Below are 72,089 nucleotides of genomic sequence, written 5' to 3'. Positions count from 1 at the left end.
TTGAAGGGGCTGCAGGTCAGAATAGATTCGATGACAGGCCAGACTGCAGACATACCTGGTTTACACAATATTAAGTTGTTAGATGATTGTGTGAACTAAGCGTAAGGTAAACAGATAAAAACAAAAGAAGACAACTCCGTGCAGAAGCTATTCTGACACTTACTTTGTTTGAAGGCATGGTAGACATTGAGCATCGTCAAGTGGTCTCCATCAATGTGAGCAAACCTCATCTTGGAGTCGTCAGCTGCCTTCTTAGCCTCCGTAGGACGGACAAAGCACTGTGGGACTAAACAAGGTTGGTATGGGCCCCAACAAAGCCGCCCATACGGATGAGTCAAACGTTCACAGAAAAATGGAGCAAAGCCTATGATGCTAGGGCACTCGACACAGCATTGGGACAGGGCAGGACCACCCTATCAAAAGGGTAGAGGGGGAGCTGCGGTCTTTTCTCATGGTCATTTCCAACAGTAATGGATTTTAGTGCGGAGAGAGGGGAGTCATTAAGCACATCCGTAAAACAAGAGTTTTCACACAACTACAGTGTTAGGAACACCAGCAACGACTGAACTTTGCAAAACTTCAGGATCTGACTTTGGAATTCCATAAAGACTACAATTATGACAGAAAATGTTAATCTCAAGGTACACAAGACAATTGTAAACAACTAACAATATTGAAACTCATAGTTATTGTAAGTAAAGATTAATACTGGAACTGTGACATAAACCCAAGTGGTGCCTGCCCTATCCACATGTATAAATGATTAAAAAAATATAAACTTAGTCCACCCTTAATTAAAATAACAAAATTGAGAATAAATATCTCAACATTTCTGCACCTAGAAAGTAAATTCTCTAAATGTTTAAAGTGAAAGGTAACAAGCTGGCCAAAAGGACAGGGTTTGTGTTTATTCTCAAAAACTAAGGAAAGATTTTTATGAACGATTTGTTTCAAAACGTTAATCAGAATGTTAAGCTTTTTTTTCTTTTTTTATGTAATCAAGAAGGAACCGAAAAGTCATTTTAAATAGTGCTGCACTCATTTCCTCCTCCTGTTAAATGTACAGTTTTTGGCTGATTTAGTAGCCAAGATCATTTTTCATCAGAAAAGAAACCGTGTTGCAGACGTCTTTACTGACACGTTATCAACCAGATCAGACTTGGCCTACAGCAGGCCAGAAGACGTCAGCCCAGTCCTGGGCATTACCTGACAGCATGGCGGTGATGGAAAGAATTTCGTTGGAGCAGTTAAACTCGCAGCTCGCAATGACCATCTTTGCTAGCTGAGGATCCAGTGGAAACTCCGCCATCATGGAGCCCAGCTCGGTGAGGTCTCCGTCATCGTTGAGAGCGGCCAGATAGTTCAGCAGTTCAAGAGCTCTCATGAGGGTCTCTGGAGCTGCAGGTGGAGGGAGACAGGTGGAGCATTTAGGTAGAGAAATGGAAGTTGGAACGGTCCAAATTCAGCAAAATGACTCACCTGGTGGATCCATGAAATTGGACCGAAGAATCTCGGGGTATGTGTTATCCTGGAGAAAAGAGAATAGAACTGAACATTTATTAATGACATTTTTATTATCAGAATACAGGTTGTTGCTCAGTTTGTAAATAAGGTTGTTGTCAAGGCAAAGTGTTAAAGCGTGTTTGCAAAATATGCTTCTAGAGATGGTTTGACCCTTTAACACTTGAGATGCAACACCTAAATAACACACATTCGTTTTGACATAACACAACTCCTCCACCGTTCACGCCATCCACGTTAATCAGCTGATTGTGACGTGGAGGTTTGCACGGCTAATGTAAGTGGATGCATAATTGGTGCAAAGCCGATGTTCTCCGTGACAAAATCAGTTGATGTGTGTTGATTACAAAAGCTCTTCACTATTGTAAAGTTTTACATATCAGTGCAAAACTGCTTTTCCCCGCTTCTGCTGGACTTGTGTTAATTGCGTAAACGTTTTGGAAGTCAAAAGTATGTAAACACTCTGTTATAAGAGGATTAAAATGATATGTTTTTCCTTAAGGTTTCACATTTGTCCAGTTTGTATCCTTAGATCTGTAAAAAACTGCTTTTTATAAACTAACTGAATTGGTTAAATGTACTAAAGTATGAATCAAAATGAACTATAAAGCCAAACAAAATTGAAAAAGGTTTGGATCTAAAAACATTTTTCAATTTACAGGAATTTTCTTTTAACCACTGCAAGGTGATTCATTTCTCTACATTTATTTATTACAAATGGTTTGTCCTTCAGTTTGCTGAGCATCTATGGGTTTGCGAAAGATGCAGTTTTACTTGTTAGAAGGATTTCTTAAATAGTCCAACAGTTTTCATTCATGTGAAGCCAGACCCAGAGACTGCTTCCAATACAAAGTATATTATTTCATGCTTTATTATAGAACTATGAAAGACAGTGGGACAGTTTTTTTTCATTCAAAGAGAAAATGGTTTTGATTTCTGCAGAAAAAGTCACTTGCCTGCATCTCAGTTTTGTAGGCTTTCTCCGTGAAGAGACGGAAGCATTTCCCTGGTCGTGTTCTGCCGGCGCGACCCGCCCTCAGCTGGGCAGAAGCTTTACTGATGGCTGTGACCAGCAAAGACTCCATTCTGATCTGAGGATTGTACACCTGACAGCAACTTCTGGCTCGTACAGGGCAGTCAATGAAAATATTGTCTGACCTTAAACCAGTGTGTGGCCTAAATCAGGTAGAGATGCACTTTGACATCATCAGATATGACATCATTACAGTCTGATTAGACTGAATCAAATTGATGTCCAAATGAGTCACAACAATGTCATTAGACACATCATTGATGTCACATTTAATATTGTGACATCATTACATGTAATCCAGTGTCATATATTTGACAGAATGACATCATCAGATATGACATCATTACAGTCTGATTAGACTGAATCAAATTGATGTCAAACTGAGTCACAACGATGTCATTAGACACATCATTGATGTCACATTTAATATTGTGACATCATTACATGTAATCCAGTGTCAGAATTTGTCAGAATGACATCATCAGATAATAGTTAAAAGTCTACATATAGACCTCTTGGAAATCAATGAAAACATTTTTTGATAGGTGCACGCGGAATCCCTCACACAAACAAAGAAAAAACATGGAGTCAACAAATGCACATCACTACAAAGACATACATGGCAATGTCCTGTTACATATATGTCGCAAAAATGAAGAAACACATTATACAACAAGACGAGTAGCACCTGGGGCAGAAGAGAAACTCGATGACACCAAGACAAAAAGAGACAGCGGTGTCATGAAAGGGGAAACGGAAAAGACAAAAGAACCCTTTCAGCTAAACGAGTGGACCCATAGGGACCCGTATCAACTGCCTTCCGTTCAGTACGGAAATCCAGCCCGCACTTCCTATAACCATAGAAAGAGCTTGCCACCCAGCAAACCTGATCAGTGCCTTCAAAATGATGTCCAGCACGAGCTCACACATCCTCAAACCAGCTCCACTGGCAAAGACCCAAAAGTCTCTGTAAAAGGAACGAGTCAGGACACGTCACCTCTGGTGTGTGTAGGGAAAAGAATGACTCTGGCGGACCCTGCTACAAAACCACCCAACCGGCTTTCTATCTTGGCATCCATGAAGCCGGCAGGGAACCTTAAAAAATTTGCCAAATAAATGTACAGTTTTTAGTTGTAGGCCAGTTAGTATAGTAACTTTAGACATTAGGATTAGAAAAGTCAAAAAAGGGAGAAAAAATATAGGGTCGGGGTTAGAGCATAAAAAGTAGGAAAGATTAAAATGAATGAAATCATGAAATTGGTTTCTGGACAGATGCCATTATGTAAATAAGTCATTTTTGTATTGATTGTAGGTTTAGTTTTCAATGCAAAATAATGTGTGATCAAAAAGTAGAAAGGGGTAGAATTACAAAAAGAGGACTCTAGTTGCTGAAAGTTTTTCATTCTTTTTTTAAGTTTATTAGTATTATTTGAATAACTTGTCATGTCCAACAGCTGAGAACAAAATAGGAGCTGAATGCTTGAAAAATGTAAAAGCGGCGCAATATAACATCGGACATGGGTCTAGTTTGCAAAATCTGAGTTTGGAGTCACATTCTCAAATCTCTAGGGGAAGTTTGTTCTAGTGCGAGGCCTGCAAATGACCAAAATACAGCAAGAATGACACATTTACATCATTATAGCAGACTTCCTGTGCGACTGACAACTTGGTACCAGGAAACTTTTTTTGGTTTCCATGTGATGAAGAAGCCCTGTTAATATCAAGCTTGTACGTTCAAGCACAATGTGAATCTGAATGGTAAAGATATAAACATATCAGATTTTTGGTATAAAATCGACATATCCTACCTTAAATCTTAATATTGGACAACTGCCATCAAGTAAAGGAATCTGGATTATCAATTTCTACCTGTCACTTAAAATAATCGGCAAGCAAATTAGATAAAGATCAAATATTTTCATAGAACTGGGCGCAGCGCTGCTGCCATCTGCTGGCCAAATGTGAAATAGCTTTCTTAGACTTGTGTCTCATCTTCCCATAGTAATGGTTTATCTTCTTCAATAACGTTTTATTGAAGGGGCTGCAGGTCAGAATAGATTCGATGACAGGCCAGACTGCAGACATACCTGGTTTACACAATATTAAGTTGTTAGATGATTGTGTGAACTAAGCGTAAGGTAAACAGATAAAAACAAAAGAAGACAACTCCGTGCAGAAGCTATTCTGACACTTACTTTGTTTGAAGGCATGGTAGACATTGAGCATCGTCAAGTGGTCTCCATCAATGTGAGCAAACCTCATCTTGGACTCGTCAGCTGCCTTCTTAGCCTCCGTAGGACGGACAAAGCACTGTGGGACTAAACAAGGTTGGTATGGGCCCCAACAAAGCCGCCCATACGGATGAGTCAAACGTTCACAGAAAAATGGAGCAAAGCCTATGATGCTAGGGCACTCGACACAGCGTTGGGACAGGGCAGGACCACCCTATCAAAAGGGTAGAGGGGGAGCTGCGGTCTTTTCTCATGGTCATTTCCAACAGTAATGGATTTTAGTGCGGAGAGAGGGGAGTCATTAAGCACATCCGTAAAACAAGAGTTTTCACACAACTACAGTGTTAGGAACACCAGCAACGACTGAACTTTGCAAAACTTCAGGATCTGACTTTGGAATTCCATAAAGACTACAATTATGACAGAAAATGTTAATCTCAAGGTACACAAGACAATTGTAAACAACTAACAATATTGAAACTCAGTTATTGTAAGTAAAGATTAATACTGGAACTGTGACATAAACCCAAGTGGTGCCTGCCCTATCCACATGTATAAATGATTAAAAAAATATAAACTTAGTCCACCCTTAATTAAAATAACAAAATTGAGAATAAATATCTCAACATTTCTGCACCTAAAAAGTAAATTCTCTAAATGTTTAAAGTGAAAGGTAACAAGCTGGCCAAAAGGACAGGGTTTGTGTTTATTCTCAAAAACTAAGGAAAGATTTTTATGAACGATTTGTTTCAAAACGTTAATCAGAATGTTAAGCTTTTTTTTCTTTTTTTATGTAATCAAGAAGGAACCGAAAAGTCATTTTAAATAGTGCTGCACTCATTTCCTCCTCCTGTTAAATGTACAGTTTTTGGCTGATTTAGTAGCCAAGATCATTTTTCATCAGAAAAGAAACCGTGTTGCAGACGTCTTTACTGACACGTTATCAACCAGATCAGACTTGGCCTACAGCAGGCCAGAAGACGTCAGCCCAGTCCTGGGCATTACCTGACAGCATGGCGGTGATGGAAAGAATTTCGTTGGAGCAGTTAAACTCGCAGCTCGCAATGACCATCTTTGCTAGCTGAGGATCCAGTGGAAACTCCGCCATCATGGAGCCCAGCTCGGTGAGGTCTCCGTCATCGTTGAGAGCGGCCAGATAGTTCAGCAGTTCAAGAGCTCTCATGAGGGTCTCTGGAGCTGCAGGTGGAGGGAGACAGGTGGAGCATTTAGGTAGAGAAATGGAAGTTGGAACGGTCCAAATTCAGCAAAATGACTCACCTGGTGGATCCATGAAATTGGACCGAAGAATCTCGGGGTATGTGTTATCCTGGAGAAAAGAGAATAGAACTGAACATTTATTAATGACATTTTTATTATCAGAATACAGGTTGTTGCTCAGTTTGTAAATAAGGTTGTTGTCAAGGCAAAGTGTTAAAGCGTGTTTGCAAAATATGCTTCTAGAGATGGTTTGACCCTTTAACACTTGAGATGCAACACCTAAATAACACACATTCGTTTTGACATAACACAACTCCTCCACCGTTCACGCCATCCACGTTAATCAGCTGATTGTGACGTGGAGGTTTGCACGGCTAATGTAAGTGGATGCATAATTGGTGCAAAGCCGATGTTCTCCGTGACAAAATCAGTTGATGTGTGTTGATTACAAAAGCTCTTCACTATTGTAAAGTTTTACATATCAGTGCAAAACTGCTTTTCCCCGCTTCTGCTGGACTTGTGTTAATTGCGTAAACGTTTTGGAAGTCAAAAGTATGTAAACACTCTGTTATAAGAGGATTAAAATGATATGTTTTTCCTTAAGGTTTCACATTTGTCCAGTTTGTATCCTTAGATCTGTAAAAAACTGCTTTTTATAAACTAACTGAATTGGTTAAATGTACTAAAGTATGAATCAAAATGAACTATAAAGCCAAACAAAATTGAAAAAGGTTTGGATCTAAAAACATTTTTCAATTTACAGGAATTTTCTTTTAACCACTGCAAGGTGATTCATTTCTCTACATTTATTTATTACAAATGGTTTGTCCTTCAGTTTGCTGAGCATCTATGGGTTTGCGAAAGATGCAGTTTTACTTGTTAGAAGGATTTCTTAAATAGTCCAACAGTTTTCATTCATGTGAAGCCAGACCCAGAGACTGCTTCCAATACAAAGTATATTATTTCATGCTTTATTATAGAACTATGAAAGACAGTGGGACAGTTTTTTTTCATTCAAAGAGAAAATGGTTTTGATTTCTGCAGAAAAAGTCACTTGCCTGCATCTCAGTTTTGTAGGCTTTCTCCGTGTAGAGACGGAAGCATTTCCCTGGTCGTGTTCTGCCGGCGCGACCCGCCCTCAGCTGGGCAGAAGCTTTACTGATGGCTGTGACCAGCAAAGACTCCATTCTGATCTGAGGATTGTACACCTGACAGCAACTTCTGGCTCGTACAGGGCAGTCAATGAAAATATTGTCTGACCTTAAACCAGTGTGTGGCCTAAATCAGGTAGAGATGCACTTTGACATCATCAGATATGACATCATTACAGTCTGATTAGACTGAATCAAATTGATGTCCAAATGAGTCACAACAATGTCATTAGACACATCATTGATGTCACATCTAATATTGTGACATCATTACATGTAATCCAGTGTCATATATTTGACAGAATGACATCATCAGATATGACATCATTACAGTCTGATTAGACTGAATCAAATTGATGTCAAACTGAGTCACAACGATGTCATTAGACACATCATTGATGTCACATTTAATATTGTGACATCATTACATGTAATCCAGTGTCAGAATTTGTCAGAATGACATCATCAGATAATAGTTAAAAGTCTACATATAGACCTCTTGGAAATCAATGAAAACATTTTTTGATAGGTGCACGCGGAATCCCTCACACGAACAAAGAAAAAACATGGAGTCAACAAATGCACATCACTACAAAGACATACATGGCAATGTCCTGTTACATATATGTCGCAAAAATGAAGAAACACATTATACAACAAGACGAGTAGCACCTGGGGCAGAAGAGAAACTCGATGACACCAAGACAAAAAGAGACAGCGGTGTCATGAAAGGGGAAACGGAAAAGACAAAAGAACCCTTTCAGCTAAACGAGTGGACCCATAGGGACCCGTATCAACTGCCTTCCGTTCAGTACGGAAATCCAGCCCGCACTTCCTATAACCATAGAAAGAGCTTGCCACCCAGCAAACCTGATCAGTGCCTTCAAAATGATGTCCAGCACGAGCTCACACATCCTCAAACCAGCTCCACTGGCAAAGACCCAAAAGTCTCTGTAAAAGGAACGAGTCAGGACACGTCACCTCTGGTGTGTGTAGGGAAAAGAATGACTCTGGCGGACCCTGCTACAAAACCACCCAACCGGCTTTCTATCTTGGCATCCATGAAGCCGGCAGGGAACCTTAAAAAATTTGCCAAATAAATGTACAGTTTTTAGTTGTAGGCCAGTTAGTATAGTAACTTTAGACATTAGGATTAGAAAAGTCAAAAAAGGGAGAAAAAATATAGGGTCGGGGTTAGAGCATAAAAAGTAGGAAAGATTAAAATGAATGAAATCATGAAATTGGTTTCTGGACAGATGCCATTATGTAAATAAGTCATTTTTGTATTGATTGTAGGTTTAGTTTTCAATGCAAAATAATGTGTGATCAAAAAGTAGAAAGGGGTAGAATTACAAAAAGAGGACTCTAGTTGCTGAAAGTTTTTCATTCTTTTTTTAAGTTTATTAGTATTATTTGAATAACTTGTCATGTCCAACAGCTGAGAACAAAATAGGAGCTGAATGCTTGAAAAATGTAAAAGCGGCGCAATATAACATCGGACATGGGTCTAGTTTGCAAAATCTGAGTTTGGAGTCACATTCTCAAATCTCTAGGGGAAGTTTGTTCTAGTGCGAGGCCTGCAAATGACCAAAATACAGCAAGAATGACACATTTACATCATTATAGCAGACTTCCTGTGCGACTGACAACTTGGTACCAGGAAACTTTTTTTGGTTTCCATGTGATGAAGAAGCCCTGTTAATATCAAGCTTGTACGTTCAAGCACAATGTGAATCTGAATGGTAAAGATATAAACATATCAGATTTTTGGTATAAAATCGACATATCCTACCTTAAATCTTAATATTGGACAACTGCCATCAAGTAAAGGAATCTGGATTATCAATTTCTACCTGTCACTTAAAATAATCGGCAAGCAAATTAGATAAAGATCAAATATTTTCATAGAACTGGGCGCAGCGCTGCTGCCATCTGCTGGCCAAATGTGAAATAGCTTTCTTAGACTTGTGTCTCATCTTCCCATAGTAATGGTTTATCTTCTTCAATAACGTTTTATTGAAGGGGCTGCAGGTCAGAATAGATTCGATGACAGGCCAGACTGCAGACATACCTGGTTTACACAATATTAAGTTGTTAGATGATTGTGTGAACTAAGCGTAAGGTAAACAGATAAAAACAAAAGAAGACAACTCCGTGCAGAAGCTATTCTGACACTTACTTTGTTTGAAGGCATGGTAGACATTGAGCATCGTCAAGTGGTCTCCATCAATGTGAGCAAACCTCATCTTGGACTCGTCAGCTGCCTTCTTAGCCTCCGTAGGACGGACAAAGCACTGTGGGACTAAACAAGGTTGGTATGGGCCCCAACAAAGCCGCCCATACGGATGAGTCAAACGTTCACAGAAAAATGGAGCAAAGCCTATGATGCTAGGGCACTCGACACAGCGTTGGGACAGGGCAGGACCACCCTATCAAAAGGGTAGAGGGGGAGCTGCGGTCTTTTCTCATGGTCATTTCCAACAGTAATGGATTTTAGTGCGGAGAGAGGGGAGTCATTAAGCACATCCGTAAAACAAGAGTTTTCACACAACTACAGTGTTAGGAACACCAGCAACGACTGAACTTTGCAAAACTTCAGGATCTGACTTTGGAATTCCATAAAGACTACAATTATGACAGAAAATGTTAATCTCAAGGTACACAAGACAATTGTAAACAACTAACAATATTGAAACTCATAGTTATTGTAAGTAAAGATTAATACTGGAACTGTGACATAAACCCAAGTGGTGCCTGCCCTATCCACATGTATAAATGATTAAAAAAATATAAACTTAGTCCACCCTTAATTAAAATAACAAAATTGAGAATAAATATCTCAACATTTCTGCACCTAGAAAGTAAATTCTCTAAATGTTTAAAGTGAAAGGTAACAAGCTGGCCAAAAGGACAGGGTTTGTGTTTATTCTCAAAAACTAAGGAAAGATTTTTATGAACGATTTGTTTCAAAACGTTAATCAGAATGTTAAGCTTTTTTTTCTTTTTTTATGTAATCAAGAAGGAACCGAAAAGTCATTTTAAATAGTGCTGCACTCATTTCCTCCTCCTGTTAAATGTACAGTTTTTGGCTGATTTAGTAGCCAAGATCATTTTTCATCAGAAAAGAAACCGTGTTGCAGACGTCTTTACTGACACGTTATCAACCAGATCAGACTTGGCCTACAGCAGGCCAGAAGACGTCAGCCCAGTCCTGGGCATTACCTGACAGCATGGCGGTGATGGAAAGAATTTCCTTGGAGCAGTTAAACTCGCAGCTCGCAATGACCATCTTTGCTAGCTGAGGATCCAGTGGAAACTCCGCCATCATGGAGCCCAGCTCGGTGAGGTCTCCGTCATCGTTGAGAGCGGCCAGATAGTTCAGCAGTTCAAGAGCTCTCATGAGGGTCTCTGGAGCTGCAGGTGGAGGGAGACAGGTGGAGCATTTAGGTAGAGAAATGGAAGTTGGAACGGTCCAAATTCAGCAAAATGACTCACCTGGTGGATCCATGAAATTGGACCGAAGAATCTCGGGGTATGTGTTATCCTGGAGAAAAGAGAATAGAACTGAACATTTATTAATGACATTTTTATTATCAGAATACAGGTTGTTGCTCAGTTTGTAAATAAGGTTGTTGTCAAGGCAAAGTGTTAAAGCGTGTTTGCAAAATATGCTTCTAGAGATGGTTTGACCCTTTAACACTTGAGATGCAACACCTAAATAACACACATTCGTTTTGACATAACACAACTCCTCCACCGTTCACGCCATCCACGTTAATCAGCTGATTGTGACGTGGAGGTTTGCACGGCTAATGTAAGTGGATGCATAATTGGTGCAAAGCCGATGTTCTCCGTGACAAAATCAGTTGATGTGTGTTGATTACAAAAGCTCTTCACTATTGTAAAGTTTTACATATCAGTGCAAAACTGCTTTTCCCCGCTTCTGCTGGACTTGTGTTAATTGCGTAAACGTTTTGGAAGTCAAAAGTATGTAAACACTCTGGTATAAGAGGATTAAAATGATATGTTTTTCCTTAAGGTTTCACATTTGTCCAGTTTGTATCCTTAGATCTGTAAAAACTGCTTTTTATAAACTAACTGAATTGGTTAAATGTACTAAAGTATGAATCAAAATGAACTATAAAGCCAAACAAAATTGAAAAAGGTTTGGATCTAAAAACATTTTTCAATTTACAGGAATTTTCTTTTAACCACTGCAAGGTGATTCATTTCTCTACATTTATTTATTACAAATGGTTTGTCCTTCAGTTTGCTGAGCATCTATGGGTTTGCGAAAGATGCAGTTTTACTTGTTAGAAGGATTTCTTAAATAGTCCAACAGTTTTCATTCATGTGAAGCCAGACCCAGAGACTGCTTCCAATACAAAGTATATTATTTCATGCTTTATTATAGAACTATGAAAGACAGTGGGACAGTTTTTTTTCATTCAAAGAGAAAATGGTTTTGATTTCTGCAGAAAAAGTCACTTGCCTGCATCTCAGTTTTGTAGGCTTTCTCCGTGTAGAGACGGAAGCATTTCCCTGGTCGTGTTCTGCCGGCGCGACCCGCCCTCAGCTGGGCAGAAGCTTTACTGATGGCTGTGACCAGCAAAGACTCCATTCTGATCTGAGGATTGTACACCTGACAGCAACTTCTGGCTCGTACAGGGCAGTCAATGAAAATATTGTCTGACCTTAAACCAGTGTGTGGCCTAAATCAGGTAGAGATGCACTTTGACATCATCAGATATGACATTTTACAGTCTGATTAGACTGAATCAAATTGATGTCCAAATGAGTCACAACAATGTCATTAGACACATCATTGATGTCACATCTAATATTGTGACATCATTACATGTAATCCAGTGTCATATATTTGACAGAATGACATCATCAGATATGACATCATTACAGTCTGATTAGACTGAATCAAATTGATGTCAAACTGAGTCACAACGATGTCATTAGACACATCATTGATGTCACATTTAATATTGTGACATCATTACATGTAATCCAGTGTCAGAATTTGTCAGAATGACATCATCAGATAATAGTTAAAAGTCTACATATAGACCTCTTGGAAATCAATGAAAACATTTTTTGATAGGTGCACGCGGAATCCCTCACACAAACAAAGAAAAAACATGGAGTCAACAAATGCACATCACTACAAAGACATACATGGCAATGTCCTGTTACATATATGTCGCAAAAATGAAGAAACACATTATACAACAAGACGAGTAGCACCTGGGGCAGAAGAGAAACTCGATGACACCAAGACAAAAAGAGACAGCGGTGTCATGAAAGGGGAAACGGAAAAGACAAAAGAACCCTTTCAGCTAAACGAGTGGACCCATAGGGACCCGTATTAACTGCCTTCCGTTCAGTACGGAAATCCAGCCCGCACTTCCTATAACCATAGAAAGAGCTTGCCACCCAGCAAACCTGATCAGTGCCTTCAAAATGATGTCCAGCACGAGCTCACACATCCTCAAACCAGCTCCACTGGCAAAGACCCAAAAGTCTCTGTAAAAGGAACGAGTCAGGACACGTCACCTCTGGTGTGTGTAGGGAAAAGAATGACTCTGGCGGACCCTGCTACAAAACCACCCAACCGGCTTTCTATCTTGGCATCCATGAAGCCGGCAGGGAACCTTAAAAAATTTGCCAAATAAATGTACAGTTTTTAGTTGTAGGCCAGTTAGTATAGTAACTTTAGACATTAGGATTAGAAAAGTCAAAAAAGGGAGAAAAAATATAGGGTCGGGGTTAGAGCATAAAAAGTAGGAAAGATTAAAATGAATGAAATCATGAAATTGGTTTCTGGACAGATGCCATTATGTAAATAAGTCATTTTTGTATTGATTGTAGGTTTAGTTTTCAATGCAAAATAATGTGTGATCAAAAAGTAGAAAGGGGTAGAATTACAAAAAGAGGACTCTAGTTGCTGAAAGTTTTTCATTCTTTTTTTAAGTTTATTAGTATTATTTGAATAACTTGTCATGTCCAACAGCTGAGAACAAAATAGGAGCTGAATGCTTGAAAAATGTAAAAGCGGCGCAATATAACATCGGACATGGGTCTAGTTTGCAAAATCTGAGTTTGGAGTCACATTCTCAAATCTCTAGGGGAAGTTTGTTCTAGTGCGAGGCCTGCAAATGACCAAAATACAGCAAGAATGACACATTTACATCATTATAGCAGACTTCCTGTGCGACTGACAACTTGGTACCAGGAAACTTTTTTTGGTTTCCATGTGATGAAGAAGCCCTGTTAATATCAAGCTTGTACGTTCAAGCACAATGTGAATCTGAATGGTAAAGATATAAACATATCAGATTTTTGGTATAAAATCGACATATCCTACCTTAAATCTTAATATTGGACAACTGCCATCAAGTAAAGGAATCTGGATTATCAATTTCTACCTGTCACTTAAAATAATCGGCAAGCAAATTAGATAAAGATCAAATATTTTCATAGAACTGGGCGCAGCGCTGCTGCCATCTGCTGGCCAAATGTGAAATAGCTTTCTTAGACTTGTGTCTCATCTTCCCATAGTAATGGTTTATCTTCTTCAATAACGTTTTATTGAAGGGGCTGCAGGTCAGAATAGATTCGATGACAGGCCAGACTGCAGACATACCTGGTTTACACAATATTAAGTTGTTAGATGATTGTGTGAACTAAGCGTAAGGTAAACAGATAAAAACAAAAGAAGACAACTCCGTGCAGAAGCTATTCTGACACTTACTTTGTTTGAAGGCATGGTAGACATTGAGCATCGTCAAGTGGTCTCCATCAATGTGAGCAAACCTCATCTTGGACTCGTCAGCTGCCTTCTTAGCCTCCGTAGGACGGACAAAGCACTGTGGGACTAAACAAGGTTGGTATGGGCCCCAACAAAGCCGCCCATACGGATGAGTCAAACGTTCACAGAAAAATGGAGCAAAGCCTATGATGCTAGGGCACTCGACACAGCGTTGGGACAGGGCAGGACCACCCTATCAAAAGGGTAGAGGGGGAGCTGCGGTCTTTTCTCATGGTCATTTCCAACAGTAATGGATTTTAGTGCGGAGAGAGGGGAGTCATTAAGCACATCCGTAAAACAAGAGTTTTCACACAACTACAGTGTTAGGAACACCAGCAACGACTGAACTTTGCAAAACTTCAGGATCTGACTTTGGAATTCCATAAAGACTACAATTATGACAGAAAATGTTAATCTCAAGGTACACAAGACAATTGTAAACAACTAACAATATTGAAACTCATAGTTATTGTAAGTAAAGATTAATACTGGAACTGTGACATAAACCCAAGTGGTGCCTGCCCTATCCACATGTATAAATGATTAAAAAAATATAAACTTAGTCCACCCTTAATTAAAATAACAAAATTGAGAATAAATATCTCAACATTTCTGCACCTAGAAAGTAAATTCTCTAAATGTTTAAAGTGAAAGGTAACAAGCTGGCCAAAAGGACAGGGTTTGTGTTTATTCTCAAAAACTAAGGAAAGATTTTTATGAACGATTTGTTTCAAAACGTTAATCAGAATGTTAAGCTTTTTTTTCTTTTTTTATGTAATCAAGAAGGAACCGAAAAGTCATTTTAAATAGTGCTGCACTCATTTCCTCCTCCTGTTAAATGTACAGTTTTTGGCTGATTTAGTAGCCAAGATCATTTTTCATCAGAAAAGAAACCGTGTTGCAGACGTCTTTACTGACACGTTATCAACCAGATCAGACTTGGCCTACAGCAGGCCAGAAGACGTCAGCCCAGTCCTGGGCATTACCTGACAGCATGGCGGTGATGGAAAGAATTTCGTTGGAGCAGTTAAACTCGCAGCTCGCAATGACCATCTTTGCTAGCTGAGGATCCAGTGGAAACTCCGCCATCATGGAGCCCAGCTCGGTGAGGTCTCCGTCATCGTTGAGAGCGGCCAGATAGTTCAGCAGTTCAAGAGCTCTCATGAGGGTCTCTGGAGCTGCAGGTGGAGGGAGACAGGTGGAGCATTTAGGTAGAGAAATGGAAGTTGGAACGGTCCAAATTCAGCAAAATGACTCACCTGGTGGATCCATGAAATTGGACCGAAGAATCTCGGGGTATGTGTTATCCTGGAGAAAAGAGAATAGAACTGAACATTTATTAATGACATTTTTATTATCAGAATACAGGTTGTTGCTCAGTTTGTAAATAAGGTTGTTGTCAAGGCAAAGTGTTAAAGCGTGTTTGCAAAATATGCTTCCAGAGATGGTTTGACCCTTTAACACTTGAGATGCAACACCTAAATAACACACATTCGTTTTGACATAACACAACTCCTCCACCGTTCACGCCATCCACGTTAATCAGCTGATTGTGACGTGGAGGTTTGCACGGCTAATGTAAGTGGATGCATAATTGGTGCAAAGCCGATGTTCTCCGTGACAAAATCAGTTGATGTGTGTTGATTACAAAAGCTCTTCACTATTGTAAAGTTTTACATATCAGTGCAAAACTGCTTTTCCCCGCTTCTGCTGGACTTGTGTTAATTGCGTAAACGTTTTGGAAGTCAAAAGTATGTAAACACTCTGGTATAAGAGGATTAAAATGATATGTTTTTCCTTAAGGTTTCACATTTGTCCAGTTTGTATCCTTAGATCTGTAAAAACTGCTTTTTATAAACTAACTGAATTGGTTAAATGTACTAAAGTATGAATCAAAATGAACTATAAAGCCAAACAAAATTGAAAAAGGTTTGGATCTAAAAACATTTTTCAATTTACAGGAATTTTCTTTTAACCACTGCAAGGTGATTCATTTCTCTACATTTATTTATTACAAATGGTTTGTCCTTCAGTTTGCTGAGCATCTATGGGTTTGCGAAAGATGCAGTTTTACTTGTTAGAAGGATTTCTTAAATAGTCCAACAGTTTTCATTCATGTGAAGCCAGACCCAGAGACTGCTTCCAATACAAAGTATATTATTTCATGCTTTATTATAGAACTATGAAAGACAGTGGGACAGTTTTTTTTCATTCAAAGAGAAAATGGTTTTGATTTCTGCAGAAAAAGTCACTTGCCTGCATCTCAGTTTTGTAGGCTTTCTCCGTGTAGAGACGGAAGCATTTCCCTGGTCGTGTTCTGCCGGCGCGACCCGCCCTCAGCTGGGCAGAAGCTTTACTGATGGCTGTGACCAGCAAAGACTCCATTCTGATCTGAGGATTGTACACCTGACAGCAACTTCTGGCTCGTACAGGGCAGTCAATGAAAATATTGTCTGACCTTAAACCAGTGTGTGGCCTAAATCAGGTAGAGATGCACTTTGACATCATCAGATATGACATCATTACAGTCTGATTAGACTGAATCAAATTGATGTCCAAATGAGTCACAACAATGTCATTAGACACATCATTGATGTCACATCTAATATTGTGACATCATTACATGTAATCCAGTGTCATATATTTGACAGAATGACATCATCAGATATGACATCATTACAGTCTGATTAGACTGAATCAAATTGATGTCCAAATGAGTCACAACAATGTCATTAGACACATCATTGATGTCACATCTAATATTGTGACATCATTACATGTAATCCAGTGTCATATATTTGACAGAATGACATCATCAGATATGACATCATTACAGTCTGATTAGACTGAATCAAATTGATGTCAAACTGAGTCACAACGATGTCATTAGACACATCATTGATGTCACATTTAATATTGTGACATCATTACATGTAATCCAGTGTCAGAATTTGTCAGAATGACATCATCAGATAATAGTTAAAAGTCTACATATAGACCTCTTGGAAATCAATGAAAACATTTTTTGATAGGTGCACGCGGAATCCCTCACACGAACAAAGAAAAAACATGGAGTCAACAAATGCACATCACTACAAAGACATACATGGCAATGTCCTGTTACATATATGTCGCAAAAATGAAGAAACACATTATACAACAAGACGAGTAGCACCTGGGGCAGAAGAGAAACTCGATGACACCAAGACAAAAAGAGACAGCGGTGTCATGAAAGGGGAAACGGAAAAGACAAAAGAACCCTTTCAGCTAAACGAGTGGACCCACAGGGACCCGTATCAACTGCCTTCCGTTCAGTACGGAAATCCAGCCCGCACTTCCTATAACCATAGAAAGAGCTTGCCACCCAGCAAACCTGATCAGTGCCTTCAAAATGATGTCCAGCACGAGCTCACACATCCTCAAACCAGCTCCACTGGCAAAGACCCAAAAGTCTCTGTAAAAGGAACGAGTCAGGACACGTCACCTCTGGTGTGTGTAGGGAAAAGAATGACTCTGGCGGACCCTGCTACAAAACCACCCAACCGGCTTTCTATCTTGGCATCCATGAAGCCGGCAGGGAACCTTAAAAAATTTGCCAAATAAATGTACAGTTTTTAGTTGTAGGCCAGTTAGTATAGTAACTTTAGACATTAGGATTAGAAAAGTCAAAAAAGGGAGAAAAAATATAGGGTCGGGGTTAGAGCATAAAAAGTAGGAAAGATTAAAATGAATGAAATCATGAAATTGGTTTCTGGACAGATGCCATTATGTAAATAAGTCATTTTTGTATTGATTGTAGGTTTAGTTTTCAATGCAAAATAATGTGTGATCAAAAAGTAGAAAGGGGTAGAATTACAAAAAGAGGACTCTAGTTGCTGAAAGTTTTTCATTCTTTTTTTAAGTTTATTAGTATTATTTGAATAACTTGTCATGTCCAACAGCTGAGAACAAAATAGGAGCTGAATGCTTGAAAAATGTAAAAGCGTCGCAATATAACATCGGACATGGGTCTAGTTTGCAAAATCTGAGTTTGGAGTCACATTCTCAAATCTCTAGGGGAAGTTTGTTCTAGTGCGAGGCCTGCAAATGACCAAAATACAGCAAGAATGACACATTTACATCATTATAGCAGACTTCCTGTGCGACTGACAACTTGGTACCAGGAAACTTTTTTTTGGTTTCCATGTGATGAAGAAGCCCTGTTAATATTAAGCTTGTACGTTCAAGCACAATGTGAATCTGAATGGTAAAGATATAAACATATCAGATTTTTGGTATAAAATCGACATATCCTACCTTAAATCTTAATATTGGACAACTGCCATCAAGTAAAGGAATCTGGATTATCAATTTCTACCTGTCACTTAAAATAATCGGCAAGCAAATTAGATAAAGATCAAATATTTTCATAGAACTGGGCGCAGCGCTGCTGCCATCTGCTGGCCAAATGTGAAATAGCTTTCTTAGACTTGTGTCTCATCTTCCCATAGTAATGGTTTATCTTCTTCAATAACGTTTTATTGAAGGGGCTGCAGGTCAGAATAGATTCGATGACAGGCCAGACTGCAGACATACCTGGTTTACACAATATTAAGTTGTTAGATGATTGTGTGAACTAAGCGTAAGGTAAACAGATAAAAACAAAAGAAGACAACTCCGTGCAGAAGCTATTCTGACACTTACTTTGTTTGAAGGCATGGTAGACATTGAGCATCGTCAAGTGGTCTCCATCAATGTGAGCAAACCTCATCTTGGACTCGTCAGCTGCCTTCTTAGCCTCCGTAGGACGGACAAAGCACTGTGGGACTAAACAAGGTTGGTATGGGCCCCAACAAAGCCGCCCATACGGATGAGTCAAACGTTCACAGAAAAATGGAGCAAAGCCTATGATGCTAGGGCACTCGACACAGCGTTGGGACAGGGCAGGACCACCCTATCAAAAGGGTAGAGGGGGAGCTGCGGTCTTTTCTCATGGTCATTTCCAACAGTAATGGATTTTAGTGCGGAGAGAGGGGAGTCATTAAGCACATCCGTAAAACAAGAGTTTTCACACAACTACAGTGTTAGGAACACCAGCAACGACTGAACTTTGCAAAACTTCAGGATCTGACTTTGGAATTCCATAAAGACTACAATTATGACAGAAAATGTTAATCTCAAGGTACACAAGACAATTGTAAACAACTAACAATATTGAAACTCATAGTTATTGTAAGTAAAGATTAATACTGGAACTGTGACATAAACCCAAGTGGTGCCTGCCCTATCCACATGTATAAATGATTAAAAAAATATAAACTTAGTCCACCCTTAATTAAAATAACAAAATTGAGAATAAATATCTCAACATTTCTGCACCTAGAAAGTAAATTCTCTAAATGTTTAAAGTGAAAGGTAACAAGCTGGCCAAAAGGACAGGGTTTGTGTTTATTCTCAAAAACTAAGGAAAGATTTTTATGAACGATTTGTTTCAAAACGTTAATCAGAATGTTAAGCTTTTTTTTCTTTTTTTATGTAATCAAGAAGGAACCGAAAAGTCATTTTAAATAGTGCTGCACTCATTTCCTCCTCCTGTTAAATGTACAGTTTTTGGCTGATTTAGTAGCCAAGATCATTTTTCATCAGAAAAGAAACCGTGTTGCAGACGTCTTTACTGACACGTTATCAACCAGATCAGACTTGGCCTACAGCAGGCCAGAAGACGTCAGCCCAGTCCTGGGCATTACCTGACAGCATGGCGGTGATGGAAAGAATTTCGTTGGAGCAGTTAAACTCGCAGCTCGCAATGACCATCTTTGCTAGCTGAGGATCCAGTGGAAACTCCGGCCATCATGGAGCCCAGCTCGGTGAGGTCTCCGTCATCGTTGAGAGCGGCCAGATAGTTCAGCAGTTCAAGAGCTCTCATGAGGGTCTCTGGAGCTGCAGGTGGAGGGAGACAGGTGGAGCATTTAGGTAGAGAAATGGAAGTTGGAACGGTCCAAATTCAGCAAAATGACTCACCTGGTGGATCCATGAAATTGGACCGAAGAATCTCGGGGTATGTGTTATCCTGGAGAAAAGAGAATAGAACTGAACATTTATTAATGACATTTTTATTATCAGAATACAGGTTGTTGCTCAGTTTGTAAATAAGGTTGTTGTCAAGGCAAAGTGTTAAAGCGTGTTTGCAAAATATGCTTCCAGAGATGGTTTGACCCTTTAACACTTGAGATGCAACACCTAAATAACACACATTCGTTTTGACATAACACAACTCCTCCACCGTTCACGCCATCCACGTTAATCAGCTGATTGTGACGTGGAGGTTTGCACGGCTAATGTAAGTGGATGCATAATTGGTGCAAAGCCGATGTTCTCCGTGACAAAATCAGTTGATGTGTGTTGATTACAAAAGCTCTTCACTATTGTAAAGTTTTACATATCAGTGCAAAACTGCTTTTCCCCGCTTCTGCTGGACTTGTGTTAATTGCGTAAACGTTTTGGAAGTCAAAAGTATGTAAACACTCTGGTATAAGAGGATTAAAATGATATGTTTTTCCTTAAGGTTTCACATTTGTCCAGTTTGTATCCTTAGATCTGTAAAAACTGCTTTTTATAAACTAACTGAATTGGTTAAATGTACTAAAGTATGAATCAAAATGAACTATAAAGCCAAACAAAATTGAAAAAGGTTTGGATCTAAAAACATTTTTCAATTTACAGGAATTTTCTTTTAACCACTGCAAGGTGATTCATTTCTCTACATTTATTTATTACAAATGGTTTGTCCTTCAGTTTGCTGAGCATCTATGGGTTTGCGAAAGATGCAGTTTTACTTGTTAGAAGGATTTCTTAAATAGTCCAACAGTTTTCATTCATGTGAAGCCAGACCCAGAGACTGCTTCCAATACAAAGTATATTATTTCATGCTTTATTATAGAACTATGAAAGACAGTGGGACAGTTTTTTTTCATTCAAAGAGAAAATGGTTTTGATTTCTGCAGAAAAAGTCACTTGCCTGCATCTCAGTTTTGTAGGCTTTCTCCGTGTAGAGACGGAAGCATTTCCCTGGTCGTGTTCTGCCGGCGCGACCCGCCCTCAGCTGGGCAGAAGCTTTACTGATGGCTGTGACCAGCAAAGACTCCATTCTGATCTGAGGATTGTACACCTGACAGCAACTTCTGGCTCGTACAGGGCAGTCAATGAAAATATTGTCTGACCTTAAACCAGTGTGTGGCCTAAATCAGGTAGAGATGCACTTTGACATCATCAGATATGACATCATTACAGTCTGATTAGACTGAATCAAATTGATGTCCAAATGAGTCACAACAATGTCATTAGACACATCATTGATGTCACATCTAATATTGTGACATCATTACATGTAATCCAGTGTCATATATTTGACAGAATGACATCATCAGATATGACATCATTACAGTCTGATTAGACTGAATCAAATTGATGTCCAAATGAGTCACAACAATGTCATTAGACACATCATTGATGTCACATCTAATATTGTGACATCATTACATGTAATCCAGTGTCATATATTTGACAGAATGACATCATCAGATATGACATCATTACAGTCTGATTAGACTGAATCAAATTGATGTCAAACTGAGTCACAACGATGTCATTAGACACATCATTGATGTCACATTTAATATTGTGACATCATTACATGTAATCCAGTGTCAGAATTTGTCAGAATGACATCATCAGATAATAGTTAAAAGTCTACATATAGACCTCTTGGAAATCAATGAAAACATTTTTTGATAGGTGCACGCGGAATCCCTCACACGAACAAAGAAAAAACATGGAGTCAACAAATGCACATCACTACAAAGACATACATGGCAATGTCCTGTTACATATATGTCGCAAAAATGAAGAAACACATTATACAACAAGACGAGTAGCACCTGGGGCAGAAGAGAAACTCGATGACACCAAGACAAAAAGAGACAGCGGTGTCATGAAAGGGGAAACGGAAAAGACAAAAGAACCCTTTCAGCTAAACGAGTGGACCCACAGGGACCCGTATCAACTGCCTTCCGTTCAGTACGGAAATCCAGCCCGCACTTCCTATAACCATAGAAAGAGCTTGCCACCCAGCAAACCTGATCAGTGCCTTCAAAATGATGTCCAGCACGAGCTCACACATCCTCAAACCAGCTCCACTGGCAAAGACCCAAAAGTCTCTGTAAAAGGAACGAGTCAGGACACGTCACCTCTGGTGTGTGTAGGGAAAAGAATGACTCTGGCGGACCCTGCTACAAAACCACCCAACCGGCTTTCTATCTTGGCATCCATGAAGCCGGCAGGGAACCTTAAAAAATTTGCCAAATAAATGTACAGTTTTTAGTTGTAGGCCAGTTAGTATAGTAACTTTAGACATTAGGATTAGAAAAGTCAAAAAAGGGAGAAAAAATATAGGGTCGGGGTTAGAGCATAAAAAGTAGGAAAGATTAAAATGAATGAAATCATGAAATTGGTTTCTGGACAGATGCCATTATGTAAATAAGTCATTTTTGTATTGATTGTAGGTTTAGTTTTCAATGCAAAATAATGTGTGATCAAAAAGTAGAAAGGGGTAGAATTACAAAAAGAGGACTCTAGTTGCTGAAAGTTTTTCATTCTTTTTTTAAGTTTATTAGTATTATTTGAATAACTTGTCATGTCCAACAGCTGAGAACAAAATAGGAGCTGAATGCTTGAAAAATGTAAAAGCGGCGCAATATAACATCGGACATGGGTCTAGTTTGCAAAATCTGAGTTTGGAGTCACATTCTCAAATCTCTAGGGGAAGTTTGTTCTAGTGCGAGGCCTGCAAATGACCAAAATACAGCAAGAATGACACATTTACATCATTATAGCAGACTTCCTGTGCGACTGACAACTTGGTACCAGGAAACTTTTTTTGGTTTCCATGTGATGAAGAAGCCCTGTTAATATCAAGCTTGTACGTTCAAGCACAATGTGAATCTGAATGGTAAAGATATAAACATATCAGATTTTTGGTATAAAATCGACATATCCTACCTTAAATCTTAATATTGGACAACTGCCATCAAGTAAAGGAATCTGGATTATCAATTTCTACCTGTCACTTAAAATAATCGGCAAGCAAATTAGATAAAGATCAAATATTTTCATAGAACTGGGCGCAGCGCTGCTGCCATCTGCTGGCCAAATGTGAAATAGCTTTCTTAGACTTGTGTCTCATCTTCCCATAGTAATGGTTTATCTTCTTCAATAACGTTTTATTGAAGGGGCTGCAGGTCAGAATAGATTCGATGACAGGCCAGACTGCAGACATACCTGGTTTACACAATATTAAGTTGTTAGATGATTGTGTGAACTAAGCGTAAGGTAAACAGATAAAAACAAAAGAAGACAACTCCGTGCAGAAGCTATTCTGACACTTACTTTGTTTGAAGGCATGGTAGACATTAAGCATCGTCAAGTGGTCTCCATCAATGTGAGCAAACCTCATCTTGGACTCGTCAGCTGCCTTCTTAGCCTCCGTAGGACGGACAAAGCACTGTGGGACTAAACAAGGTTGGTATGGGCCCCAACAAAGCCGCCCATACGGATGAGTCAAACGTTCACAGAAAAATGGAGCAAAGCCTATGATGCTAGGGCACTCGACACAGCGTTGGGACAGGGCAGGACCACCCTATCAAAAGGGTAGAGGGGGAGCTGCGGTCTTTTCTCATGGTCATTTCCAACAGTAATGGATTTTAGTGCGGAGAGAGGGGAGTCATTAAGCACATCCGTAAAACAAGAGTTTTCACACAACTACAGTGTTAGGAACACCAGCAACGACTGAACTTTGCAAAACTTCAGGATCTGACTTTGGAATTCCATAAAGACTACAATTATGACAGAAAATGTTAATCTCAAGGTACACAAGACAATTGTAAACAACTAACAATATTGAAACTCATAGTTATTGTAAGTAAAGATTAATACTGGAACTGTGACATAAACCCAAGTGGTGCCTGCCCTATCCACATGTATAAATGATTAAAAAAATATAAACTTAGTCCACCCTTAATTAAAATAACAAAATTGAGAATAAATATCTCAACATTTCTGCACCTAGAAAGTAAATTCTCTAAATGTTTAAAGTGAAAGGTAACAAGCTGGCCAAAAGGACAGGGTTTGTGTTTATTCTCAAAAACTAAGGAAAGATTTTTATGAACGATTTGTTTCAAAACGTTAATCAGAATGTTAAGCTTTTTTTTCTTTTTTTATGTAATCAAGAAGGAACCGAAAAGTCATTTTAAATAGTGCTGCACTCATTTCCTCCTCCTGTTAAATGTACAGTTTTTGGCTGATTTAGTAGCCAAGATCATTTTTCATCAGAAAAGAAACCGTGTTGCAGACGTCTTTACTGACACGTTATCAACCAGATCAGACTTGGCCTACAGCAGGCCAGAAGACGTCAGCCCAGTCCTGGGCATTACCTGACAGCATGGCGGTGATGGAAAGAATTTCGTTGGAGCAGTTAAACTCGCAGCTCGCAATGACCATCTTTGCTAGCTGAGGATCCAGTGGAAACTCCGCCATCATGGAGCCCAGCTCGGTGAGGTCTCCGTCATCCTTGAGAGCGGCCAGATAGTTCAGCAGTTCAAGAGCTCTCATGAGGGTCTCTGGAGCTGCAGGTGGAGGGAGACAGGTGGAGCATTTAGGTAGAGAAATGGAAGTTGGAACGGTCCAAATTCAGCAAAATGACTCACCTGGTGGATCCATGAAATTGGACCGAAGAATCTCGGGGTATGTGTTATCCTGGAGAAAAGAGAATAGAACTGAACATTTATTAATGACATTTTTATTATCAGAATACAGGTTGTTGCTCAGTTTGTAAATAAGGTTGTTGTCAAGGCAAAGTGTTAAAGCGTGTTTGCAAAATATGCTTCTAGAGATGGTTTGACCCTTTAACACTTGAGATGCAACACCTAAATAACACACATTCGTTTTGACATAACACAACTCCTCCACCGTTCACGCCATCCACGTTAATCAGCTGATTGTGACGTGGAGGTTTGCACGGCTAATGTAAGTGGATGCATAATTGGTGCAAAGCCGATGTTCTCCGTGACAAAATCAGTTGATGTGTGTTGATTACAAAAGCTCTTCACTATTGTAAAGTTTTACATATCAGTGCAAAACTGCTTTTCCCCGCTTCTGCTGGACTTGTGTTAATTGCGTAAACGTTTTGGAAGTCAAAAGTATGTAAACACTCTGGTATAAGAGGATTAAAATGATATGTTTTTCCTTAAGGTTTCACATTTGTCCAGTTTGTATCCTTAGATCTGTAAAAACTGCTTTTTATAAACTAACTGAATTGGTTAAATGTACTAAAGTATGAATCAAAATGAACTATAAAGCCAAACAAAATTGAAAAAGGTTTGGATCTAAAAACATTTTTCAATTTACAGGAATTTTCTTTTAACCACTGCAAGGTGATTCATTTCTCTACATTTATTTATTACAAATGGTTTGTCCTTCAGTTTGCTGAGCATCTATGGGTTTGCGAAAGATGCAGTTTTACTTGTTAGAAGGATTTCTTAAATAGTCCAACAGTTTTCATTCATGTGAAGCCAGACCCAGAGACTGCTTCCAATACAAAGTATATTATTTCATGCTTTATTATAGAACTATGAAAGACAGTGGGACAGTTTTTTTTCATTCAAAGAGAAAATGGTTTTGATTTCTGCAGAAAAAGTCACTTGCCTGCATCTCAGTTTTGTAGGCTTTCTCCGTGTAGAGACGGAAGCATTTCCCTGGTCGTGTTCTGCCGGCGCGACCCGCCCTCTGCTGGGCAGAAGCTTTACTGATGGCTGTGACCAGCAAAGACTCCATTCTGATCTGAGGATTGTACACCTGACAGCAACTTCTGGCTCGTACAGGGCAGTCAATGAAAATATTGTCTGACCTTAAACCAGTGTGTGGCCTAAATCAGGTAGAGATGCACTTTGACATCATCAGATATGACATCATTACAGTCTGATTAGACTGAATCAAATTGATGTCCAAATGAGTCACAACAATGTCATTAGACACATCATTGATGTCACATCTAATATTGTGACATCATTACATGTAATCCAGTGTCATATATTTGACAGAATGACATCATCAGATATGACATCATTACAGTCTGATTAGACTGAATCAAATTGATGTCAAACTGAGTCACAACGATGTCATTAGACACATCATTGATGTCACATTTAATATTGTGACATCATTACATGTAATCCAGTGTCAGAATGACATCATCAGATAATAGTTAAAAGTCTACATATAGACCTCTTGGAAATCAATGAAAACATTTTTTGATAGGTGCACGCGGAATCCCTCACACGAACAAAGAAAAAACATGGAGTCAACAAATGCACATCACTACAAAGACATACATGGCAATGTCCTGTTACATATATGTCGCAAAAATGAAGAAACACATTATACAACAAGACGAGTAGCACCTGGGGCAGAAGAGAAACTCGATGACACCAAGACAAAAAGAGACAGCGGTGTCATGAAAGGGGAAACGGAAAAGACAAAAGAACCCTTTCAGCTAAACGAGTGGACCCATAGGGACCCGTATCAACTGCCTTCCGTTCAGTACGGAAATCCAGCCCGCACTTCCTATAACCATAGAAAGAGCTTGCCACCCAGCAAACCTGATCAGTGCCTTCAAAATGATGTCCAGCACGAGCTCACACATCCTCAAACCAGCTCCACTGGCAAAGACCCAAAAGTCTCTGTAAAAGGAACGAGTCAGGACACGTCACCTCTGGTGTGTGTAGGGAAAAGAATGACTCTGGCGGACCCTGCTACAAAACCACCCAACCGGCTTTCTATCTTGGCATCCATGAAGCCGGCAGGGAACCTTAAAAAATTTGCCAAATAAATGTACAGTTTTTAGTTGTAGGCCAGTTAGTATAGTAACTTTAGACATTAGGATTAGAAAAGTCAAAAAAGGGAGAAAAAATATAGGGTCGGGGTTAGAGCATAAAAAGTAGGAAAGATTAAAATGAATGAAATCATGAAATTGGTTTCTGGACAGATGCCATTATGTAAATAAGTCATTTTTGTATTGATTGTAGGTTTAGTTTTCAATGCAAAATAATGTGTGATCAAAAAGTAGAAAGGGGTAGAATTACAAAAAGAGGACTCTAGTTGCTGAAAGTTTTTCATTCTTTTTTTAAGTTTATTAGTATTATTTGAATAACTTGTCATGTCCAACAGCCGAGAACAAAATAGGAGCTGAATGCTTGAAAAATGTAAAAGCGGCGCAATATAACATCGGACATGGGTCTAGTTTGCAAAATCTGAGTTTGGAGTCACATTCTCAAATCTCTAGGGGAAGTTTGTTCTAGTGCGAGGCCTGCAAATGACCAAAATACAGCAAGAATGACACATTTACATCATTATAGCAGACTTCCTGTGCGACTGACAACTTGGTACCAGGAAACTTTTTTTGGTTTCCATGTGAAGAAGCCCTGTTAATATCAAGCTTGTACGTTCAAGCACAATGTGAATCTGAATGGTAAAGATATAAACATATCAGATTTTTGGTATAAAATCGACATATCCTACCTTAAATCTTAATATTGGACAACTGCCATCAAGTAAAGGAATCTGGATTATCAATTTCTACCTGTCACTTAAAATAATCGGCAAGCAAATTAGATAAAGATCAAATATTTTCATAGAACTGGGCGCAGCGCTGCTGCCATCTGCTGGCCAAATGTGAAATAGCTTTCTTAGACTTGTGTCTCATCTTCCCATAGTAATGGTTTATCTTCTTCAATAACGTTTTATTGAAGGGGCTGCAGGTCAGAATAGATTCGATGACAGGCCAGACTGCAGACATACCTGGTTTACACAATATTAAGTTGTTAGATGATTGTGTGAACTAAGCGTAAGGTAAACAGATAAAAACAAAAGAAGACAACTCCGTGCAGAAGCTATTCTGACACTTACTTTGTTTGAAGGCATGGTAGACATTAAGCATCGTCAAGTGGTCTCCATCAATGTGAGCAAACCTCATCTTGGACTCGTCAGCTGCCTTCTTAGCCTCCGTAGGACGGACAAAGCACTGTGGGACTAAACAAGGTTGGTATGGGCCCCAACAAAGCCGCCCATACGGATGAGTCAAACGTTCACAGAAAAATGGAGCAAAGCCTATGATGCTAGGGCACTCGACACAGCGTTGGGACAGGGCAGGACCACCCTATCAAAAGGGTAGAGGGGGAGCTGCGGTCTTTTCTCATGGTCATTTCCAACAGTAATGGATTTTAGTGCGGAGAGAGGGGAGTCATTAAGCACATCCGTAAAACAAGAGTTTTCACACAACTACAGTGTTAGGAACACCAGCAACGACTGAACTTTGCAAAACTTCAGGATCTGACTTTGGAATTCCATAAAGACTACAATTATGACAGAAAATGTTAATCTCAAGGTACACAAGACAATTGTAAACAACTAACAATATTGAAACTCATAGTTATTGTAAGTAAAGATTAATACTGGAACTGTGACATAAACCCAAGTGGTGCCTGCCCTATCCACATGTATAAATGATTAAAAAAATATAAACTTAGTCCACCCTTAATTAAAATAACAAAATTGAGAATAAATATCTCAACATTTCTGCACCTAGAAAGTAAATTCTCTAAATGTTTAAAGTGAAAGGTAACAAGCTGGCCAAAAGGACAGGGTTTGTGTTTATTCTCAAAAACTAAGGAAAGATTTTTATGAACGATTTGTTTCAAAACGTTAATCAGAATGTTAAGCTTTTTTTTCTTTTTTTATGTAATCAAGAAGGAACCGAAAAGTCATTTTAAATAGTGCTGCACTCATTTCCTCCTCCTGTTAAATGTACAGTTTTTGGCTGATTTAGTAGCCAAGATCATTTTTCATCAGAAAAGAAACCGTGTTGCAGACGTCTTTACTGACACGTTATCAACCAGATCAGACTTGGCCTACAGCAGGCCAGAAGACGTCAGCCCAGTCCTGGGCATTACCTGACAGCATGGCGGTGATGGAAAGAATTTCGTTGGAGCAGTTAAACTCGCAGCTCGCAATGACCATCTTTGCTAGCTGAGGATCCAGTGGAAACTCCGCCATCATGGAGCCCAGCTCGGTGAGGTCTCCGTCATCGTTGAGAGCGGCCAGATAGTTCAGCAGTTCAAGAGCTCTCATGAGGGTCTCTGGAGCTGCAGGTGGAGGGAGACAGGTGGAGCATTTAGGTAGAGAAATGGAAGTTGGAACGGTCCAAATTCAGCAAAATGACTCACCTGGTGGATCCATGAAATTGGACCGAAGAATCTCGGGGTATGTGTTATCCTGGAGAAAAGAGAATAGAACTGAACATTTATTAATGACATTTTTATTATCAGAATACAGGTTGTTGCTCAGTTTGTAAATAAGGTTGTTGTCAAGGCAAAGTGTTAAAGCGTGTTTGCAAAATATGCTTCCAGAGATGGTTTGACCCTTTAACACTTGAGATGCAACACCTAAATAACACACATTCGTTTTGACATAACACAACTCCTCCACCGTTCACGCCATCCACGTTAATCAGCTGATTGTGACGTGGAGGTTTGCACGGCTAATGTAAGTGGATGCATAATTGGTGCAAAGCCGATGTTCTCCGTGACAAAATCAGTTGATGTGTGTTGATTACAAAAGCTCTTCACTATTGTAAAGTTTTACATATCAGTGCAAAACTGCTTTTCCCCGCTTCTGCTGGACTTGTGTTAATTGCGTAAACGTTTTGGAAGTCAAAAGTATGTAAACACTCTGGTATAAGAGGATTAAAATGATATGTTTTTCCTTAAGGTTTCACATTTGTCCAGTTTGTATCCTTAGATCTGTAAAAACTGCTTTTTATAAACTAACTGAATTGGTTAAATGTACTAAAGTATGAATCAAAATGAACTATAAAGCCAAACAAAATTGAAAAAGGTTTGGATCTAAAAACATTTTTCAATTTACAGGAATTTTCTTTTAACCACTGCAAGGTGATTCATTTCTCTACATTTATTTATTACAAATGGTTTGTCCTTCAGTTTGCTGAGCATCTATGGGTTTGCGAAAGATGCAGTTTTACTTGTTAGAAGGATTTCTTAAATAGTCCAACAGTTTTCATTCATGTGAAGCCAGACCCAGAGACTGCTTCCAATACAAAGTATATTATTTCATGCTTTATTATAGAACTATGAAAGACAGTGGGACAGTTTTTTTTCATTCAAAGAGAAAATGGTTTTGATTTCTGCAGAAAAAGTCACTTGCCTGCATCTCAGTTTTGTAGGCTTTCTCCGTGTAGAGACGGAAGCATTTCCCTGGTCGTGTTCTGCCGGCGCGACCCGCCCTCAGCTGGGCAGAAGCTTTACTGATGGCTGTGACCAGCAAAGACTCCATTCTGATCTGAGGATTGTACACCTGACAGCAACTTCTGGCTCGTACAGGGCAGTCAATGAAAATATTGTCTGACCTTAAACCAGTGTGTGGCCTAAATCAGGTAGAGATGCACTTTGACATCATCAGATATGACATCATTACAGTCTGATTAGACTGAATCAAATTGATGTCCAAATGAGTCACAACAATGTCATTAGACACATCATTGATGTCACATCTAATATTGTGACATCATTACATGTAATCCAGTGTCATATATTTGACAGAATGACATCATCAGATATGACATCATTACAGTCTGATTAGACTGAATCAAATTGATGTCCAAATGAGTCACAACAATGTCATTAGACACATCATTGATGTCACATCTAATATTGTGACATCATTACATGTAATCCAGTGTCATATATTTGACAGAATGACATCATCAGATATGACATCATTACAGTCTGATTAGACTGAATCAAATTGATGTCAAACTGAGTCACAACGATGTCATTAGACACATCATTGATGTCACATTTAATATTGTGACATCATTACATGTAATCCAGTGTCAGAATTTGTCAGAATGACATCATCAGATAATAGTTAAAAGTCTACATATAGACCTCTTGGAAATCAATGAAAACATTTTTTGATAGGTGCACGCGGAATCCCTCACACGAACAAAGAAAAAACATGGAGTCAACAAATGCACATCACTACAAAGACATACATGGCAATGTCCTGTTACATATATGTCGCAAAAATGAAGAAACACATTATACAACAAGACGAGTAGCACCTGGGGCAGAAGAGAAACTCGATGACACCAAGACAAAAAGAGACAGCGGTGTCATGAAAGGGGAAACGGAAAAGACAAAAGAACCCTTTCAGCTAAACGAGTGGACCCATAGGGACCCGTATCAACTGCCTTCCGTTCAGTACGGAAATCCAGCCCGCACTTCCTATAACCATAGAAAGAGCTTGCCACCCAGCAAACCTGATCAGTGCCTTCAAAATGATGTCCAGCACGAGCTCACACATCCTCAAACCAGCTCCACTGGCAAAGACCCAAAAGTCTCTGTAAAAGGAACGAGTCAGGACACGTCACCTCTGGTGTGTGTAGGGAAAAGAATGACTCTGGCGGACCCTGCTACAAAACCACCCAACCGGCTTTCTATCTTGGCATCCATGAAGCCGGCAGGGAACCTTAAAAAATTTGCCAAATAAATGTACAGTTTTTAGTTGTAGGCCAGTTAGTATAGTAACTTTAGACATTAGGATTAGAAAAGTCAAAAAAGGGAGAAAAAATATAGGGTCGGGGTTAGAGCATAAAAAGTAGGAAAGATTAAAATGAATGAAATCATGAAATTGGTTTCTGGACAGATGCCATTATGTAAATAAGTCATTTTTGTATTGATTGTAGGTTTAGTTTTCAATGCAAAATAATGTGTGATCAAAAAGTAGAAAGGGGTAGAATTACAAAAAGAGGACTCTAGTTGCTGAAAGTTTTTCATTCTTTTTTTAAGTTTATTAGTATTATTTGAATAACTTGTCATGTCCAACAGCCGAGAACAAAATAGGAGCTGAATGCTTGAAAAATGTAAAAGCGGCGCAATATAACATCGGACATGGGTCTAGTTTGCAAAATCTGAGTTTGGAGTCACATTCTCAAATCTCTAGGGGAAGTTTGTTCTAGTGCGAGGCCTGCAAATGACCAAAATGCAGCAAGAATGACACATTTACATCATTATAGCAGACTTCCTGTGCGACTGACAACTTGGTACCAGGAAACTTTTTTTGGTTTCCATGTGATGAAGAAGCCCTGTTAATATCAAGCTTGTACGTTCAAGCACTATGTGCTTGGGCCCTAATAACAAACATTACAAATACAATAGGATCCTGAATTTACAATATATTTCCATAGTATTTTTGGCAGAAAAAAACGTGAGTTTACTTAAGGTTAAAATAATTACATATTTTTATGATCATGATAAATGCATTTGTACAACGAAATAACGCTGGAACACAGAAGAAGAGGCCAGACAGAGAGTGAGAGAGAGATCTTCATGCACACTCGCTTAATTAAGCAGAGAAATACTGCAGCCCACTAGGCTTTAAATAGAATAATGCAAATCAAATAAATGGGAATAGATACATATGAAATTGTTATTTTCTATAGTTTTTTTTAAACAAAATTTAAAATAAAAGCTTAAGTTTTCTCTCTCTTCAATTTGGTCTGAAAATGGAAAAGTTAACAAAATGATCTAAGAGCAAGAACACAGAAATACAATAAATCTACATAAATAAACTAGATAAATTAATAAAGAATAACATTCTTTATTTTAATGATTTTCATTGGATCACACAAAAAACCTGCTTTAAGAAGCATTGAAACAAAATAAATAGGAACATTTTCAGGAACACGCTTTTAGAATAAATAAATAAATCACACTATAAGCCCCTTCACTCTAAAAAATGCATCACCTCAACAAAATAAATTAACACAACGCTTTCCATTAGTCATTTAATGTTGGGTCAACTTCTAATGAAATTTAGTTCAACTAGCAAGTTAAGTTGAGTTGCGAGAACTAGATTTCCTTTTACAGTCTAGAGTATCTTTTACTACCACCAACATACAATAAAAAGCATAAATATAGCTTTTGAAGTTGACCACTCATTTAAATACATTGTTTCAACTAGTTTTTTTTAATTTAACTGAAAGGATTTTTATGTTGTATTAAATTTATTATAATAATGATAAAATTAAGTTTTTAAGTTGACACCTCTAAAAAATGTAAGTTGCTTCAAATGGACTTCTTTCAATAGCTCTTGTTCAAGGCAATTATATAATAAATTACCTTACAACACGAGTGCTTGGCGATGAAATCTTTATTTCTCAGCAAAATATAAAATCCCCCTAAAAAACAAAAAAAGATTTGCTCTGACATGCTCACAATTTTGAAATTCAACAGGGATATTTAGGTTTAAACAAAGTTATATACTTCAATGTTGAAACAGAGTATCAAATAAGTTGCATGAGTTAAAACTCTGCGTATTAAAGAGACTTTAGATTTTTAAAATAGGCATTCCACACATTCCTGGATGTAAAGACTTTTTAAACATTTTTACTGAAAACAAATATTTGTGCAACATTTGGAGCTTCACAAGATCAACAGCATGGGTGCTTTTTCAACGGTAAATCATCTTTAGTATTAAAAGGAAATCCACAAATACATATTAAACATATTTTAACACAAAAGTGACAACTTCAAAACAAACCACTGGGTCTTGTGTTCAGAAGATACTGTTTTTGGAGCTCAGCACTGGGCTTCTGTCAATCAAAGCCAAAGAACAACTTCAGAAATACTTCAAGAGTGCATCTAAGGCCGCCTTTACACTGCATGGTTCAAGTGACCCAATTCCGATTTTTTCCTTGACGGTAACTAATGAAGCGGGACACCGTTGCTCTGGAACAGGCTAGAAGCCGTTTATTTCTTTGGGGGGCGTGTATGATGGGGACCGTGTGTGTGTGTGTGAGCGCGCTTGCGTGTGTGTGTGTGTAAGGAGAGAGGGGGGGTGAGCGCGGATCGGGGGACTGTCGGAGAACCGTAAATTAAAAATAAGGTGTCTCGCCCAAAAGTTTTGGAGTCTTTCTTAACCCACTCTGGAGAATGAGGGTTCAGAACGGAAAGGTGAACCCCGAGGAAATCTCCCGTGTGTTTCTGACTACGGTCGGAAAAGAGAAGTCATTGCGCAGGAAAGGTTCAACACTCGGATCAAACTGTTAGTACAGCACGTCTGCAAACACTTCTTCATTCAAAACTCAGAGAGAGCCGAGCAGCTCTCCTTTTTACTCCCCCGTGCATCCCCTCTGGAGCGCCCAAGGCAACGCCTCCTTCCGTCGCCGCCTTGCCTCCATGACAACCGCAGTCACAACAGTCTGAAGGAGGTCCGCGGAATGCGGAAATACTGCTACGTAGTCCTCAGAACGTCTACGTTTGATAGTTTCAGCATTGTATAGTGTAAATGCAAAAATCAGATACGGGTCACTTTTAAAAGATGATGTAAGCCGGTCGTCAAAAAAATCGGATATAGTCAGAAAATCGGATATGAGCATCAAGACCTTCAGTGTAAAGCCGGCCTATGTTTCTTTGCAGAGCTCAGATTCTGAGCACCTCAGAGCAGCAACTCTATCTGGAACCCAGTTCTAGAAAATGTGGTGTCAGCACAGCAGCCAACCTCTGCAGGTGAGCCAGATGCACAGGTGGCCTCTTCTTGAGCCTTTGGACCTCTAAAGTAAAAAAAAAAAAACAAGATACAAAAATATATCCTATCTTACCAAACGTATTTGCTCACGTGCCTTTACTCCCATTTGAACTGAAGTGCCACCCCATTCCTAGCCCCCTATTACACCTTCATCTCTTCTGGGAAGACCGTCTAGAAGGTTGAAGAGTGTGTTTATGGGAATTTTGGACCATTCTTCCAAAAGCACATTGGTGAGGTCACACACTGATGTTGGTGGAGAAGGCCTGGCTCTCAGTCTTGGCTCTAATTCATCCCAAAGGTGATCTACGGGGTTCAGGTCAGGACTCTGTGCAGGTCAGTCACGTTCATCCACCCCAGACTCTGTCAGCCATGTCTTTATGGACCTGGTGCACTGGTGCAGTCATGTTGGAAGAGGAAGGGGCCCGCTACGAACTGTTCCCACAAGGTTGAGAGCATGGAACTGTCCAAAATGTTTTGGTATCCTGAAGCATTAAGAGTTCTGTTCACCAGAACTAAGAGGCCAAGCCCAAGTCCTGAAAAACAGGCCCACACCATAATTTCTCCTCCACCAAAATTTCTCACTGGGATTTGTTGCACAGGTGGAGTCCTATGACAGTTCCACTCTGGAATACAGAGCTCCTGAGAGCGGCCCATTCTTTCACAGGTGTTTGTAAAAACAGTCTGCATGCCAAAGTGCTGGACAAAGTGATTAGAAAACTGATTCTGATCATTTGGATGGCTGAGCCAATACTTTGGTAATATAGTGTAGGCACTAATGGAAAAAGAGGATAAGCCTAAAACAAATGTCCTTTAACATTTAGGATCCATTTATTGAACACTGAAGTTTTCCATCAAACACCTGTGGTTTTCTGCTGCTGAGGAGTCTTCCAGGAACTTCTCCTGCTCCATCTCTTCCTTCTTTTCTGCAGGACTCATCTCACCGTTGGTCACCTTGTCAGTAGAGTCTGAAACAATCACCACTTCAGTCTTGATGAAATGTCATTTCACAATTCCAACTACCACAGAAAGAAAAGCATGTGATAACACATGCAGCACTCCAGACTTCCATTCAATTGAAGGATTTTACACCAATTAGCTAAACTTTTAACCCCCCCAAAAAAAGACCTTTGACTAAACTATGTACCTGTGTTGGAAAAACTGAATTCCAGCAAGGATGGCTCCTTGCATTCCAACTCCTTGCTTTTACTACCTTCCCTCTTCTTCCTCCTTTCTTCTTCACTCTGGGTCTTGTCCTCCGATGCCCTCTTCCTCTTTTTCTCTGGTTCTGCTGTTTCCCTAAGAAAAGATGCAAAGCTTTACTGACCAATAGAAGGACAGCAGTTGTACACTTGTGTTTGTCTGCATCATTTGAACATTAGATATGGAAGTTTGTTGGAAATGCAGCACTTCTTTTTTGGGAGGTACTGACATTTCACTTCCTGATCCGTGATGGTCTTGTTGCTGAAGCAAATGCTACTTCTCACTTTTGGGCTTCCTGCCTCGTCGTTTAAGAGGATCTCCACCTAAAAACACCAAATAACACATTCAGAAAATACTTCCACTTTATGGATAAATGCAATAATTCTGAGACATTTCCATTGAAATCTGCTTTGAGTTTTTAGTGATTGTTATTCCATTCTCCTGCAGCAGATCTAAACTATTCTGCTGTGCACTCAATGGGCCTTTTTAACACCAGGAAGATGTCAGCATTGCACATCACACTTACCAGATGGACTGACATACTTGCAGGGGCTTCATCTTTTTCATTTTCTTGTTCTGAGTCACTCTGGAAAGTAGTTAACGTTCTCCTTAGAAAGATTTCCAACTCTTTCATAGAGACAAAAGTAGAAATGTTCATGACCAACCTTTTTCTTTCTTCCTCTCTTGGCTTTTGAACCCCGCTGCATTTATAACTGCTCACCTGGATCAGGTGAGCTCAGTCATGCAGAAACTGAGAACTCTCAATCCAGCTCATCAGCATTTGCTGAAGCAGGGTTAGCTGCAGAACAAGCAGGGCAGCAGCTCACAAGGAACAGGACTGGAGACGCCCGAGACTGATTACAGATCAACAACGCCCTCTGGTGTTTAGCTGATGCATAACAGTGGAGCTGTATCCCATCATGCATCACACATATCCCATACGTGGCATGTACCAACTAGCCTTCTGATGTAAAATGACTGCTAAGGAGTATAATGCTTTTGTAGAACTTTTTAAAATGTATAAATCTGATCTCTAAACATCATCCGTGTCTTCCATGCAATGTAATGAGACACACAGACAGAAATGTGAAGGTGTCTGCTGTAGGGTTGTGCCGATGGACGATATCATCGTCCATCGTGATGGGTGACTGACATCCCGATGGAGAGACCACCATCGTGATGCCACGCCCCCGCCACGTTGCGCGTCGACATCATAAGCCGCGGTTACATGTACAAAATATCTTGAGGGGATCAATGGTCGGATTAGAATCCAACCGTGTACATGGGCCCAGAAAAATGTTTTCAGAATATAAAAACGTTCACTAAGGTCACAATTTGGGTCGGAATAAATCATTCGCACACGCGCAGTATTCGCACAAGCGCAGTTTGAAAACCGGAAGAGGATACAACTTCCGCCGAGCGGCTTTTTTTCCAAACTTTATTGAAGGTAACAATTCAGTACAAAACGATAACAGCGGCGGGCAGCTATATACATTGACATGTCAGCTCGGTAAAATACGAGACGATCTTCTAAACGTGCTTTTAATAATGTTACGGTTATTATGAAACACCTGTTCGCTCATCATTTGAATTTTAATCCGTGTGGTCAGTGCTTTTTCTGAACGTAGCCAGGATTAGCAGTATGCTAACACGGGCTAACAACATTAGCTTTGGGTGGCGCTGCATCCTGTGAATAACATCAGCCTTTATTTAGTCGGGACACGACTGGAAACACAAATCCACGTGATTGATTGAATGTTTTCTAAGGACTGAGCGACATTTCTGCTTTGAAGCTCAAACCGCTGTGTGTCTGCTGACGATCCGAACTGTGCTCAGACACACGTTTAGACCCGGTTCTGAGTTTGATAGCTCGTACCCCTAGAGCTGCAGGACGGATCGCAGTCTTAAATCTCCCACACATACCGCTCATGTACCCCCCCCCCCTTCCCATCAAACATAAAGCTGTAAATCCGCCCTCCGCCGGTCCACTTCGCTAGTTAAGTGCGGGAGCGGACCACTTCTTTTCTATTTTGCTTGTTACTTTTTCTGTTAAAGTCACTTCCCTCAGTTTATACTGGATCATCGCGGATTAACCATTAGTTGGGAAATAAAATGAAAAAAGCAAAATAACGAATAGCAGTTATATAAGAACGAAAAATGTAAAAATACCCCCCCCCGACGATGTCATCGTCCATCCCGATGGTTGACAGCAAACATCGTCAACGGCCAAATTAGGGGACATCGCCCAACCCTAGTCTGCTGTAAATATAACTATTGCTCACATCCGTGTTTATGTATGACTAATTATTTCACTCACACTAATTATAGTGTGGGAACAAGATATTTATTATTTTACCCATGTCAGGTCACGGGCTCCTTAGTAAGACAATAAAAAGAAGAACTATTTTTAAAAAATACCAAAAGCCTAAATAACCCATGTATAGAATACAAGCTTTGATAAAGAAAAGACACCAAGGCTAGAAACAGACAGTTTTTTGTGGCTGCCAGCAATAACTGACTTATTATTAAAAAAGACTGAAGCATCAGCAAGTGTCACGTGCTTTGATGAAAGTTTTGCACCACTTTATGCTATCCCAGCATGCAAAGCACGTACATCCTGACTCTGAGACTCAGATAAGACACCTCCCCTCTTCGTCATCCTCCTCCTCCTCCTCTTCCTTCTCATGCTCAGCCTCACTTCCTGGAACCTGCATGCAGAGACACAGCATGGGATGGTGGGATTAATGAAGTCATCAAAGGGAGAACAGTTAGCAACTTTTAAAGGTGGAAAGATTTCATGGAACCCATGGAAACCTGTGAAAATCACAAATCATTGAAGAAAAAAGGTTCAGCGCACTGTACAGTGGGTCTAGATGACCCAACTCCCAATGTTAAAGTGCCTAGGATAGCACAAGGGTTAAATAAGCTCTGAGGGGAAAAAAGTGAGATGAATTTCTAAACCTTACTTTGACTTCTTTGTCACCTGCATCCTCCTCTGCCTCTGGACTGCTGTCTGAATCCTTTTCCATAAAGGAGTGGGGGGGAAGCGGCTGAAAAACATAACACTCATCAGAAAATCTGTGCATGTTTGCAAAGCTCAGATAAGGTGACAGTGTCAATGGTGAAGTAATGATGGGCTCCAGACTAACTTTTTTCACTAGGACCACTGTGGCCCCCAACTGAACATTTTAGGGGCACAACCAGAAAATTTAGGGGCGCATGCCGTAAATCAACATGCCAACCAAATCTACTAATTTCCACTGGATTACTAATAAATACTTTAATAATAGATGCAGAAATTACAATGTGCTCTTTCAAATTCAGAGTCACATTTTATTCTGCACTTTTGAAGATGCAACAATACGGTAACCTGACAGCACCATCGCTGTCATGACAGTACAAAAAGTAAATAAAATACCATACATTCAGAATAAAAAAAGTGCTTAGTAAGAAAGTGATTACCGTACTGACCTTTAAATCATTTCACAGTTACAAATAATACTTAAATGTATGTAAACATTAGGGGCACTGTCCAATAACATTCCACTAGAACATGTAGGTCTAAACAACTTGAGCCTTTACTCAGTCCCCCTTAGAGCAGATCCTCCTGTGTTCCACTAGGACAGGGGTCGGGAACATATGGCTCGCGAGCCATATATGGCTCTTTTGATGGTCACATGTGGCTCGCAGACAAATCTTTAGTTATACTTTTATTTCATAAGACCAGTCCATCTTGGGTGCAATGCGATGCCAGTAGTAGCGGTGCTTGGAGAGAAAAAATCTGCACCGCATATCAGTTTACTATGATCTATTATTTCAGAGTTTATAAAACCTGCGAACTGCCGTCCTGGCAATTGCGCGCTCCCGTCTCTGAGAAAGAGCGCGCGGTTGCAGCGGGATGTGTGAGGAAGAAAGAGGGGGGTTGTGGGCACGGGCAGCAAGGTGAATCGCGCAGGGATTGTCAAAACTTAAAACACGCTGCCCGTCACATACTGCAGCGTATGAGTATATGTTTGGCTCCGCGTCTGCATGTGAGCAGTCTTTCTCACATCTACAGAACATTCATACCAACCTAAGATCACGTTTAAAGTCTCAACACCCGCATGAAGCTGAAACTCACCACGTATCAACCAGACTAGACCATCGGCAAAACCACGCAGCACCAGAAGTCGTAATAATGCTAGGAAATACAAAATAAAAGAAATAAATTCAAAATTTTGGAGTTCATTGAACGCATCAAGCAGAGATGCTGATTGGCTCTCAGTTCTGTCCCTCAGCCTGTTATGTAGTTTGGACCAATGGGGTTCAGCCATGGGCCAAATAAGGGTAATAGGAGGGCTGGTGCGGCAGTGAGCGAATAAGAAGTTGGGTGAAGCGCTCTCAGCGGGAGAGACTGAGGAGTTGCTGAATTAATTGTACGGCGTTGGTTACAGCCTGCAGTATCCAGAATAAAGAACCTTAAAAGAGGTTGAGTCTCCGTGCCTCAGTGTGGGAAAGGGACACAACATTATTGTATGGCTCTTTCGAAATTACATTTAAAAATATGTGGCGTTTATGGCTCTCTCGGCCAAAAAGGTTCCCGACCCCTGCACTAGGAGGACCAGAAGGCCAGCCCTTGTAACTTGGCGTCCTAGACCTTTTTACCCTGACCGAACCATGTTTGCTTCCTTGGCATCAAGTCTTGTTTTATTCAGTCTGTACATCTGCTGATTTCTCATTTAAACATCCTTATTAACAAGGGTCGGTTAACACTGTTGAGTTATAACTATGAACACAAAAGAAGACTCAAATTCTACAGTTCTGGAAATCCATCAATGGTTCTTCTGAACACGGTTCTCTTGTCTACTTCTTACTGCTGGACACTTAGCAGCACTTCCTCCCAAACAGCTGAGACCCTCAGTGTGGATGAAGATGATTGTCTGTAAATCTGGACTGTACCTGGACTTATTGACATTTAACCCTTGTGCTGTCTTAGATGACCCCACCCTTACATTGACGTGTTCTCCCTACCAAGACAAAGGTGGATAAAGGTGGAAAGATTTCATGTAATCCATGGACACCAGTGAAGATCACAAATCATTGAAGAAAAAGGGTTCAGAGCACTGTCTAGTGGGTCTAGATGACCCAACTCCCAATGTTAAAGTGCCTAGGAAGCACAAGGGTTAAGGTGGAGAAGTCAGAGAATATGTGCTCCCTCTTTTGAGTCTGTGTTGAATGTTTTTTTTTTTAAGTTTACTCTTTAACACACAAATCAGTAAAGAAGAAACAAAATTGAGTAACCATTTTTGGATTTTCTTTCTTATGACTTTTTGCACATTTAAACCCCGGTCATAAGTTATTGTAGAGCAGCCGGTCAGCCACTCCTATATTTTCATAGTTGAATTCAAACTGTGGTTTGTAAAAGAACGGGTTCTGTTCATTGGAGATCAGAACAATCGATACAGATACCAGAGATCAGAGAAAGGCTCAAAAACTGATTGAAATTTATGTTGGTGACACCAAATAGGTGCAGCCAAGGTGCATAATAAGTGTGTTTGAGATCACCCAGGTGGAATCAACGCTGCACAGATCACCTGGTGTGAGACGTATACTTTTTTTTTTGCTCCAACATCACTTGTCAATCATCACAAAAATATCACGAGAAAGGGGCGGGAGCAAGGCCCCAACCTAAGGGAACACAGCTGGAAATTTAGTACTCCACTGACTGACAGCTGCCCTGATGACTACAAAACAATGCTTTATGGGACAAGTGTCCTGATGGGTTTTTGTAGTTGAGTGATCAATTAAAATAATTTAAAATACCAATTGATTTAAAAAGCCTACATACATTACAAAACATTCAAATAAATATAAAGTATATAATAACACAGATCATACTAAGGGGGAGAGGCATATTCAAACTAAATTGAATGTTAAGGACAACTCCAACTTCCTGTTCTCCTTCAGTCTCGCTGCAGATTCGCCTTCACCCCCCCACCCCGGCCTGGTCTCGTTAACGATCCAGGTGAGGCGCTGGATCATCTTAAACATGTCTATCGTTGCATTTTCCTCACATATTTTTGTGCGTCTAAGACTAAATCGTGTTGTTGCTCGCACATGTTTAATGTTAAAGCCCCGTTAGCTGTCACACATGTAGGTGTGGCACATTTATTCTCCTCAGCTGGCCCATCCTCTATGGTTGTGCTGCCGTAACAGCCGTGCATGAGAACCGTTTGGTCGGGGTTGATACGCCGCTGCGCGCCTAACCTTAACCATAACCTCAACACTCCTCTGATCCCAGCGGCCCAGAGAAAAGTTCAGCTCGGGCTGCATGGATTTAGAAAAGTACAAGCAAATAAATACGTTCTAAAAAGGAAAGTAAGGAACTCCTTAATGTGGTCCGGGGAGGGGGCTGTCAGGTTTCCTGCCTATGTTCTCCTGCTTTCAAGCCAAGTCATTGTCACGCCCCCAAGAGTCATTTCGCCCACTGTGATCGGTTGCTCTGTCAGCTACACACACACGACAATGAAAAAGTGTCATTCTTACAGACTGGCGGGCCGCATTAACTTTAAACCTTTTAATACTAAGGCGGGGGCCGCAAAATATCATCTTGAAGGCTGCAAATAGCCCGCGGGCCGCGGGTTTGAGACCCCTGCTGCAGACTCTGGCACTGGTACACTAGCCGCAGGTCGGAAGAACAAATCAATAGTTCGCTTGCTCATAGCTCAGACGCACGCACATATCAGGTTGTGATGATATTTGTCTGTTTCCTTCCCACAGATGTTTACGCACGCTTGATTATCTCTAGGCCCCTCCCCCTCCACGCATTTTAGCCAATTACAGTGGCCATTCCCTATTCTTTCACACGCATTGACGGCCTCACAGACAGGCATCACTCAATGAAACGTGAGTGTGTGCTCATGTCTCATGAGTTTGTGTGCGTTTGCGTGCGTGTGCGCTCACGTGTCATTGATTATTTCATTGCTCATTTCATTGATCATTGGTGTGCCCCTATCACGTTTAATGTATAAAAAATACGGAGGGTCGGGGAGGCAAATTTACTGGAATACTGGATGTAAAATTCAGTCGCACGCTTTCAAATTTTTGTTGCGGTCTGGAGCCCTGTGATATCTTTTTTTAAATGTTCTAGCTAATCCTATATTTGCATTTTTTCTTTATTACAATTTTTTTAAGTCATAAAACCTACCAATCAGACTTCAATAAAAGTGTGTGGTCTCACGTTGAAAGTGATTGACAGATTCTCCTGACTTTGACTGCTTACTGACGGCGTTTGGCTCCAACGTATCGAAATAAAACAGCGACTGAATTCACTTAATGATTGGAGCTGAAAGTTGACCGTTTTCTATTGGTGATGTCACATGCACTCCGTCCAGTTCTCATGTCCAGTCAGTGGTCTGAAAACAACAGGTCGACAAAACTGATTAGTATGATGACAAAGACTATGAGTCTGACTCAGGTATAACACTGCTGGACACCCACCGGACGATCTTGACACCCTGCAAAACCACAACAATGCAAACCGGTTCTCTTCACTGGGGTTTACAATTTAGCACTGATCTATGTTGATGGGCTAACTCGTTTCATGCTAACAGAACACATAAAGCTTGTCCCGTCTGTACTACGGTGCCCTACCTGGGACAGGATGTTGGTGCACTGCTGCAGCAGGGACACGGGAGGTTTGCCCAGGCTGGTGGCGAGCTGAACTCGAAGCAACTGTTCCTTCTGAGTGAGGTTGTCCTGGAGAGCATGGGCCAGGGCCACGGCAGCACACCAGTTAGACAGGGAGTCTGCTGAGAACAGACCTCCACACAGGAGCTGGCCCGCCGAGATAGAATTGGCTAAAGAGGGAAAGAATAGAGCCGGTTAAAAAAATATTTGTATTTAAAGGCTTTGAGAAACAGATTGAAACGAACCATCGATGGTTGAGGGAAGTAGTGTAGCCACGATCTCCCCCTGACCCTTCTGGTTTTTGTAGAGGAAACACTGGAAACAGTAAAGAACTGCAGAACGAAGCACAAACGGCTGCCTCTCATTCACCATGGACATGAGCAGCACCACGATGGCTGGTCTGCAAACACAAAGAACAGAGATCAAACATCCAGCTAACTCTAACGTGCATTGCTTTTTGGGGGAGAAAACTAAACTTTCATTACCGTGGAGGGCTTGAAGGGGCGTTGACTGAGGCAAAGTAGTCCTGGTTGATCTGTGAAACTCAGGGGGGTATTCCAGAAAGCAGGTTATGCTAGCTCCCACGATAAGTTTGAAAACTTGAACAGCTAAGTCTGTGGACTACCGTCCCAGTGGAAGCTGCTATGGTAGAAGAATGTTTGGTCATGGGATCCCCAGCACTGAGCATGGATCAGCAGTCGGTTATTTCTTTGTTGCATCAACAGGGATGAAAAGCAGTGGAACTTTTTCAAAGACAGAAGTTCAATTTCTTGTTTCTAGATTTAATCATGAGATTATGATGCTTGTTATCTTAAAATATCCCCTTTATCTAAATGGATGATGTTCAAACAAGAGGATGTAAAGAAAAAAAAGACATCACATCTGTTTTTGGGGAGATTTGGAGAAACATTTGGGGGGAGGGGTTATATCTTATAACAGAAAACGGGAAAAAACAACAAAAATAATATTCAGACAGCTTTGTGGTATTAGTAAAGCACTGCCAGTACCACCCATTGACTGTATGTGAGAACTGGACAGAGGGAGTGAGACATCACCCATAGCAAATGGCTTACTTCAAGCTCCAACGAAACAGTCAATTTAGTCACCAAATTCCTTCACTACCCACTACATAGTGCATTATATTGTGCATTTGTAATTTTGTAGGGCTGTCCAAATCTACAATGACAAAATCAAATGCCCTCGAAATTTCCCAGAAGTCTCTGCGAAAAACCAGTGTGCATCCTTGGCAGCCGGCTCGCTGCATGTCTGCATTCAAGCTTGAAGAGAACAATTCTTATTAAAAGGCAAAAAAATGATCTTTTCTCTTTAGAAATGCATTTGTGGTTCATTCTGTGTTAATACAAAATGATTGAGATACTTGCTGACACATATGAACGTTGATCAGAAGAATTAATGAGGCCGGAAATCCAAATCTGTGAAGATCTTTCTAACTTAACTGAACCTCAGCTGCCAGAAAATTCAAAATAATGAATCTATGGTTCACAAGTGAGGACGCTGGCAAACCAACTCCGACAAGACAAGAAGACGCAGCAGCAGCTGAGTTTGCCTGTGTTGGAAGATCGACTCGAGGCTGAGCGCAGCAACTTCCAGCAGATGACAGAGAAAAGCTGTCCATCCTCCCCCTCTTACTGGGGGGCAGCACCGGGGGAGTTACGCCACACTTTGGGACTTAAACTTTTTGATTTGCGTGTTTGATAGAAATTCAGCCCAGCTGTTCATTTCAGATCCAGAAGATGAGGACTTTGATGGATTTTTGGATGCTGATTGATGACTGAAAAATCAAAAAATAAATCACAACCGACTCAGTTTTGCGCTCGCTACCGTTTTAAAACACAAACTAGCGTGCATGTTTTACCGGTATGTGTTAACACATCCAGTGCTGTTGTATTGTAAGGAGAGGAGTGTGTTATGGGAAATAATATGGCTTTAATTGCGTGTTTGTGGGTGTGTGTCTGGCAGGTCAGTGCGTGGTGTGGCTCTTTGACTATCACAGTTAAAAATCTTGACTCTGTGTCAAACTTGTTCGCGCCCCCCTGTTTGTTTAGAGGCTTTTCTAACTGAGTAGGATCCCCGCTGGGTTAGAATTGCGCCTGAGCGGTTGGAAGGTTCCTCACTCAGTTCCTGAATAAACCCGCTTAGTTGTCTTCACGTCCTTTCACTTTATGGCAGAGATGAAAAGCCATACATTTTAGGAGGTGCTCTCAGACCTGCACCAAACCATTACCCTCTTCTATCGATCAACAATCCACAAATCAGCTAATGTTGAAAAGGAAAAGAATCCAGGAAATCACATTGTATGATTTTTAAAGCAGCTCATTATTTCTTAGCGAAGCAACTGAAATAGTACTTAATATATTTCAAAAACATCAAACTTATTATAATTTTTACTTTTGAACATTTACCCCGCCCCCCCCAAAAAAGCTAAATGAAAAACAATTAGTCTTATTTATGAGCTCAGAGGGCATTCTCTGGATTTTTCTAATAGATGTTGCAACGGCAGGGAAATGTCATGGTGCCTCTGTCAGACTCCTCCCCCTCTCCTCTCCACTTGGTTCCCTGATTCAGCCCAGCTGCCACCACTCAACTCATCATCCCCGCCTACCTACTTAAGGAGCTCCTGGACCAGTATTCATTGCCAGTCCGTTTGCCCCTGATGGTGCTCATTTTGGTCTTACGTCTAGTTCTTGTCAAGCTACCTTGTTCCAAGCCTGCACCTAATGTATCTCCTTACCTGTCTCCAGGAAATCCCAAACCACGAGTGGTCGCCTGAATCAGCCGGTGTCTGGAAACTTCACTCAGTCTGCTTCTCCGGTCTCACCACGAGCCTCTGCCGATCATCCAACTCCACAGATCTCCACCAACACCGCCCTACGGAGGGATCCACCATTGACGCCACAGAATCCAGTCTCTAGTATTGTGGACCACGCGGAAACTCCTCACTCCCTAACCTTGCTGGCAATTAAATCTTATTACTCACCACACCAGCTTGCTCCTGTGTTTTCTTCCGGGTTCCAGCATCTGGGTCTCTAAGATTCTGTTATGACAGGAAAGGTGTTATAATGTAGAATGTTCCAGATAATATTTAATCATTTATATTAATCATTTTGAATACAAATGTATTCCAGTGTGGATATTAAGAAAAAGCATGAACAGTGTTTTTAATGATCATTCCTGTTTAATATTGCACTCAGGAGAAAAAACAGTGTTAAAATTGTCATTTTTATTCTGAGTATTTTATAAGGAGTGCATCATTCTTCAAATGGTTTTTGTTTAGAGAAAAATGTTATGTTTTAACTCACCAGGTTTTCACACTGAATAGCTGCTGTGCTCACTGTCCCTGAGAGAGCGATGCCTGACAGGCCAGTTGGACATGGTCACTGATGACAGACTGTTGCTTTAAAATGTTGCTTTCTTCATATCAGCTAATATAATAAGATATTCGCAGAGTTTCTGCATTAGTACAAGGAATAAAGAAGACACCAAAAAGTCTCACAGTCTGTTGAAAGCATAAATGTAACCCATGAGTCTGCGAGCAGCTTCGTACGCTGAAGGTCAGGGGCCTGTTTCAGAAAGGAGGTTCAACCAACTCTGAGGTTAAACTTGAAATCTGAGTTGGTCAATCGAGAGATTAACAACTCTGAGTTTTCTGTTTCAGAGAAGCTGATCGGAGTTAGGTCAATCAACTCTGAGTGGACTGATTCGGAGGTAAGCGTGCGCACAGCGACTATAAGAAACCATTATCAATGGAGCGCAGATATTACGAGTCACCATGGCAACCGTGAAAAAAAGAGGTCTGCGTATTTTTCGCCAGCTGAACTTGACGTGCTGCTGCAGAGTAACAGTGAATATGAGCACATATTCCGGAAGAAAAGCAACACCGATTCATCTGCAAAACAGACAGTTAGCGTGGGAAAACATAGCTGCTCAAGTCAATGCGTAAGTTTGCATTTAAATCATTGTTATAAAATATTGGCTGTAATAACTTTTTAAATAGCGTAAAGTGTGAAATAAAAAATGGCGATATTTAGGTGTACTTTTGAAGTGTTATTCCTGGTGTAATTGCATGAAATGCTGCATAGTGTACAGAACCAATCGGGGGAAAATGCATTTAACGTCGGTAATGTTTAGAGGACTTTTTTGTTAACCTTCCCCTCAGTTTAATATTAATACATTCAATTGTGTTTTTTTTTAAAGTGAACTTTTGTCTACCCTTTTATTGATCAAGTGGTATAGGTTTATATGGGATTAAGAAAGTATGCAGTACTAGCAAATTGTTTTTCCAAAAAGTAATTGTTACATTAATCTAAGTCAATGTCCCTGATGTCATTTTCATGTATATGCAATCCTGCAGGAATTAAAAGAACATGGCAGCTGCTAAAAATGAAGTATAAAAACACAATTCAATCAGGTCAAATTTGAGCATGTCATTGATGTAGGCTTTGTTGACAATATTTGACATATGAAACATCTACATAGCAATACATATCTAATGTTGTTTTCATTGTATATATGTAATTGACTGCACCGAAAAACAGTAACGCTCAAACAAAAACGTATGGGGAAATGACAATAAATCGAGTCTAGGTCTCAAAATCCTCACACGACGTAAGTGTAATTCTCTACGAATTAATGCAGCCTCCTCATCTATTGGGTCCTCCAAAAAAGTACAAGCCATTCTTGTCACTTAGACCGTCTCTGTGACGGACATGTGGGCAATGAAGGTTAAAGCGACAAATACCGCTTCGTCTTTAAAAAGGGGAGGGGACCGGCAGAAACCTTGAGTTTAGAGAATAAAACCTGCTCCGGACCAGGTTAGGTTCACAGCATAAGTAACCATGGACACTGACTCCGAGTACAAGGTTTCCTCATATCGTACAGCCCTAATACAGAGCATCCCTCCTTTACGTGGTCGTAAAATGACAAATAAGATCTTTGACAGCATGAAGTTAACACTCACACAGGTCAAAAACACATTTAAATCTGTGGCAACACAACAAGCACTAACTTTAAGTCTGGCCAAACTGTGAACCAAATGAAAGTGGGCCTTAAAAGCAGCATTATTGAATATTTGCCTGCAGTTTGGTCCATGGCACTTTAAACTATTAGGTTCATGTCTGTGAACTTCACAATACAATGTAAATCCTCTTATGTTTCTTTTTTTTTTTTTAAACTTGTCCTGTCCAACAGCTAGGCAAACAGATGAGAGCTGAGGGCCTCTTGTGTTGGACATATTTTATTTTAACAAGAGGGGTTATTAATCTTCAGACAAACCAAAGGTATGTCTGAATAAACCCCTTTTGTAATTGAGGCCAAACTTTATTAATTTCAATCATGTTTGAAAATCTTTGGTGTTGGACCGGACGGAAAAGGAAAGAGGGGAAAAAGAGAGAGGGACGTTAGAGAGAGGGGGGGGTAGGAGGGTGATAATAGGAGGGGAAGGGGGGTAAGACCATGAAGCAGCATAGAGCAGACAGGTTTACTGGTTGTTTATCATTACGGTACGGTTCAAATGTAGTACAAAAAGGGCGGGGCCTGTTCACACACACTCAAATATTATCAACACACCTGCTAGCTGCAAAAATGTCCACATGTCAACATGTACACAAAACAGATAGTGTTCACGAACGCATACCTATGCCTTAAAACCAACTAGTGTGAAATCTTTCATTCATTCAATCATGCAAACTATTAGTGCAAAGGTGAGCTAACACCTGTGCTCAAGTGAGTGTTTATGTTCTTCTAAAATGGATGGTGGAATGTGAAAAGAAGGAGGAGGAGCGCCCAGCCACCCCGACACCCAGACCCCCGCCGCAGCAGCAGCGGCAGCCGGAATTCCCCCAACGCCACACGGGAACAGGCAGGGAACAACCGCCCCCCGGGCAACCAAGACCGCCACCCAGGCCAGGGCCAGCAGGACCGCCGCGAGGCCCCCAGAGCCAGAGAGCAGGGAGGCGCGGAGGGAAAGAGAGCGCCGCCCCAGCCCAGCCAGGAAAGCAGCCCCCCCGCCGCGCCGGAAGAGCCCAACGCAGGGCCCCACCGGAGAGGGACGCCCACAGACCCAGACGAGCACCCCACCACCACCCAGGAGTTCCGGGCATCCCCCCGCCCCGACCCCAGGTACGAGCCAGGACCCCCCAAGGGAGACCCGCTCCGCACCCCAGGCACCCACCCACCCGGCCCACGGTTAGTCCAGGTAGGAGCAAGGCAGGGGCCCGCCGCCCCCGCCCAGGAGGGGGGAACCCCGGGGAAAAAAAGAGGGCCCACAAGGGGTGTTATAAATATGGCCCGACCAGGCTCGGCCATGTTGGAAGTTTGGCGGGGCCCAGCGCCCAGGGGCAAGGACCAGGACCCACCCCCCAGGGACACGAACACCCCCGGCTCAGGTGTAATATGAACCCCCCCACCGTGCGGAGAGAGCACCGCCGGGCCCAGGGAGCCGGCACCCAAGGGACACGGCCGCCATCGCCAAGGGGCCCACACCCCCCACCAGGGAAGGGGTAAGGGACAGATGGACCCAGGTCCCACCTTCCTTGTAAAATGTGTGTGGGTGTATGGGTGTTTGAGAGGGTGTTTGTGTGCATGTGTGTGTGTTTATGTTTGAGTGTATATATTGAAGGGGGAGGGGTGTGTGTACTAAGGGGGGTGCAGTTAAAATTGGCGAGTAGGGCACTAAGGGGACATCTCCTGATTACTCACAGTGATGTCCCCTCACCCTCCACACCAAGGGGCCCTAAATGTCTAAGGTGCGGTTAAAATTGGCGGGTAGGGTGCCAGGAGGACATCTGCTGCTTGCTTGCAGTGATGTCCAAGCACCCCCCCTACCAAGGACCCTACATGTCTAAGGTGCAAATAAAACCGAAAGAGGGGGGCCCACTCCATACGGCAAACATAGGAGGGGGGCCACTGCCAAGGAGCCCCCCACCGCCCCCGCCAGGCACCGGAAGCCCACAGCAGAGGGGCAAGGAGCAGCGACGACCAAGCCCCCCACCCCCTAAGTCATGGAGTCAACCACAGGAGACCAGAGATTGAATTCTTTCAAAGTTACTTGAGCTTTGGGCTGACATTTTTTCCAAGCTGATATGATCAAACAGCAGATTTCTGTGTTGACTTATGTTTATATTTTTCTTGTTTTTCCAATTTATTAAAATAGTTTTTTTGGCAATACAAAGAGTTATGAAAATGATAGATGCTAATCCTTCTTCTATATCGATGGCAACAATCCTCTTATGTTTCTAATGTTAAACTGCAAAACTGCCATGTGATCCTATTTACCAACTATAGTCCTTCAGGAAAGGTCCAAATAACTGCACCTGAAAAACCAAAACAAGAGAACAAAAAACTTTAAGATTAAAAACTATACAGAAACGTACAAATAGAAATTGACATTTATTGTCAGCACATTCCCCAGTGAAAACTTCCTAAATTTTCTATAAATTATTGGTGTGTCCTGGCTAACAACCATTAACTAAAAGCTCTAAAAACAGAAGAAAAAAACTTAAGAAAAAAATCAAAAATGCTTAAGTCAGTGAAATTAAAAAAAAATGTAACTTGATAAATCTCAATTATTTAACAATTCTCAGAGCAAAATATTTAAAAAAAATATAACTTCTCTCAGCACTAAATGCATTTTATGAACTTCACCGCTCTCCTACAAAAAACAACAACTTATAAATACTTTTATGGTATCTATCGTTACATTTTTTCCTGGCTAAAAAGATTAAATGTGCCATAAAATCCCACGTTTTATCTGTGGAGTTTTCTACGAAGATTCTGTCTGAAGATTAAATAAACGTTAGCGCCACATTTAAGCATGAATGATGCTAAGCTAACATGGACTGTCTGCAGCAGAAATGCACGGAAACGATCACAAACCTGTTAGCATCGTATCTATAAAATGTACCGTCACTCCACGGCACCAGAAATACAAACACATGATGTTAATAATGTAGCCGGCCTCACGGGGTTCGGTGTCGGTAGATGTGAATGAAATTATGGCGCTCAGACACACACGTCTGTTCACTCCACAGGTCTCTTTATTCAGTGATGAAAGTCAGGCAAGGAAAAAATCCCTGAACTTTTCTTTGAGCGATATGGCGGCGCAGAGAGAAATTTTTGAAAAATACATAGTCTTAGATGCATTCTGGTACATTCTGGCAGCTCGTTATTCACTTCTTAATCAAGAAACTAAGACTAATTGGAGCATCATCATTTGTCATTCAAACCCCTAGTTTGACTTAACATTAAGGACTTCCTGGTCCTAAAAAAGAATTTGGATCATTGCTCAAAGTATAACAATCCTACAATCTAAGCTTTTCCTAAAATCTGCAAAAGATACAATTGCTAAAATATAGTAACATCAAAGCCCCAAATGGCAAAAAGAACACCAGTAACTATGATATTCTATGAAAATACCTCAGTTATTTATACATTATTTCTGCTTTAGAAATGACTGATGTACAACATTCACTTGCACTGTTTTCTCAAACTATAATTACATCAAAATATGGGATCTATTTAAACTATCTTTCTATAACATAATACATCAATTCTTTAACACCAATACTAAGTAATCTGGGAAATATCAAAACAAACATACAAACTGAATTAAACATTGTAAACATTCTTTTTTAAGGGAGTCTGGGTCCAAACCATCAAATACTTATTAATGTCAACTATACTGAACTAAATCATGGTAATTAGGAAATACAAATAAATTAGAGAAATGTATTCAAAATAAAAACTGAAACTCAAAACTAAAACTGAAATTATTTCTGAATTTGGTTTTGAGATTATTTTACACAAAAAGTATTTGACCTACACTACCTTAAAAATATTTTTCTTCCAGCCAAGACCACTTCAATTTGTTTTTTATCGTCTTCTCACAACTGAGGTCGTGACCACGCTCAATAATGACGATGCCTGCCATTATTTTAACACAAATTTGATCGCAAACTCTTCAGATTTGTTTGTGAAAGTTTAGCGTGGGTCAGCCAGTTTTGGTCTCTAGGGAAGCAAGTCACGCTGACCACGTGGTGCAGACAGAGCCAATCAGACCCGTCGACGCATCCGAAAGCAACTAAAACGTCCCGTCATTGGTCAATTAGGCCGGGAAGACGAGAGATGGCCGCGACCATAGAGGAAGCGATCCGCGGAGAAATATAGAAAATAAAGCTAAAATTCGCCGATTTCAGACCATTTTTTTCATCCGGAAAGCGATTTTTCCGTAAAGATCAGGTCTTTATTTCCCGGAAAGTACGTTCGGTTTGCTCAAAAACCCGGATTTCCGGGAATTCCCGGAAGACTTTCATCACTGTTATTATAAATCTTGCACAGCAGAACACATGCCCCCTACAGTCCCACTACCGTAACTGCAGTAGTAAATGCATGAACATGAGACACTGCATGGGCTGCTACACATGTCCCTTCCTCCAAAAAAAAAGTCCCGTTTCTAAACAAAACAGAGGAGTCACGTGTTACCACAAAACACAGTGAGATACTTTCCTCATTCTTTTCTGTGTTCACTTCCTGAACCAGCCTAAAAGGTTTTGTTTTTTTTCAAAATGAAATAGACACACCTGCCATAACACATCACAACTGAACAAAATCATGAAACCATGATGGGGGCTTCAACCGCCGTCCACAGCGGGAATACCCGGGAACCGCCATTGAATTGTCCTCTGGTACAGTGTTCGAAGCATCTCTTTCAGGGAGTCCCTCCTCTCTTGGCTGAAGAGGACCTCAAGGATCCCTGTGAATGGGTGAAGTTTGGTGAGCGGTGCCACTGGATATAGCAGGCATTGGCAAAGTGTAAGGCTTTAGTCTGTCACGATGAACCACAAGAGCCTTGTCCAGGGGGTCATACGGGTTCATGATACGGTAGGTAAGAGCAACCTCCCCACCTGAAGTCAACACTTGTTCCACTCTGTAAGGGCCTTTCCAATGGGGAGCTAACTTTGTGCGGCTTTCAACTGGATTGCTGAGCCACACTAGAGCACCCACTAAGAAGGGACGGTGACGGACATCCCCGTCATGATAAAGTTTTTGCTTTTCGTGCGCCTCTGCTGCATGAAGTCTGGCAGCACTGAAAGCGGCACTGAGACGAGCCACCAATGCAGAGGCATATGCCGGGAGGGACCCAGCCCTTTGAGAGTCCAACAAGCTGCTCGGGACCAATACATCCACTGGAACGCGGGCCTCCGACCATGCATCAGGTAATAGGGACTGAAACGAGTACTGGAGTGTTTTGTGGTGTTGTAAGCAAAACACACCACTTTCAAAAACTCATCCCACTCACCCCCATGGGACAGCAACATTTTTGCCAACTGATCAATTAGCGTACTGTTATGACGCTCCACCATGCCATCCGATTTTGGATGGTACGCTGTGGTACGGGTCTTCTTTATTCCCATCCACTGACACAAGAACTTAATCACCTCGGCCTCAAATTATCGCCCTTGGTCGCTGTGAAGAACCTCTGGTATTCCATGCAACAGCACATAATCCTCAAACAAACAGCGAGCCACCGTCTGCGCAGTCTGATTAGGTAGAGCATAGAGATTCACAAATTTTGTGAAATAATCTTCCACCACTAGAACATACCTGTTGCCCCTAGAGGTCACTAGAAGCTCTAAAATACCTGCCGCCACACGCTACAAGGGTCGGTTAACTGGCAAGCCCCCCATGGGCGCCTTAGGCTTGGGAGCAGGCGACCTGTGTGTTTGGCATGTCCTGCACTGCTCACACCACTGTCTTATGTCCCGCAGCATGAAAGGCCAGTAATAATTCTGCCTCGCCTTTTCCCAAACTCTCTCAGCCGAAAAGTGAGCAGCTGCAGGTCCACCATGTAACCGCTCCAGCAGGTCAGGGACTATCACTGAGGGAACCACTATCTGAACACGCTGCTTGCTGCCTGGGGATGACAGAACCGTGCGACACAACAGCCCATTCACTATGGATAGGTGACTAAATTCAGTCCACAGCTTCCTTAGTCTAATGGATGACCCTCTCCTGCGCACTGGGGGTGGACCCGTCCGACCCTGGTGCAACCAAGTCACCACCACACTAATGTCAGTATCTTCCCTCTGTAACTGTTGCAGCTCCGCATCATCGACACTCAGAGAAGGTAGGAGGAGCTCCTGTTCAGCTGTGGAAACACAGGCAGAAACATTCACCTCACCCAAAACAGGGCGTCGGGACAGTGCATCAGCGTTCCTATGTTTCACCCCTTCTTTGTGACTGATCGTCCAGTTGAATGGGTCCAGTTCTAAAATCCAGCGACCACGACGTCCTGAGGGATCATTATCAAGAGACATCTTTCTGAGCCCAAGTAGGGGGCGATGATCTGTGATGATCATGAAAGCCCAAAGTCCCACATAGTGTTTAAACTCACGAACTGCCCATACAATAGCCCACAGCTCCCTGTCAAAAGTGGCCCACCGTTTTTGAGTGTGCGTTAGAGCCTGACTGGCATACGCCACCACACGTTCCAAACCTTCCACCTCCTGAGCTAACACAGCCCCAACAGAATGGTTAGATGCGTCTGTATATATTTTGAAAGGTAAAGAAAAATCAGGTAAGGTCACTACCGGTTCAGAAGTAAGTGCCTTCTTCAGGTAGGTGAAGGATGCTTCACACTCAGCCGTCCACTCAAAGGGGACATTTTTACCCGCCAGGTGATTCAATGGGGCGGCATGATCCGAAAAGTTCCTCACGAATCGTCTGTAATATGAGCATAAACCCACAAAGGCTCTCACCTCGGACGGTGTGCGGGGAGTTGGCCAACTTTTCACTTTGTCAGTGTTTCGTGGGTCTGGCTGAAGCCCCTCCCTGGAAACAACATGACCTAAGAAAACCACATTATCTCTGAAAAAATGGCACTTTTGATAGTTAAGCTTCAACCCTGCATCCTTAATTCTTGTTAAAACCACTTCCAAGTGGTGCATGTGATCCTCAAAAGAGCGGCTGTAAATCAGAATATCATCCAAATACACCATGCAAATATGCCATGGCAAGCCTCGGAGCACAAGCTCCATCATCCGCTGAAATGTGGCAGGGGAATTACTTAGACCCATGGGCATAGCCCGCCACTGATAGAGCCCCCTTCCTGTCGTAAAAGCTGTCTTCTCAGGATCTTCCTCAGCTACTTATATCTGCCAGTAACCGTTCGAAAAATCCAGCGTGCTAAACCACATGGAACCCGACAGGGCATCTAGGCTGTCATCCACTCATGGCAGCGGGTGCGAGTCTTTGATCGTGACTGAATTTAAACGGCGATAATCAATGCAAAAACGCCACTGGCCTCCCTTTTTCTTCACCAGCACCACAGGGGAAGCCCAGGGGCTGCAGCTCTCTTCAACCAACCCATCAGCTAGCAGGTTTGACACTTGCCGTTCAATTTCAGCTTGTTTATTTGGCGCAGCCCTTTATGCACGCTGTTTAATGGGAGGATGGTCACCCGTGCGAATATGATGTTTGACCAACGTGCAGCGACCCAGGTCTTTGCCGGAGGAACAGAAAAGAGAGCAAAAATCTCCCTAGATGGGCAGAAAGTTTAGCTCTCTGCTCTTCAGTAATTGGGGAGTCTTCCAGAGTGAATGACATGTTTGGTTGAGCCTGAATACCATTTATTTCAGGGACGGACAGAAAGGGTCCAACCTCAGTTGGAGTTAATGCATACAACTCACCCAAATGTTATCCCCCTTTTTAACTCGACCGTATTACCTGTGGGGTTAAGGACTCGTGCCACAGAAGCTCCCTCTTTGACTGCTGTCACTGAATGCGCGACCACCAGTCCAACTTTCTCCGAAATATTGGGCTCCAAGTAACCATCAAAGTTCATAGTTGCTAGGTTTGTGCTTGTTGAAGAGGAAACCGTTACAGGGACCAGGGGCCTCATTTAGAAAAACTTTGCATAGGATTTGCGTCAGAAGTGGCGTACGGATAAAACATAGGACGTGCGTACGCACAGAAATATTCAGATTTATAAAACCGTGCGCACGCACATCCTACGCATCTTTCCCTTAATAAATCACAACCGATTCTAAATGCAGCGCAGCTTTTGCGGCTTCATGACACGCGCATAGTTGCCCATAAATAGTCCGTGAAATGCCCACAAATGAATATTCATTGATTGCGAAACAACGGCACACACCGAGAGTAAATTAAAAAAAAACGTAACTTCACTCAATGTGAAGTAGAAGTTATCGTTGGCGAGGTGGAAAAGAGGAGAAAAGTGTTGTTTGGAGGGCACAGTGTGGCCATTACTAATGCCAAAAAGGCACGTGAGTGGTAAACGGTGGCAGACGCCATAATGCTGTAGCCTCACAACCTCGGACCGTGGCCGAAATAAAAAAGAAATGGTCGGACATCACGTCGATCGGACGTCTAGATGCATGCACCGGGTGACACGCGTGGTTCCTCCGAGTGCTCCTCTGTAACGCCGGGCCCAAAAGCCCGCAGAGGTCCAACAGGACGGCTCAAGGAAGTCGGAACCGGCTCATAAGCCACTCGTCCTCGTCTTCTTGCCGTCTAAAGATGCGTTCACTCCGAATTCTTCCATTTGCCACATCTTCTAAGAGCGCAAGATCAGCCATTGTGTGTCATTACGCATTGTGATGGGGCATTTTATTTCCATCCATTTAATTACATCAGACAAGCTACAGATGTCGGTAATAATCCACGTGGAAATTGGAAATTGTTCCGCGCAGCGCAAATGTAATTTCTTGTGGCTTTCTGAATGGTTGAGACATACGCCATACATTGTTTTATCAAAAAATAAAACAAACTAAAGGCATATGCATGAATACCATAATTCCATAGCTTATGAAGAAATGTTTTAATATGAAAACAACTTTCCCCAGTGGACATTAATACATCTGTCCGTCCGTCCGCACGCCCGCACCTATATCTGCTCCGCCAGACGGACACACTGACGAGAATATCAGTTTTGTACATTATTTCATTCTGTTAACTATATTATTTATGAGGATGAATTGCACAACATGCCAATATTGCAGAACATATTTCACTTTTCTTTCTGCAAATATGTGTTTATTTGAATTTTTGTTGTAATTTTCGTTTGATCTTTTTTGTTTGTTTCACTGCTGATCGATCAAACGGGCGTTTGTGTAGGCTTTTAATTGTAAGACTTGCTTTGTGAAGTCTTCATGTTATTTATGAGAGACAGGATTGTCATTTTCATTTTCACATGTTTCTTCCATCTGCCGACGGTGTCGCCGTTTCTCATTTCACCCGTTTTTGTGCGTACGCCTGGGTCAGAGCTTGCGTGAAGGACCGCACATTTTCCCGTCAAGTTTGCTTTTTATAAATCTCAACTATTGCGTAGAGAGTGGCGTACGGCTTCTTTTGTGCGTACGCAACGTTTATAAATGAGGCCCCAGAGCTTCACTCAGTGGTGGAATCATCACCATGTTGGCCAGAGACACGTTACAACACTCAGGGACTCCTATTGATGCAAATATACAATCAAAACTCTTCAGCTCAAAAATGTTCTTAATTTAGCATGTACTTGAAAGCAAAATCACAGATTATTTCCCTTGGAAATAAACTCAGGCATCAAAGGGGAATTTACCCAAAACCATTCAAAACAAAATAGATAAATTACAATTTAAAAGAAAAACTTCACCTTCTGGATTTGTATCTTCAGCCAGACAAATTTCCAACACACCAAGGTTTGGGTTTTTCAACAGGAGATCAAAAACCTCCTCAACTTCTGTCTTTGAGTCATCAAACACTTTCAAGTCCAAGGTTGGGATGTTGAACTTTTTGGCAGCTGTGAACACAGCAAAATTATGTTTAGAATAGAGCACAAAAATTATCTTTAAATTAAAAAGCAATTAAAAAAATCTGTTTGCATCACAGCTGACAGTTTATCCACAAAGTTGACTGATTCCTGTAAAGAAATATGCTGGAAATTGTTATGTTTCCACTCACCGCATTCCCAAAAGGATTTAATGGTCAGCTGAACTTCAAAACAGTTTTTTTTTTTTGGCGTTCGACATGTCCACGCACAGCTTGCATCTTTCCTGGTGGGAAAAAAAAATATTACAAAAAAGAAAAAACATTACAACACCAAAAGGTACCAACACACAACACAAAGTTCACACTAGCTGCCACAGCAATGTTGCAGAATTTGCAGAACTGCTAAAAGTAAAAAAAACACTGACGACAATGCACTGGCTTCTAAGGGCCTACAGATTTATTTCTTGGAAGTTCATTTAAAAAAAAATATTTTTTCCTGGTTTATAGATGAGTTTTTGGTATGGGAAATCGTGACGGACCTCCATTAAAAAAGATCTGCAGGAAAATGATCAAAATCAACAACACAGTGTAAACTTCGCTTGACCAACAATGAGCGATCATGACAACCTAAACAGTCTGTCACTGTCTTGCATTCGAGAAATGGTGGCTGCCCGCGCACAGCAGCTAAGGCAGGCTGACTGACATAAATGGGAAGGACCGCCATACTGCGGTGTAAAAAAAAAACGTTTTTGGACTCCTAAACATTACAGATTAAAATGATTAACGCATTGAATTCGACGGACCTTATAAATATCAGTAGGAATTATGGAGCTGGTCGTTTCAAAAGTAGCTGGCTTCCTTACTAAGAAAGACAGAAAGACAGAAAGAAAAAATAAGGGGGGGTGGGGTAGGCGGCAACAACAACCGGTGCATAAACGCCAGCGTACATCGGTAAAACGGCGACAGAATTATCTAGTGAAAAAAATGTATATATTTCAATGTATTTAACGGAACGTGGTACAACACCAATTAAAACAACAGCTTAATTTATTTAATGGCTGCATTTAGCTGAACTTCAAACGGCTGAGGCTAACCGTTACTAGCAAACTCCTGCTCGTAGTTTGCAATCTCCTCACAGGCACATACACGGTGGAATAGCAGCATTCCACTACAGAAAAGTTATTCCTTACAGATAAAATAACCGAACCCGCTTAAAACAAGTTTCCAACTTATTTTTGAGCAATTAGCAGACTTACCTCAGTCACAGCCTCTATCTTCCTCCGGCCGCTGCGGGATAACAAAATGGCGGAAGAAACGAAACTTAAGAAAATAGAGTGGGCGTGGTCTCGCTGGTTTACTCCAACATATTTCCTCTACGTTTTTACACCTACTTAAATAAAAATTACTGATGGTAACTCCGAAAAAAGTACTCTCTCATTTTTACTGTGTAGGTACAAAAGCTAAAAGGTACTAATATGTACACATAATGTAACGTAGTAACAGAGAAATTTACTTTTTTAGTAGTAGTAGTAGTAGTCTTTTTTATTTTGGACTAGTGAAACAAATGTAAAATAACAGAATAAGACAAGAACGAGACAAAACTTACAAAAACAAGAAAAAGACAAGTAAATTATACAAAACAAAACAAAACAAAATGATATAAACACCAGTCCAAAAGGGAGTGAGAAGAAGAAAAATCTTATAAACTCTCACCCCCCTTTACCCTAAGCCCTTACTTTCCCACCATCAGAGTCCAGTGCCCTACCCAAGTGTATATGTACATATATACATGTAATTTTCATTTCCAAACAACATACAAATGAATAACAAAACGTATTGTCAAAGTATGCAGATTTATAAATGCTGACATTCTGTATTTTTTTGTATTTGCACATATTTATCCATGATCATCTTCCTGTATCTATATTTAAATTCTTTTATGTTTGGACATTGTTTCAAGCATTTACTGGTTCTGTTCCACAACTTCACTCCACAAATTGAAACACAGAATCTCTTTTTATTTGTACGTGCTTTATGTATGACAAATGTATCTTTTTCCCTAAAATTGTATTTTTCCTCTTTTGTAATAAATAACCTTTGGATATTTGTGGGTAATAAGTTGTTTTTGGCCTTGAATATTATTTGAGCGGTACAATACTCTACTAGATCGTAAAATTTGAGTAATTTTGATTCTATGAATAATTTATTTGTGTGCTCAAGGTAACTGACTTTGTGTATGATTCGTATTGCTCTCTTCTGAAGTATTGAAAGTGAATGTAACGTTGTTTTATAGTTGTTCCCCCAAACCTCTACACAATAAGAAAAATATGGTAAAACTAATGTACAGTATAACATGTGGAGTGATTTGTGGTCCAGAACCAGTTTAGCTTTATTTAAGACAGAAATACTTCTGGATAGTTTAGCTTGTATGTAGCTAATATGTGCTTTCCAGGTAAGTTTGTCATCAATTATGACCCCAAGAAATTTATTTTCATAAATTCTTTCAAGTTTCACCCCATTTATGTGCATGTCAATGTCAATATTTTTACCCTTATGGTGACCAAATAACATCATTTTTGTTTTACTTAAATTTAGTGAAAGCTTATTTACATCAAACCACAGCTTCAGTTTTTCCATCTCCTTCTTAACAATTTCAATGAGTTGCTGCAAATCATCCCCATCACAAAACACATTAGTATCATCAGCAAATAGAACTAGCCGTAATTTGTTAGAAACCTGAAATAAATCATTTATATATAAAATAAACAATATTGGTCCCAGAACCGACCCCTGAGGGACACCACAAACAATGTCCAAACATTGGGAACAAGCACCATCAACCTTTACAAACTGCTTTCTATTGCTCAAATAGCTTCTGATCCAGTCTAGCACTAACCCCCTAATGCCATACCGATCCAATTTATGAATTAATATACAGTGGTTAATTGTGTCGAAAGCTTTTTTTAAGTCAATAAATACCCCGATTACATGTTTTTTATTATCAATAGCATTTGTTATATTTTCTATTACATTCATCAGGGCCAGTGATGTTGATCGATTTGACCTGAACCCATACTGTCCTTCGTCCAGTATCTTGTGCTTTTCGATGAAAGAGTTTAATCGGGTTATGAACATTTTTTCCAAAATCTTTGATAACTGCGGTAACATAGAAACTGGCCTATAGTTTGTGAAGTGATGCTTGTTCCCGGTTTTGTACAATGGTATAACTTTTGCAATTTTCATTTGATTAGGAAATGAACCTGTTTGGAATGATAAATTGAAGATATATTCTAATGGTTTCAGAATTCCACTGATTACTGTTTTCACCAAGGCCATATCAATGCCATTAACATCAGTAGAGAGTTTACCCTTCATTCCTCTCACGGTCTTTAATATTTCATTTTCAGTTACTGGGTTAAGAAACATGCTACTGGGATTTCTGTCAATTAACATTTGCACATCCTTTCTAAATGTTCCTGGATCCGGGATTTGCTTTTCTAACTCAGGTCCCACGTTTACAAAGAAATCATTAAATCTTTTAGCAATCTCTTCCCTTTGATCTATTTCTTCACTCTTACTAATAAAATACTTTGGATAGGAGTCTTCCTTGTTACCCTTTCTTAGAATAGTATTAAGTATGCCCCATGTTTTTTTGATATTACTTTTGTTTTCCTCTAAAAGTTTTCCATAATATTCCTTCTTGCATGTTCTTATGATCTGCGTTAGCTTATTTTTGTATTTTTTATATTTAATTTCGGCCTCTTTTGTTCTCTTTTTTAAGTAGTTTTTATAAAGAGTATTCTTTTTCTTACATGCATTCTGCAGTCCTTTTGTAATCCATGGACAATGGAAATACTTACTTTTTTTCTTGAACTTTTTAACTGGACAATGTTTATCATACATCGAACCAAATATCCGCAAAAAATAATCATAAGCCTCATCAACAGTTTCTTTTTGATAAATCACATCCCAATTATGCTCAAGTAGCTCAGTTTTAAATGCATTGATGGAGGTTTCTGTTTTAATTCGTCTGTATCCCATTGAGAAATGCAACTTGTGGTTGACATAACTATTGTCATATACTGTGAAAACTGGAAGATGGTCACTGATTTCATTAATTAGCAACCCATTAACTGTTTTATTTTCAGTGTCATTGGAGAATATGTTATCAATTAATGTTGCACAACTTGCAGTTATCCTACTTGGTTTTGTAATTCTTGGAAATAAGCAAATGCTGTACATGGTGTTAATAAATTCTTCAACTGCTTTAATCTTATGAGGATTTAATAGGTCAATGTTAAAATCCCCACATACAAAAATTACTTTATTTTTATCCACAAACATTTTCTCCATCCAGCCTGTAAACATTTCCATATTTGAGCCTGGTGTTCTGTAAATACAACTAACAACTATATTTTTTTGATTTTCTTGAGAGATTTCGATTGTTAAACATTCAAGCATATTGTCAACAACAGCTGTCATGCTATTCACTACTCTGAAATGCAGAGTTTTATCCACATATAGAGCAACTCCTCCACCACCTTTGTTTAGTCTGTTACAGTATCTGAGTTCATAACCCTCCAAAATAAAGTTTTCAACTCCCTTCTCTGCATTGAACCACGTTTCTGAGATTGCTATCACACGATCGGGATTGGCTTTACCGGGATATCGAACTGGAAAACCAGAATGAGGAGAAAGAGAATGAACAAGTGCTGTTCTTGTTTTTTTTTCTAATCATACATTTTATGAAAATGTATGATTAGAAAAAAATAACTTAAATTAACAGCTCAAAGACTAGAAACTTAAATTGAACTTAGGCCAAGTTAAAGTACACCATGTAAGGTTAAAACATCAAATAATTTTGTCTTCATTGTGCTTTTGTTCTAAATTAAAGGCAAAACTTAAAACAGCTCTTATATAAGTAAAAAAAAAAAACAGGCTCACACTAATACATGTTTAAAAGTTATTATCTTGATGCTCTGCACAATCAATAAAATATAATGTGCTTGTGTACTGTTCAGAACTAGTCATAAAAGATGTGTGGTCTCTGAAATATATTTGGTTATTTTGTGCATCTTTTCCAAATAACCAACAACGTATTAAATGATTTTGGGTGATGTTTCATACACTTTGAATTATTACTTTTGTCACACAAGTGATTGTACCTTTGTTTGTGGAATAAAGGGTCCAAATATGGGCCCTCTGATGGTTGGAAACATATTTGTACCTTTTTTATCCTTAAATGGTACATATGAGTACCCTAAGGTGTAATTATGACTCACTTAGGGTACAAATTCACCATTTGTACCCTAAGTGTTCACAAACGTACCCCAACCGTACCCTTTTTTCTGACAGTGTAAATGTAAAGTGAAGTTAAGGAACCCCAGAAACCAAAAACTGTACCAGTTAGAGTTCCAGGTGGTAGGCAAAGACAGCCCTGTGCCACTGATTGGTAAAAGAGCTAGTGAAGCTATGAAGCTGATAAAAGTACACTATGAAAACATTATGACTATGGATAGCATTGTGACAAAAGGAGAAGACGCGAACGGGAAATGGACATTCGAACAAATTAAAACAGATTTTGCAGATGTGTTCACAGGAGACGGTTGTCTGGAAGGAGAATACAAAATGGAAGTGGACCAGTGCGTGAAGCCAGTACAACTCCCAAAGCGACGAGTGCCTGTCGCCATGATGAAGCCACTAAAGGAGGAGCTTCAGAAGTTGGAGCAGAGAGGTATTATCACCCCAGTTGACTGTAGCACAGATTGGATCAGCAGCATGGTGGTTGTGCAAAAGCAGAACGGTAAACTCAGAGTTTGCATTGATCCAAAGCCCTTGAATAAGGCACTCAAAAGAAGTCACTTTCCATTGGCTACTATTGAGGATGTACTTCCAGACATGTCTAAGGCAAAAGTGTTCACAGTTTGCGACGTTAAGAATGGATTTTGGCATGTGAAACTCGCAGAGGAGTCGAGTTACCTCACTACCTTCTCCACTCCATTTGGGCGCTACAGATGGCTTAGAATGCCCATGGGGATTAGTCCAGCACCTGAGGTTTTCCAGAGAAAACTGACCCAAGCTCTGGATGGGCTGCCAGGCCTTTACATTATTGCTGACGATGTGCTTATAACAGGCCAAGGTGAAAGTCAGGAAGCAGCCATCCAAGACCATGATGCAAAGTTGAGAAAATTCCTGGAACGCTGTCAACAGAAAAACATCAAACTGAACCCAGAAAAGTTTAAACTTAGACAACGTGAGTGCACATACATCGGACATCGTCTCACAGCGAATGGACTTAAGATTGACCCAGACAAGGTGCGTGCAATTGAACAAATGCCGAGGCCCACAGATGTGAAGGCAGTACAGGGGTTGACATAGCCCAGAAATTTGCACTGGCCCACAGGGCCAGTAGGTTTTGAAAGTTACTGGCCCTGCCTGAAAGTTACTGGCCCGACACTGCACACAGCTCCGCAGGTGCTTGCAACTTTAGAGGGGTCCGGGGGCATGCCCCCCCGGAAAATTTTAATATGGGGAAATTTGGTGCATTCTGGTGACATCTAGCACTTATTTATACACTTTTCAATTACTGAAAATAGAGCATATCAAACTTAAATCTGCTCTAGTCTGTTTCAGATGTTTTGAAGAGAGCACTGCAGTGAAGTAGGTAACACTAGTTAAGAAGTTTTCATGCTGCCCAGGGCTCCAGACTAACTTTTTTCACTAGGAGCACAGTGGCCCCCAACTGAATATTTTAGGGGCACAACCAGAAAATTTAGGGGCGCATACCGTAAATCAACATGCTAACCAAATCTACTAATTTCCACTGTATTACTATTAATAAATACTTTAATAATAGATGCAAAAATTACAATGTGCCGTTTGAAATTCAGTGTCACATTTTATTCTGCACTTTTGAAAATGCAACAAGGTAAACTGACAAAAGCATCGCTGTCACGACAGTACTATTAATAAATACTTAAATAATAGATGCAAAAATTACAATGTGCCGTTTGAAATTCAGTGTCACATTTTATTCTGCACTTTTGAAAATGCAACAAGGTAAACTGATAAAAGCATCGCTGTCACGATACAACGATACAAGCGGTGTTGTATCGGAGATTTTATTTTTAGGCCATATCGCCCAGCCCTACTTTAGTTACTTAATTAAATTAAATAATTGAAAAATTAAATAAAATTAAATTAATGAGATCATTCAGCTAACTAGAAATACTTACTGCTTACAGTGTTGTAAAGAAAAAGAAAATTAAGTAGTTTGACATTATACTCCATTTGACTCTGAGATTCAGGTATTTGGAGTTGCCTTTGATTCTTTAACATTCAGCTTAAAGCTTAGTGCATACAGTTTCATCTTCAATGCATTCATTAAATATCTTGCTGTCCATACTACTAATTCCACCCGTCACTCCATCTAACATATTCCTATCTATTCCTGCCATGTCTTCCACATCTCTGACATGCTTCAGTCTCTCTTCAGTGACGGTGTCGGATTTATGATCATCGCAGTGAAAAACCACCAGGGGGCGCGCTGATATGTGTGTCAGTTTAAATATATCTGCATAAAATGTAATAATAACCCACTGGCTTGTTCCTTCGTTCTTGCTGTTTAACATTGTTTAGTATTGAGTGGTGCTCGGCAGCGACAGCCGCGCGCGCAGGCGGGAGAGGAGGAGAAGAGTGATCAAAGGTTTCCCATAGAAACCCTTGAAGTCTGAACACAGGACTAGCAGAAAAAGTGAATTATAAAGATGAGGTAAATCTACACGTTTTCGCAAAATATACTTTATTGAAAAAGGTGAAAAATGTATTAACCGTTAGATATTTTAGTGGCCCGAGCGGACAAGTAAAAAATAAAGTCTTGTGGTCCGTACTGCTTGAAAAACAGGACCGGGCCAGCGGACAAATGGCTATGTCGAGCCCTGCAGTACAAAGACTGCTAGGCATGGCTAATTATTTAGCTAAGTTTTGCCCACATCTTTCCAACCAGTGTGCAGTGTTAAGACAGTTGACCCATAAAGACACGGAATGGGAATGGACAGATCATCATGAGAATGCTTTCGTGAAACTTAAACAGACGATTGCAGATGCTCCTACCCTGAAGTACTACAGCCCAGAAGATGATCTGGTGGTGCAATGTGACGCATCAGACGCAGGTTTGGGTGCAGCACTCCTACAGAAGGGAAAGCCTATCGCATATGCAAGTAGAGCACTCACGCAAACAGAACGCGATTATGCTCAGATCAAGAAGGAGTTCTTAGCTATGGTTTTCAGTGTCGAGAAGTTCCATCAGTACACTTATGGTCGCAAAGTCACCGTCCAATCTGACCATAAGCCCTTAGAGACCATAGTTAGAAAACCACTGTTAAGTGCACCAAAGAGACTCCAAAGAATGATGCTACGTATTCAGAAATATGACCTGAATGTGGTGTACGTCCCAGGCAAAGACATGTTACTGGCAGACACATTGAGCAGAGCATACCTCCCAGAAGGTGCACACCAGGACTCTGGAGAAGCTGAAATAGAGACTGTTAGAATGTTGCAACATTTGCCTATTTCCCATGACAGTCTTAGCCAGATCAGAACAGCAACAAAAGGTGACAAAACTCTACAAATGATTATCAAAATGATGCAGCAAGGATGGCCTTCAGATAAAAGAGCAATACCAACTGAAATAAAACCATACTTTTCTTTTCAAGAGGAACTCAGCCACCAAGATGGCATTGTGTTTAAAGGAGAACGTGCGGTTATCCCTTCTTCCCTCCAGGAGGACATCACCAGGCGCCTGCACTCATCTCATTTTGGTGCAGAATGATGCCTAAGGAGAGCCAGGGAATGCGTCTTCTGGATTGGCATGAGTGACCAAATCAAGAAACATATTGCTCGTTGTGATATCTGCAGGTCAGTAGATGACAAACAACAAAAGGAAACACTCCACCCACATGAAATACCAAACAGGCTGTGGGCCAAAGTGGGTGTTGACTTATTTCAGTTTGACAACAAAGACTATCATGTAATAGTTGACTATTACTCCAACTTTTGGGAGATAGACTTTCTGCCAGACACCAAATCGAGCACAGTGATCAAAAAATTAAAAGCTCATTTTGCCAGATACAGCATCCCCAACACTGTAGTCTAAGACAATGGACCACAGTACTCTTCTCAGGAGTTTCAGAGATTCAGCCTACGGTGGGAATTTGAACACAAAACCTCATCCCCAGGTTTCCCACAGAGCAATGGCAAAGCCGAATCAGCTGTTAAGACGGCCAAGAGACTGTTACACAAAGCCAAAGCTTCTGGACTAGATCCTTATCTTGCACTCTTAGACCATCGCAATACACCATCCCAGGGACTGGACAGCAGCCCAGCACAAAGGCTACTGAGTCGCCGCACACGGACATTGCTTCCAGTCAAACCCAGTCTACTCAAGCCCAAAGTACCTCAAGCCAAGGAAGCACTGCTTAACAACCAACATCGTCAGTGTGCTTACTACAACCGATCAGCCAGAGACCTCAGTCCTTTGAAAGTAGGTGATGCTGTGAGAGTTCAGCCTTTTCAGCCCCACAACAAATGGAGGAGAGGTTTGGTGAGAAAATCTGTCGAGGTCCTATGAGGTTGCAATGGAGTCAGGTGCTGTGCTGAGGAGAAACCGTAGGCACCTCAGGCGTTCTCACAACATAGCGCCAACAGTCCCCCTTGATATTGAGACGGTTGACCCGGAAAGTGCCCAAGCAGAGTCAGTACAAACTCAACCGACCCCTGAGAGACCAAGAACAACCAGAACTGGTAGGGTCATTCACAAGCCAAGGCGTTACAAAGACTTTGTTTCCTGAACAGACACTCCTGTAAAAAAAAAAAAAAAAAAAAAAATGTTCAAACATTTGTTTGAAAAGTTTGGATTGTGTTATGGTAAACTGATTTAGCTGTTCTAGACATATGTGATGATTCTTTTTATTTTGACCGTACAAAGAATAACATTGAGCAGTAGCTTCCAAAAAGAGAAAAGATGTAACAATATGGTATATTGTTTGTTTAAGTTAATGGACCTGCCGCTAGGGGGCAATGATGGTTTGTCTATTTATGTTGAAGTTCAGGAAGTGAGACCGGAGAATAAGAGATACAGGCCGACAGTGTTAATAAATGCAGACCCAGTTGGGATATTGCAACGAAGCTGGACTGTTTTTTTTGTGTGGAAACACCCACTTTAACAGGCGTGTCCCGCGCCTGGTTTAAACGGGTCCTCGTCTCCGACCCACATGGTTGGCAAGCTAGCCCCAGAAAAAAATTCGCCAATGCTGTACAAGCCGTGACATTAATCTTCAGCAGCGCACGGTCCAGAGTCACTCGACAAAAATAAAATAAAACCACCGCTGCCACCAATGTAGCCGGCCTCACAGGGTTCGGTGTCGGTAGATGTTAATGAAATTATGGCGCTCAGACACACACGTCTGTTCACTCCACAGGTCTCTTTATTATAAATCTTGCACAGCAGAACACATGCCCCCTACAGTCCCACTACCGTAACTGCAGTAGTAAATGCATGAACATGAGACACTGCATGGGCTGCTACAATAATATCCAAATATTCTCGGTTTATAGAGCTTAGAAGGCACGGACAAGATTACCGCGTGCTGCAGTCTGGTCTGTGGCAGTCGTGTATGGAAAGTTCCAGCAGGAGGGCAGACTGCGCGCTTTAGTTGGTCCAATCAGCATGCAGAAGCATACTAAGCTGCATAGCGATAGGGGGAAGGGAGGTGTCTACAATTGAAAATTAAACACTGACCCCGTTTTCTGGAGGGAATTTTGTATTGTAATTCCTGAGTTAAGGTAACGACTAATCGATCCCATATGTTTACAACTAAAAATTAACGCAAAGTGTACGCTTTTTTGGTCAATTCTGATCCATCCATCCATCCATCCATCTTCTTCTGCTCATCCGGGCACCGGGTTGTGGAGGCAGCAGTCTAAGCAGAGATGCCCAGTAAACTTTTCTCTCACAAGCCACTTCCTCAAGCTCTTCGAGGGGGACCACACGACATTCTCATTCCAACCCTGTGTCAGAATTGGTGCCTGGACAGAGCCTAATTCTTGATTTTTTTTAACACATTCTGCCAAAAAACAAACATGCAAATGACAAAAAAAGCCAAGATTTGTGAATGCTCTTTTCAGAAAACTATTACTATTGTTATCATGGCCGGCCCTCCCTATACGCGAATTACGCAGCCGCGTAGGGCCCCCGTCACCTGCAGGGCCCCGAAGTGGCGAAAAAATAAAATGAAAAAATACCCAAATCTGGCAACCCATTTCATAGCACGTCCGTACCAACGTGCGCTCTGAATGTTGTGCAAAAGAAAGTTGCCTGCACTGTGCAACGTCCGATGGTGCGGCTCCGCACGCGACCCGGGCCTCAGTGCTGTGCTGTTTCTGTATGCTTGTGTGAATGTTTGGTCCTAACTTCTGAGTTTTCTTACTTTTCCGCTGGCCTGATCCTGCACATGCAAGAATGCGTTTAGTCCTTATTTTCGTGTTGCTATTGCTCGGAGCTGTCCGAGAACTTCTCGGGGTAAGCTGCTCCAAAGCTCCTGTGACCTTGGCTGGAGCTCAACGACACGTCTACGCCAGGGAGTCCTTATTAACCTTACGGCATCGGGGAGACACAGCACCAAGTGATCTACCCGTGGAATTGAGGAGGAAGCCGCTAACACGGAGATTAACGCGGCGAAAAAGCAACCCGGTCTCATCCTAAAATGTGTGGTAACTACATTTGTCCACATGGAAATGCGTGAGAGTTTTACAAAAACGCCCCCTAAACTGTGAGGCGGATACGTTTCATTTTCCTATTCATTTTCTATGAGCCTTCTCAGGATCACGTGACTTTGGAGGTTTTGCCTGCCGTGAGCAAAAAACATGGCGGATGCTCGTTCATTTTTCGGTGGAATATCCCATAAAACAAGATATTTTGAGGACTAATTTTTATTTTGACAACATTTCTAGTGAGAAATATACCATTTTCTTTTAAAATATGCTTTCATTTTGGACATACAGTTTGTAGTTTGCTTGTTTCGTTCAACTTTTTCTCCCAAAGGCTCTGTTACGTTGGACAATAAGGTTAACTTTCATTCATATCTGCAGACGTGCGCGTGGGTCACGTGACTAATATGTTTCTCTTTTTTTCCGCAGAAAATGCAATAAAATAGGAGTGATTGTGGACTAACTTATTTTTGAAAACATTTCTAGCAGTATATATCCCCTTTATTTTCATAATATCCATTCATTGCAGACATGCAGTTCGTAGTTTGTTTGTTACGTTCAACTTTTCCTCAAAGGATCTGAAGGCGTTTGATCTTTTCCATAAATATATGCGGGCTGACGTGGGTCACGTGACGTGACCTGAGTTTCTCTTTTTCATATAGAAGATCTCGTAAAAAGGTACGTTGCTATTTCTTAATTATTTTTATTTACATTTCTACGGATCCGTGTATAGGTTTCATGCTGTGTTGTTGTTGCGACTTTGAAGGACATTTAAAACAAACCGGAAGAATGTTGTTCAGGAACGGACTGGAGAGTTCTCTAAATTTACTCAGCGATTTTTTTATTCAATATTCTTTTACATGTTAAAGTATTCACACTACAAGTCTAAATGCTGTGTACAATGTCTGATCTTTTCCATCATATCTGTGGGCTGATCAGATGTGGGGTCATGTGACGCGAATTTCTTTTTTTTTCTTGTGGAAAAATCTCGTAAAATAGGATCGTCTGAGGTTTAATATTTACGTTCAATAACTTTTCTAGGGACTCATGTACTCTGTCAACGTCCATGCAAGCGTATTTTTTCAACATCAACCAATTGAGTTTAGAAATACACTGCAAATAATAAAAAAAGACGTTTGGCTCTAAACTGGTTTTGTGATTGCTCCCACGTTTATCGGGAAGGTTAAGTTCTAAAAATAAGCCCTGCGACAAACAGGTTTTTATTTTTATTTTTTACAGAAATGAATGTTTCCATTACTAATGCAAACTTTTTGTTTTGCAGATACTTAAAGAAACAAAACATCAAATGTTTCTCAGAGGGAAGGTATCATGTCGCATGACAGATTGCAGTTGTTTTTTATACAAACTTTATTGACTGTAACAATTCAAAACAACAATTCCAAACAGCAACAAGAAAGGAACAAAACAGGGGATTATTATTAAATTTTTCACAAAAACATTGAAACTGACGCACAGATTGAATGTTTTAAATGCTTTCTTATTGTCAGAGTTTCTTATTGTGTTCATGTTTTGTTTGAACTCATTGATAAAGATAGAAAAATGGGGGGTATAATTTCTAACTTTTTTATTTATGAATACAAATAATAAAAGTTTAATGATCTAGAATTGCTCTTTTTTATGGGATGGACAGTGGGTGAGGAACGACAGATTGCAGTAAAACTAAACAGTAAAACAGTCAAACTGCTACCACAATAGTGTTGAACTTCTGTTGAGAATAATTCATTCATAAATCTGTCTATAAATTAGGATTTCAGCATCTGGATCATTTACGTCTATTTTAACATAAAAGGGGTTAAAAAGACATAACATCAACGAACAACTACTAATAAATATTACAGGAAATAAGGAAACTAAGTATAAAAAAGTAAAACAAAATAAATGTACATAGTATATTATTTATTATTGTAAATAAAAAAATAAACATGTCTGACTAAGAGTGGGGGTTGAGGTCGGGGGTTTTTTTGTCTCTTTTTTGGAATCCAGCG

The 72,089-nt window shown here is 40.6% G+C and overlaps 2 protein-coding genes, 2 long non-coding RNA genes and 1 pseudogene across 5 annotated transcripts in view; all 5 read right to left on the bottom strand.

Annotated features, from left to right (window-relative positions):
• Window positions 1-18,196: 18,196 nt before the first annotated feature.
• LOC144992788 (ATP-dependent RNA helicase DHX15-like) lies at window positions 18,197-21,100 on the bottom strand (annotated as a pseudogene).
• Window positions 21,101-21,982: 882 nt separating this feature from the next.
• Window positions 21,983-25,922, bottom strand: LOC144992772 (ATP-dependent RNA helicase DHX15-like). The gene is made up of 5 exons (XM_078949448.1): window positions 25,711-25,922; window positions 24,714-24,762; window positions 24,441-24,632; window positions 23,398-23,520; window positions 21,983-22,053 (listed from the first exon to the last, which is right to left on the bottom strand). Exons 1-5 carry the CDS (start codon window positions 25,837-25,839, stop codon window positions 21,983-21,985), a joined length of 564 nt encoding a protein of 187 aa, XP_078805574.1. The 5' UTR covers window positions 25,840-25,922.
• Window positions 25,923-33,174: 7,252 nt separating this feature from the next.
• LOC144991045 (general vesicular transport factor p115-like) lies at window positions 33,175-49,641 on the bottom strand. 2 transcript variants are annotated; one of them, XR_013654967.1, is made up of 12 exons: window positions 46,857-49,641; window positions 46,535-46,591; window positions 44,022-46,425; window positions 43,782-43,936; window positions 43,501-43,706; window positions 38,835-38,918; window positions 36,534-38,576; window positions 36,395-36,454; window positions 36,098-36,191; window positions 35,813-35,964; window positions 35,528-35,633; window positions 33,175-34,693 (listed from the first exon to the last, which is right to left on the bottom strand). XR_013654967.1 is itself a non-coding variant. In XM_078944709.1 (11 exons), exons 3-6 carry the CDS (start codon window positions 43,912-43,914, stop codon window positions 38,499-38,501), a joined length of 501 nt encoding a protein of 166 aa, XP_078800835.1. In that variant the 5' UTR covers window positions 43,915-43,936; window positions 44,022-46,425; window positions 46,535-49,609; the 3' UTR covers window positions 33,175-34,693; window positions 35,528-35,633; window positions 35,813-35,964; window positions 36,098-36,191; window positions 36,395-36,454; window positions 36,534-38,498. The 2 variants fall into 2 exon arrangements, 1 of the variants encoding a protein (XP_078800835.1); XM_078944709.1 differs by having other exon boundaries at window positions 46,535-49,609.
• Window positions 49,642-49,651: 10 nt separating this feature from the next.
• Window positions 49,652-59,778, bottom strand: LOC144991046 (uncharacterized). The gene is made up of 3 exons (XR_013654970.1): window positions 59,574-59,778; window positions 58,510-58,601; window positions 49,652-58,348 (listed from the first exon to the last, which is right to left on the bottom strand). It is a non-coding gene; the product is annotated as an uncharacterized LOC144991046 (long non-coding RNA).
• A 12,201-nt stretch (window positions 59,779-71,979) lies between these two features.
• LOC144993308 (uncharacterized) overlaps window positions 71,980-72,089 on the bottom strand; it is a 2,451-nt gene continuing 2,341 nt past the window's right edge. The window contains exon 2 of the long non-coding RNA XR_013657062.1: window positions 71,980-72,089. This exon is cut by the window's right edge and continues 20 nt beyond it. This is a non-coding gene — a long non-coding RNA (uncharacterized LOC144993308).

This window comes from Oryzias latipes, chromosome 1, assembly GCF_053564925.1.
Source record: "Oryzias latipes strain Hd-rR chromosome 1, Olatipes_Hd-rR_3.1".
NCBI lineage: Eukaryota > Metazoa > Chordata > Actinopteri > Beloniformes > Adrianichthyidae > Oryzias > Oryzias latipes.
Note: the sequence above shows the minus strand (reverse complement) of the source record. Positions and strands in the feature narration are given on the sequence as shown.

Bases quoted from the DNA above. Each gene is read 5' to 3' on its own strand.
- LOC144992772 (XM_078949448.1), bottom strand. From the start codon at position 25,839: ATGGAGTCTTTGCTGGTCACAGCCATCAGTAAAGCTTCTGCCCAGCAG. The intron at 24,763-25,710 runs GCAAGTGACTTT...TCTTTTCTCCAG, and splicing joins CCTACAAAACTGAGATGCAG to GATAACACATACCCCGAGAT. The intron at 23,521-24,440 runs GTAATGCCCAGG...AACCTTGTTTAG, and splicing joins CATCACCGCCATGCTGTCAG to TCCCACAGTGCTTTGTCCGT.
- LOC144991045 (XM_078944709.1), bottom strand. From the start codon at position 43,914: ATGTCCATGGTGAATGAGAGGCAGCCGTTTGTGCTTCGTTCTGCAGTT. The intron at 43,707-43,781 runs GTTCGTTTCAAT...TTCCCTCTTTAG, and splicing joins ACTTCCCTCAACCATCGATG to CCAATTCTATCTCGGCGGGC. The intron at 38,919-43,500 runs GTAGGGCACCGT...TATGTTTTTCAG, and splicing joins GCACCAACATCCTGTCCCAG to CCGCTTCCCCCCCACTCCTT.